Raw genomic sequence first — 72089 nt, forward strand, 5'->3', positions numbered from 1 at the left:
ATGCAGTCAAAAATGACGAGATTGATAAACATTACAGGTGAAGGAATACATACTGTGGCGTGACATGAATCAGTTCATGTTTAATTTATTCACATATCTTGACACGCCCACAAAGTCAGTAGCCAATCAACGGAGAGTAGAATAAAAACACAGTTCATTGGACCTGTCAATCAAGGCCAGAGGCGAGAAGAACTGCAACGGTCAGACTGTAACGAACCGGAACAAATATGTCCGGGAGAAGGCGGCTGTTTCAAATGACATGGTCAGTTGCCGTCAGATTCGAACATTAATTCCCTGAGAACGGGAAGATACAGTTAGAAATGAAACCTGAAGACATGAAAGTTGTGGAACCGAGGCGAGCGGAGAAAAACAGTCGAGCGAGCCTGCACGTCTGCTGTTTTATTCCTTTCCGGCTTTCGATCTCAAAGGGTTGTTTGGACGATGAATATGCATGAATTTCGCTAAATGCCTCCTCATGACGATACACATGAGCAGAAGGGGAATTCCCTCGACTGTAATATTGGGATTCCCCGACTTTACGCAGTAATAAGAATAGTCCGCCTCGGTGGGCGTGGCTTAACTTTTTACATTCATTGGGAAATGAATGCAATAACACGTGACCAATTCTGCTGATCAGAATATGGGAATTTCAATTTAATTATTACATTATGTGCTGGTAAATACCTCCATTCATCGCATCTCTGTTAACTTGTTTTACATGTGCACGTTTCCATACATTTCCATGACTGTAATGGATAGGTCCGTAGTTTAATAGACAATAAAATATGTTTGATCAAATCGGACAGAACAAAATAAACGTCTTACAGTATAAGAACCTTTGAATTCGCTTGTAGCCTGGTTGCTATTCCAAGTAGTTTGTGTAAGTGAGTACAACTCGGCCACCTGTCACGGCATCCCTTGAACAATCGATTTCGTGTCAGATAAACAAGTGCCGTCATCTACAATGACACCTTCAGCAGGGAACCGCACTGACACGATCCTCATGCCAGACTTCCTATCTCCTCATCAGCTAGATAGGGTTATATTCACTTTGCCTGTACCATTCAAAGTGCTAATCCTAACAGTGTATGTTTAAGCTTGTGCGTGCGTACGTGCGTGCTCTGAAGGGTCTAAAAAATCCAAGGGTAAAGTGTATGATCTGCTGGATAGAAGCTTTCAAATGCCTGATACAACGAGGCTGATACACCGAACTTTTTTTGTAATCACTTAAATGCAAGGCTTGGTTGATAAGTCGAAGTTGTAAGTCAGCAATAGAGGAAAATACAATGAACACATTTTAATATTCAGACATGAGTGAACATGTTCAAGTAATCACCGCCTCTTTGATCTAGTTGTAGAGCACGATGCGTATTTCTAGATTAGTTCTTAGTCACGGATGGGCAGGATACGCCCATCTTTTCGCGAACACATTTTGTATCATCACAATTTGATGGTCATGTGGTCGGACATGTACATCAACTATGCTTTTGGCAGAGATTTCTTATGGATATGGAAATAGTTTTTTGTCGCTTTTATTTACATAGTCAGCTTTACCTTTTTACTTCGGAATATGAGTCAATAAGATTGGACAGCAGTCTGATTTGACAATAATGACATAATGTCTTGTACATAGGAGATAAATCCACTGTGTTTTCAACGTAGAGCTACGTCACCTGTAGATTTAACCGCACTAAATTGAATTTGATACCTCACGCTGTGTGTTCGGATCCAAATGTTAAATTTAGACGCTGTTAATTCTACAGGTAACGAAGCTCTACATTGACAACACAGCAGGTTTATCTCAATTCTACTATGACTAAAAAAAACGCGAACTCTTTGGTATTAGCAAATACATTGAGTGAAGCGACATGGGTTGAGTTCAGTGTTTTGATTGTTTTGTCGATCAGAATTGAAGCCTTTAAACAGAATATGGGACTCAATATGCTCAAGCACGTTGTTTATACCGTAATTCTTCACTGGAACTTATGACAGGAACTTAACGGATGTAGCACGGCAACTTCGTAAACTAACATGAGGTGGGCACTCCTGAAGAAAACTAAGCAAACCTTGCAACGGTTTCGTTCTACACCGCACGGCACTATTATGGCGTCATATCGCTCATTGTGACACAAAAGATCTGACGTCACAGTCGAAAATGGACAAGCGCCAAACAGCAAACTCTCTGTTGTCCTCAAAACTTAAAATACATTCCCTTTGTAGATTTCTATCGTGTTTTCTGCACGATATGTATTGAAATATTGTCGTAACCGCAGCTTTGCATTTTGTAACTTACGATTGTTCATATATTATATTTAAATATGCCTACCGACAATGACTGTTAAAGAAGAACTATTCTAAGAATGTTAGCTTCCGAGGTGATGCGGCTGTCAAATCGGCGGTTTCAATCAGAGGAGGTTTATTGTGATTCGATACCTCTCACTGACCAATCGGAATCGAATAGTTCCAAACGTCATGGTAGAATAATAATTAACCAGACTAGTATAAGGTATGTCCAATGCAATTTACAATTTATGTATACCGTAGTAACAATTCCATGACAAATATTTTGCTATTTGTTTTCCAGAGCTGGTGCTATGGTTTCACTCAAGTTGATGTTCGTAATGGCGTTATTAATTGTAATAACATCGTATGTGGTTCTTTCTAAATACATGTACATCTCGCCAAGCATGCTCAGCGATACATCTGGCAACAACGAACAGTATAATCCAGCAATCAATATTTCTTCATCTAAAAACATCCCACCATTCAATCAGCATTCAAGCATCCTGTCACATTTATTGACAGGGCACTGGAAAACACGACCTCTTACGAAAAAGGAAGACGAACAAATATCGAAATTTCTTTCTGACACAAATGCCCGATACCGGTTCCCTACGAATTATCAAAGGACTGACGGTCTCTGTGGAAATGTTACCCACATCAAATCTAAAGCTGCTGAGTGGATAAGGGCCTTGTGTGATCCGAAAGGAACAACTCCTTGCTGCTTCAACAACAAATGTGCTTTGAAGTCTGTGGAGGAATGCGTGTGTCCTGATTGTTATGATATGAGGAACCAGAAACATGCTGAATATTCCACCTGGATACCATCAGACACGAAATACGTCTACAAGGAACACAGCCCCCAAGAAGCTTGTAGCATCCTCAACGGTAGCACGATTCTGTTTGTTGGGGATTCTCTTGTTCGTCATGTGTACACAGCTATGCTGCTTATTGTCACAGGAAATATGAAAGATGGAGCTATGAAGGATGATGTACCACAGAGTAAGTTCAAATGGTTCAATGCGTTCAACTTGCGGAATATTTTCCTAATTTGAATCTGAATGAATGAACGAAGAACAGTTTTGTTATAGAAGATCATATAATAATAAAACATGCACAGTTATGTCAATGTTAAAATAGAAAGAAACACTCGAATATCGAAAATAGATCAATATCAACATAGTACAGAAGAGCTTGTTTAATATGATCATTATTTTGAGAATGTTACAGTGTAAGTCCTAATATAAGATAATATAAGCCTTTGTTTCGTATGTCTTGTTACCGTAACAACAGTATCACGTCTTACTGCTATGTGCTTGTTAGCCTGATACAGATGTATTCAGAAATATGTTAAAGTAGAAGCAGTCCATTCACAACCACTTTATTAATCATTGAATATTTAATAATGTACATTACATATGCCTTGACATTTATAAGTATTTTACAAAAAGCCTTTGTTTGTCTTTCAGATATTAGAAACACGTGTACCGGAATGTACATGTTCACAGAAAAAGTATGTCGACTGCATCTGAAGTTTGGGCTTCGTGCTTGCAATGGCACAGTTAACCTGGAACTTAAATACTTCTTCTATGCCAGTTATGGCCCACAGTTGAAACAAAGTGTTGAGAAATTAAATAGCAAGTCATTACTTTTTACTGGCATCGGTATTCACAGTCATTATGAGCATAAAGTCATTCAAAAGAAGTTTTTGTTACCAACACTCAAGTACATAGAGAACAATACGATACCTTGGCCAAAAGTTATGTGGGCAGCTAGTCATGCCCCTGGTACCATGAAGTCCCCGATGGTGTCGTCCCAGTCTTATGGCAGTGTGAAACGCTTCAATGACAACATGGATCCTTTCCTCAGATCTTGGAAAATTCCTGTTTTCAATACCTTTACCATGACCGATGGAATGGCGAGTTTTGATGGTGAGCACTACGGACTTGGGATGAATGTAGTGAAAGCAAATCTACTTCTGAGTTACCTAAATGAATTGAAAAATAGGGGATTGTGGTGAGTTTTTTTTGTCGGTGTTTGTCTAATCTAATTTTATTTAATTTTGTTTGACACAAGAATATGAAGATCCATTTTGCTGGTGGTAAATCTCATGGTTGAGTTTTGATCACATGGTTACAACACGTGGCTTCAGAGGATCGACAGTCGTGTGACTGCGAGGGTTGGTATGTAGCAGCGCGAGCATTATGTGTAAATATAATACAGTATTAATACACATTTACACGTCACATATAGAATTGGCGGCTATAAAACATTTCGACAGAGTACTTACAAGAAGTTTAAGAAACAGTGTGTTATTAAAACTCGTGAGCATTATAAATATATTTTTGTCATTAATAACGTTTTTGTCCAATATGGAATAAAAGCTTCTAAATAATTCAAATTAAGTTCTTCATGAAATTCGTAATCAGTTAAAAAATACATTTCGGTTTCACAGAGTCACAGTGTTTTCATTTCTATAATAAGTGAACGTTTATACTGATCCATTTAAATAATTTCTACCTTCATGTCAGTTTGGCGTTATTCTCTTGAAAACAAGACGTTGATTCTCGAGATAAATCTCTATTTTACTCCGAATGTCACTTTGGCGGGAATGAGGTTAACATTAGGCAACTCAATTTGTTTTTATTATTTCTGATCAACAAAGGAATCAGGATCTTCTTGGTATAAGTTTGTTATTTCTATTTCGTGCAATTGTGGATTAAGGTTGGAATGTTTGGGTGATCTAAATATATTATAAAGATAAAAGTCCTTACTTACTTTTTCTTAAAATGAGTGATGGAAAACAAGAAACAAATATGTTTCAGGTGCCACCTAATATTCTAATAACAAAAAACAAATTTCTTTACATAACGAAAAGATGGTTAGTCATGTCAGGCAAACAGTTACGTATGGTTATTGTCAAGTCCAGAACATCAAGAACTAAGAGACCAGCAAAACGCAACATGCTTCTTATGGTGGCAACGTGGCCACCATGGGTAGAATGTGCTTATCTCTATTCAACGATGTGACGTCAGAAGCCTGTTAAGCAGGAAAGGCTTACAAAGTTTCTACTTTTCTTCTGTGTTGTGACCCACGTGGTTCCAGTGGTTTCTTACCGTTGCCACAGTAACACTCAGACTGACGTCAACACGCGCTGCCACCTGACGTTGATTATCACGCCTTTGGAGCATGTCAATACCTCTGGCACGAGTTACAGTACACATAAATCGGCGCATTGTTGTCACGTTCAACTGTTTATAAACAGAGCGGCTTTATCTCAGTTTTGAATGAGTACATGAAGTTAGACTGGTTAGTTTATATATCCGTGTTTTATCCAATCCACAAAACATTTGTGCAAATTTAGTGAGAGTGTGGTGTATTTTACCATTATTTTTGTGGAATCACCTAACGCATGACTTTCTGTCAGCGCAATAGACACTTCACGGTGATTATTTATTATGCGTCAAAGTCAGATTGACCAATCAGACAGCCGAACTACTAACCCCATATAAACCCGTATACCGTCAGTAAAAATCCAAGATGGTTGTTACTGATCTAAAATGAGACCGTATACCGTCAGTAACAGCCAGTCTGGATTTTCCAACACCAATCTCACATATTTCACATGAAAATGCTGGTACAGACATTCGTTATTCGACACTGTTTTGGGTTTTAATAGCATTAATTGTGATGTGCAAAGACATTATTTTTTAAAGAAACCACGTTCGTGACCTTGTTAATAAAATTCTAGAAAAAAAGAGGCTTACAGCGGATGTCACTGATTTACCATTAGAAACGTCACAGAACATTATAGGATGACGTCACAAACAAGAAACGTGCCGCCAATGACGTCACATAGCAAAAGAATAGATAGCGGTCTGTCGATAGGAAAACGTGGACTGCTATCAAGTTACAGTAGTCCGCCTATTTCTGATAACATTTTTTATGCATTTTTATGATAGTTCTATCCATTTCAGCTATAATACTTGTTTAAACATTCACATTCCTTTGTTAACGTTTGTGTTTACATTAAAGCGTTGTATCGAAACCATGTACTGGTCCTGTCGGTTATACAAGTAGTGTAAACTTTTCGGCATAAAAAATTCGTTATGGTGTCTTTAGTTGCCGTGTACGGTGTCATATTAGGTTAGCAGAAAGATATTGGGATATACGGCAACTAAAGACACTATAACTAATAATAGCCCTATGACATACACCTTCACTGTAACGTGAGTAGAAATATAGACCCAATATGAGAACTTGCCGCACAATACATGCATACTTGACACGCACGCACTTAAAACGCTGTGTGTTCGTGTGTGTGTGTGTGTGTGTGTGTGTGTGTGTGATCGTGTGTGATCGTGTGTGTGTGTGTGTGTGTGTGTGTGTGTGTGTGTGTGTGTGTGTGTGTGTGTGTGTGTGTGTGTGTGTGTGTGTGTGTGTGAGTGTGTGTGTGTGTGTGAGAGAGATACCGTGCGGCAGTTTAACGTGAATACCCCACTCATACACATCATAGTATCCGATCCGACCACGGCAAAAACATTGAAGAGAGGTGCACTATACAGGATGTCAAAGGATTCTATGTCAGCGGGTACCTGACAGATCCAACCTCCGTCAGAGCACACACAGAGCAGAAAATGTCTCGAAATATTGTACAATCTGCGAATATGAGGATATTAAAAGAATGTATAAGACAATGCAACATGCATGTATATATGTACAGTAAACTACGGTTATAACGAACACGCTTATAACGAACTGACGGATATAACGAACTTACTTTTTGGTCCCGACTACTTGCTGTAGTCATGCTGCATATGTACTTATAACGAACAACGGTTATAACGAACTAAAATTAGTAGTCCCTTTGAATTCGTTATAACCGTGGTTTACTGTACTAAAATAGTACAAAAGCATCTCTATCAAGCCCTTTATTTCTATTTAAGACAGTGATTAATATAAGATTTCAGGAGTTTGGAGAATACATGAGTGATGCTATTATAAAAAATGATGCTGTTATACATGGAAATCCCTTTTTCCCCTTTGATACGTGTAGTATGAAATTACTTGGGTTAAGGTAAGGGTTAGCTACACACACAACCCCATCTCACCCGTTACCCTCGCACTCTGTATATATAAAATATATGTATTATAACGGCTGTCTCTTTTTACATATGATGTCGTACTTATTTTAGTGTGTAGACAGGCATGTTAAATATTTTACTATTTTGAGTGTGACACGGTTATTATGTCCTTCCAAACAACCTTTACCAAGTTTCACATTGTCACAATGCCTAATAATTCCTTAAACGCCGGACCTCAACTGAGACTTCAACCCTGACCTCAACCTGGACTTCAAAACATGCAGAGCTCATTTACATCACAACAGCTGAGAACCCAATAGCCGACGCACGTAGAAGTAGTGGTGTTGAACGAAGATCCATGTTGATATGTAAGTATTGTCATGTATTTACGTATTGAGTGAGTGAGTTGGGTTTAAAGCCGCTTTGAACAGCATTCTAGTTATAGCACGATGTGTCAGCTTAATGTGGGCTGAAATCCCGAAGTGGTGAAGGTCTCAGACGTTTACCACTTCGGTGAAACACAAGAGCACGGGTATGGTGCTGACAAACCTAGAGACATAATCGGGGCGAGCCGATGTAGGAGGATCAGGTCACTCACCAGGATCAAACCACTCCAGAGTGATTTCATCCTTGGATAAAATCACTCTCCCGAGGATCATAACATTTCCCTTTGCAGGATAAAACACTCCCCAGGATAACATACTCCACAGGATAAAACACTCCCCAGGATAAAACACTCCCCAGGTTGAAAATACTCCCCTTATACCTTCTGCATGCTGAATTGGCGATAAGCAGCGCCCTACCCTAATTAAATATCTATCCAAACCTTTAATATGGCTATATATTCAGTAAAAATACTTCACTTAAAAATCACTTAAAAATTACGAGAAGTCGCTGAATATTGATAGTAGTATTCGTATAATCTATTTTTCAAATATCTTATCTCTAAACTTGTTAATTTTTGTCAAACGTTTCCGAAACCTAGATATTTCCACTGAAACTGACAGGCGAGACATGGCCGCCCTCTCACTGTCAACAGAAGTGACCCAGAAAGCTACGTCACATAAGTTCGATCATTTGATTGGCTGGCTTGTCGCATACCCGGGAAAAGATGTTCGGACGATCTCTTGTGTCAAAATCCGAATAACAACAGTCCACAGTTCTTTCAGATATCTTTGCCCATGAAATGTTCATTTTATTTTTAATATTAAAAAACCCGATGAATAGTCACATATATTCAGCTTATTTACAAGGTATATGCAGGGAGTTATTCTTCAGGCTCATCGAGACAGTTCTGGGGGCGGGGCACCAATGTCCCAAAGTCGACGCACAACACGAACTGGCGTGCAGAAACGTAAATGCGTCCAGTGCTGACATGTAGGGTGGGTACATTGTGCCCAGGGTGTAATTATTAATGAGACACTAACTCAACCTTTTCAGGTACAAATTGGTTACATTTGCAGCAGAGTTCGTCATCACTTGTCCCATCACTATTAGTCCAGGTTAAATAAGGTTTCACATGGAACAAATTGCAACAGAATGTATATCGTACGAATCTAAACTATCGCCCCGATGCGCGTTGGTCCGTGAAGTTCCAGAAGTACTTGCATTAGTCGCAGTGACAGTACTAGGTTTCTTCGAAGATTTACATGGTTTAGATGTTTGCTTTCTTTTTTGGGGTGCCGATGTCTCAGGTAGATGGGAAATAGTTTTATTCAGAATTACGGTGATGGCCTCGACCCCGCCAACAGCGCTCAGAACGTTTCTCTTTTTAGTATGCACAGCTTTCTTGAAAAAAAACAGTCGTCTTGTCTTTAATGAATCCTGCTACATCATTACCCTCCGTATGTGAAGTGACAGTCTTGTCTCCAACTGGCACACATGAATCAATAACACCAGTATCAGGATGCAGCAAACGTTTAGTGGACTTAAAAACTGTTGATAGTACACAGTTGATATTCGCGTGGGAGACTTGACAAATAGGTAGACTCCACATTTGATGAAAGAGGATTGCAAATTTGTTGGTGTCAACGGCAGGTTATAAGCTCTACAACCAAGTTCACAAACCGAATGTTTATCAACTGAACTTGTGGCATTTTCCCGCATATACGTATGACGGAGGTTGTTGTAAATTTTAGCAAAAGGCCAAAAGCAGCCAACATCCATTGGCTGTAAAACATGGGACGTGTTTGCGAGCAGTACAAACAAAATAATTGGACCTGACGTGCCAATTCGATCAGTGGCATATATAGATACGTGGGATCTATGGTCATCGTACACAATAAATGGACTATCTGCAGACGCAACAGTATATTGTTGAAATATTGTTGAAAAATCTCCCTGTTTGACCAGCCAGTGTCGCTTACAGTACGTGCTGCTACATGTGTAGCAACCTGTAACGGTTGTCGTCCTTGATCTTGTTGTTGTCACTGCAGCTGTAGTAAACTGACTCGATGTGACTACTTATGATGGGGTATGATTCTCCACAAGTCCCTTTTGATCAGCATTATAAATTCGATGAGGGGCATGTCTTCTGGTTGTACATATCCATGACAAGGTGTGCCCATTTTGCAATCAGCCAGAATCCATTGCTCATTTGTTCCTGGACTGTCAAGATGCCGGCATGTAATTAAAAGATAGAGTCACTGTACACAGACAGCAGATTAGAGACCCTGATGGTCGATGCTTAGGTGTCAGCAAACACATTGATGATTGCGGAAACGGGAAATTTACTATTTTTCCGTTTTATAAATTGTATACAAGTAACAAGCAGCTGAGACTGGAAAAAGAACAAATGTTTATCCAATTGATGAAACCCAAATTGAACTCTAGAATGTATTAATAGATTTGTCATTTCAATCGTAAATGTTACACTGTTACTTTACAAATACTGTATATCTTAATTCAAATGTCTCCCTACAATTGTTAAATTACTTGGTGTCGTCGCTGGAGTGTGTAAATACATTATGACGTCACAGCTGTAATTTATGACGTCATCATAAGTATGACGTCATTATATGTCATTGTCAGTTACACTGAAGAGCTGTCATGAGACAGCGAAAGTACTATGTCTAAAACTGATATAAAGAAGATGATGGACTAAAGTGGACTTTATTATTTTATTATATATATTAACTTTAATATATATATATATATATATTGATTAACTTTACTGGAAATGTGACTCGTGGTTTTCGTATCCTCTAGGTGATAACAACAATTATGCGCAGTCAGTTTGAAAATTAGAACTTAATAACAATGTATTTCATAGGAGGAAAACATAGTTCGTCATCATTTGAATGCCGCTCACACCTGCACCATATACACACAAGCTACAAGATACAATGATTACACCCCTACTGATAACTACCGTGGCGTTTTGTACCCCTTTGAGTTACAGCATTTCCAAATAAGTAAATGAGTATTTTGCATTCTTTCCGGGGGAAGTGATTTGATTCTAAGGAGGGTTGATTGTATTCCGAATGGAGTGTTTTGGTCCTGAGAGGGGAGGAATTGGATCCTAGTATAATTTCACTCGAGTGTGTGTTACTTCTACATGTAGGATCAGTTCGCTACGGTGTGATTCTGTCCTATGACAGTGAAATGTAATGGGAGTGATTTATTTCCGCCACACTGTGATTCAAACCCACGATCATAGGTTTCTGGCGTATCTAAGTATGGAGAAAGTGCATGTCATCAGCAATATTCCAATCTTTATCACAGCGGCCTGTAACAAGGAAGTCTGGACCAGGCAAACCAGTCACCGAAAACATGATCATTGATCCGTGGCACCAGGTTACGAATACGCTTTCAGCCAAGTCACATAACCAGCTATCCGATCCGCATTTACGACACACATGAGACAACAGTGTCACAACTGTATATGAGAAAATGCTAAAATATTGGGAAACTGCAGTCAGTGTAATATCTCAATGCAACGTTTGTTTGTGATCAAGGTGTAACAACTGCAACTGCCGAATAGAACACAGAACATGATATCTGAAGAGTGAGTGAGTTAAGATTTAACGTCACATCGGCAGTATTTCAGCCATATCTTGATGATATCTGAAGACCACGACTTAATATTTCTAGGTCAGGTGAACATGATGTATTTTGTATTGTAACGTGAGAGTTAAGGATGAAGGACACGAGGTATGTTATGTGAGCAAGGTCCAAGCAAAACTTATATTGTTTCAGCCACCATAAGTGGCGTTATGTAAATCTCTGATAGAGTTATTCACGGAAAAGTCCAAAAACCAATGTCACGACACAGTAATAGGTTTTCTCCCTTTCAAAATAAGGTTGTCTCATGCCAAGGCACTGTGTTCCAATAATCATGAGTGTCACTAAACAAGATTAAAGTAAGAATGAGAACCTGGTAATAGGTTAACATGTTTAATATCAACAACTAATTGTACCAATAGACGACAATAAAAGGATAAAATGCCCAATCTGCGCTGACAAGGATCTCTGATAAATAAAATCAGCACAAACACACAAGCGGCTAAGCTAAGCAACTTTATTACAGCATATGAGAGTAGCTAAAAGAACACTTTGACAGATAATTCGTAGGCCATCCAATTAAGTCGGCTGCGACCAATTAACAACTGAGGTAATTAACTCAACACTCATAAAGAGTGAATAACCCCGAGTGGTTTAATAACGGGGAATATAAAAACACAGACGGCCTGTCCCAAAAATATATCACTTTGACTATAGAATAGACGAGAACGTCTGAATATCAAACTAGTCTAAATGACAAAAGATTCTGTCACTTTGACTGAGCAAGGAATACTAAAATTCCCCAAAAGCTTGACAGTCACGGGAAGGTCGGTTATCCACGGATTGCTAGAAAAACTTAGAATTGGAAATCCTAGTTTCTAAGTGTAGCACAATACCAGAGTAAGCCAGTACTAGATCAAATCACTTACTAACGAAACCTGAGTTTCGAAGCGACCACCCAGTAAAATATTGCGCACGGACTTCAGAGAGTCAGAGAGGACATTCTCTCCCTGACAGCCGTGGAATACAATAGTCTGAGGCCCTTAGCCAACGTGTGTTTCTAACCACGACTAACAAATCAACTACTATATCCATACTGAAGATGTAAGTATCAAAATAACACAAGCTATCCAACGGTATGATTAAAGATTTACAAGAAGCTATGTACACTTATTTTGGAGGCAAAAATGATCATAAATACATGAGAAATATCTGAGTGTATACATGGGTGGGTGGTGGTGGTTTGTTGAACGCCGCACTCAGCAATATTCCAGCTATATGACGGCGGTCTGTAACTAATCGAGTCTGGACCAGACAATCCAGTGATTAATATTATGAGCATCAATCCACGCAATTGGCATTGATGACATGCATCAACCAAGTCAGCGAGCCTGACCACCCGATCCCGTTAGTCGCCTTTTACGACAAGCATAGTCACCTTTTACGGCAAGCATGGAATGCTGAAGACCTATTCTACCCCGGAATCTTCACGGGTCGAGTATACATATGAATTCCCCTAATGTTTGAAAATCATAGTTTTACAAAAAAACATTTTCAACACATGAATAGCGATTATATGGGAGATAACAAACATCAAGTCAATACATTAGGTTACAAGAGAGTGGAATAGCAGGGTCACTTATTCTTTAACCATGAATGTAATGACACTGTACGACGACGACCGCCGGACTTTGCCAAGTGGTGTCGGAAATATAGTGATGGAGCGGTGTGAGGTCACCAGACTGTGACAAGGGTAGATTTAATGACCCGGTGACATCTTACTAACACATATCGTCCTAACTGTAGTTGTTAGAGATTAGGCCAGAGTGCTTGGATACTAACGCATTGCCGGCAGAAAATCGATGACATTTTGAGCAATGACAGTTTTTCATTGTCCTATTATTTGAAGATACCTGCCGCCCCAAAAATGTAAATAATTCAAATTAAATGTTGATTTATGTTCATAATGGCGTGTAATGGTGTAAATATCGACACGTTAAAGTCTTGGTTGTGATGGCTGTGAAATCCGACAGCTCATTTATGATACTTACAATATTGTTTGTTCTATTTCAGACAACCTAGAGATGACAAACAACATAGTATTATTTTTTGTCTGTCTCTCTGGAGGAGTTATTTGGGCGTGTACGTTCCATCATGACGTGAAGTATGGAGGGATATTTGTTAACTGTTCCAACAACAACCTATCCAATATACCAAATGATCTACCCCAAAATACAACATCGCTCAATTTGAGTACCAATCGCATTGCCGTGTTGCACATTCAACCCAACAGTTCCTTGAATGCACTGAAATACCTGGACGTCTCCAACAATAAGTTATCAAAGCTACAAAATGGGACATTTGAAAGCATTAACAGCTTAGAGGAGCTATTCTTGCAGAACAACAATCTGACGCTCGATTCCACCACCTACCCAGATGATGTCTTCCTTCCTCTACAGAAACTTCAGAAGCTCCATCTGCACAACAATGATCGAAAGTCGGAGGGTAGCTATCCAGAAACTGCTTTCGGTAAACTCAGGAGTGCTGTTGAATTGAAAATTGACACATTTGAAACCTCCACCTTTGGATCTGGATTTGCCAAAATGACCAATCTCAAAAGGCTTCTTTTGGGGTTTAATGGTTGCAAGATTCAAAGAGTGTCGAACGAAACGTTCCAATCTTTTAAACACATCCCAATTGAAGACCTTGATCTTCGTAGTTGCCCATTAGCAGCTTTAGATAAAATGTCATTTGTCCATTTGAAAAGCCTCAAGGATTTGAATCTTTCTCATGGTAAATTCGTGAGCCCAGTAGAAGCTGTTACATCTATGTATGGTTTAAATGGGCTAAACCTGACACGTATTTTACTTGATGAAATTTACAACTTCCTTCTTTTTAGGTCTGGTACTGTTGAACAAAGAATTCTTACAGGTGAAGTGCTAGATAATATACAAGGTGTATGCGTTGAGCAGTTTTCGATGAAGAAAAACAAAATAGCATGGATTAATTCTTCTATCCTAAAACCCAATTCACGTTTTTCAAACTGCCTTGTACATATTGACCTGTCTGATAATGATTTTCTGGGAGACAGGCGTATTTTATTCCAATTTGTCTTTGCGCCTCAATTAGTGTTTGTGAATATTTCAAATCACTTGAGAAGAAACGAGTTCTTCTCATCAATGCCTCAACACAACTCCTTATTGTCGGTACCAACATTCAAGATCCCGTTACCTCCAAAACTAAAGTACCTTTATATCCATGGCACGCTGAGTGACATAGGCTTCATAAACAGTAACATTGAATTTAAAAATGCTGTATCGCTCCAAAGTTTGAACCTTGCATTTAACGGATGGTATGCCTTCCAATATAATATATATGGTTTGGAGAATCTCACTGATTTAGACATCTCTGGAAACTACTTTACCAACATGAATCCTGGTGTCTTGAAAACTTTCTCAGGCCTAAGAACTCTCACGATGTCTCAAATGGGCTTTAGCAAATACTTTCTTCTTCATCAGGGACGTCAGATGTTTTTGCCATTACGTAACTTGAAAAATATTATCCTCAGTCACAATGATTTAGCAGTCATGGATCCTAAGATATTTTCTGGAAATCAACTGACTAGTATTGATTTATCCTTTAACCGTTTTGAAAGTATTCCCTTTGACATCACAACAACTCCGTCTCTGCAACGTCTTGACCTCAGTTACAACTCACTGCCTGTGTTATCAGAGTTAGAGAGGACCCTGTTTGATTCCCTAGCAGCAACAAATAACTTCACGTTGAACCTTGACAACAACCTTCTGTCCTGCGGATGTAAAAATTTAGGCTTTGTGTTGTGGCTGTTCCACACAGATGTGAAAGTTGAAAACAGATATTCTTATACCTGTGTATCTGATAGTGGCCATATTACACCCCCATCTTATATTTATGATCATTATGATGAAATATGGAGAAAATGTTCCGGACTGATTTGGCTGTCACTAACTGTTTCTGCCTTTGCACTGATTATATTATTCATGATTCTAATCTATTTGATAAACCAGAGAAAGACATTACTTCTAAATATCATTTACCGGATGTTTGGGTTGGTAAATGTTGCCAAACCGCCAAAGCGTACTGACTTTCCTAACGATGCCTACATCGGCTACAGTGACTGCGATTATCAGTACATCTGTCACACTATGAGAGAGCACCTGGAAGACAGACATGGAGTCAAACTCTTCCTGAAGGACAGAGACACCATCCCTGGAGGACAAATAGCTGACGACATCATCAACGGAATAGATTCAAGTTGGAAAACGCTCCTAATTCTAAGCAGATCATTTCTGGAAGACCAATGGTGTAGCTTTACTGTTAATCGTGTTGTGTATTCCTCCTCTATACTACCCGCAGGAAGTGTCGTTCTTGTGCTGTTTGAGGACGTGAGACAAGGGGACATCTCCCCAGCCCTGCTGAATGTTGTGGATGAGAGATACATCTTCCATGTAAAGAAGTTCATGGGCGATCAGCGAAGGCTTTGGAGAGACGTTAGTCAGTGTATCATGACTGAATAGGAAATATAAAGAAAATTGTTACTCGCTGATCAGTGGATATGCTATGTTTGTTGTACATACAACCTGAGACTAACATACATTTTTTTGGCCAATGTGGCAAATGTTTTTAAACTTGTGAAATTAGGAATGTCCTAATAAAAAAATCTTTTTATATTAGTATCAGTTTTATTTTCTCTTGAGTACGCATTGATTTCGGAGTCCAGGCCACTTTGTTTTATATTTGCTGGGTGAATCTCACGATTCTGCTCTCAATATTTCCGGGTCATCATGTCATATTAGCAGTGATTCATATTCCAAAAGGTTTAACTAACATATTGACACAAACACGGAAGCTTTTGGTTCATGTAGTCCTACAGTTTCCGACTGTATCGTGAGATAGTTCCCTGGTTAAGTCTCTACTTGACACATGCGGAACATTTTAACTCCAGGTTACCACATTTCCGCGGTGAGCACTGTTTTCTCTACTTTGGACCCCGTTGCTTTGTGATAAACATGAACAAAAAGACGAATTATTTATCGTACATTATTTACAATATTGTCATTTCCGACGATAGTTTTTTTCGTGTCAATAAGTATTCACAATATGAGAGACATTGTTAGAAAATAATATTTCTGGAATCTTTAATAATTTTCTTGGTTTTTAATCGCCACGGTAATAATAATAATATTTCGAGGATCTGTTCGTTCAGCACCTCAGAAATATTTGAGTTGCAGATCAAGTACATGAACATTAAGCTTTATGTCTCTTTATCCATTACTGTACAGGGGGCACGGGTGGCCCAGTCGTCTAAGGCGCCGCGATTCGCTGTGCAGAGTTGCGTCCCTTGGGCACGCCAGAAACCTATGATTGTGGGTTCGAATCCCGGTTCGCCCCAATTATGTTTCATTACTGTACACGTAAAAACATTGAACATTAATACGACAATATGTATGTGTGACAAGGTTAAAGGTCAGCTTAAGCAGGTTTTCAATGTTTATTAAATGGAGACTTTAATTATAATAATGAAATTAACTCTGTCCCACAGGTAAATCCCTGGTATAATTGATAGAGCGTCTGTTGGTGTTCGATCCCCTGGCCGCCTCAAATCAAAAGACAATAAAATATGGTACTTGTTACCCTGCCTGGCGCTTTGAATAAAGGGGATAAAACAGCGACTTGTTGACTCGGAGTCAGAATGGTGTGTCTAAGTGGGGGTATCCATGTTAAAATGTAAAACTGGCACACGTCAAGACTAGAACAGTAGACACACATACACTTTCATCACGTCGTCGCTATATGGGTGAAATAATCGTGAACGCGACGTTTAACCCTATTACACCTCGCGTTAATAGTGTTTTCTTGCTTTCGTTATTAAAAATGAAACCAATACTACTTACATCATCCGGGTCCCGAAAGAAACCTTTTTTATACTAATATTCACGTGAACCTATCTTTTCTTAATTTTTTTCTCACTGTATGTGTGACGCAGAAATAAGCTGAAGTATACAGTCATAAAACGCCTCTGTATTGATCCAACGTCATTTGAGCGCAGTTTTCTCAAGTACGGGACATATTAGGAAGACATTATTTGTTAACAAACGGTGGTGAAAACAGCTGTCAGTTGTGTGTCAGAAGAATGGGAAATTTATGAAAGGGAAATAACTCCTCCCGACTAAAGAAATGCAGTAAAGCCTCATAAAATGTTATAACAATAACTTGTTATAATCTCGCTTATGCCTACATTCATTGCCGAAGTGTGGGGAAATAACAACAGGAGGGTTGATTGTGGAAGAAATGGGCACAGCCTTATTTATGAAGCAAACGTACATAACATTGATTCGCGCACCGATTAGGTCGTTAGATATTAGCGATGTATTTTAATCCAAGAATACCCAACAGGAAATAATTTAAGGAAACTTGGTTCAGAGTGGGCGTTGACAAAATAACTCAAGAGTCCTTGCAGAGAATTGATGAAAATATCGCGTTGACAAACAAACTTCTTAGTTGTTTATGTTCGTTTTTAAGTGAGTGACTGGATGAGTATCGTTTTACGCCAGCTTTAGCAATATCCCAGCAACACACCATGGGGGACACCAGAAATGGGCTTCCAATATTGTACCCATGTGGGTAATCGAAACCGGGTCTTTGACGTGACAAGCGATCGCTTTAACCAATTAGGCTTCCCGGCCCCCCACACCCCATCTTTTAAAACAAAACCCAGACAATGAATGAATTGCCGAGAAATTGGGGGCCAACATTTTGTACCCAGATGGGGAATCGAACCCCGGTCATCGGCTTGAGGAACACAATTTACAAAACACACACAACAATGCTAATTATCACTTGTGATAAATGTGGAAATGTGAGGAATGTTGTACAATCAAAGAGCAAATGTGGTTATGTTTCAATGAGATAGAACTTGCACCTTCAGTATAGTCTAGTGAGTGAACCACAAAAGCGCTGCAAAACCCTCCCCAATTTCCCTCATCCACGGGCTTTCTTCGACCCTCTCTAATTTCCCGAACCCCGGACTTTCTGTGGCACTCCCCAATTCCTTCATCCCAAGGCTCCCCCCCCCCCCCCCTCCACTATTTGCCCTCACTTCCGGGCTTTTTTTCGGCCCTTCCCAATTTACCCACCCCGGACTTTCTTCAGCCCTCCCTAACTTCCCTCATCCACGGACTTTCTTCAGCCCCTCCCTAACTTCCCTCATCCACGGACTTTCTTCAGCCCTCCATAATATCCCTCATCCCCGGACTTTCTTCGGCCCTCGCCAATTTACCTCACCCCGGACTTTTTTCTGCCCTCCCCAATTTATCTCATCCACGGACTTTCTTTAGCCCTCCATAATATCCCTCATCCCCGGACTTTCTTCGGCCCTCGCCAATTTCCCTCATCCCCGGACTTTTTCGGCCCTCGCCAATTTACCTCACCCTGTACTTTTTTCTGCCCTCCCCAATTTATCTCACCCCGAACTTTCTTCAGCCCTCAATAATTACCCTCATCCCCGGACTTTCTTCGGCCCTCTGTAATTTCCCTCACTTACAGACTTTTTTTGGCCCCCCTTAATTGCCCTCTCTTCGGGGCTTTCTTCGGCCCTCCCCAATTTACCTCACCCCGGACTTTCTACAGCCCTCCCTATTTTCCCTCACTTACGGACTTTTTTCGACCCTCCCTAATTGCCCTAACTTCCGGGCTTTCTTTGGCCCTCCCTAATTGCCCTCACTTACGGACTTTCTACAGCCCTCCCTAATTGCCCTCACTTCCGGGCTTTCTTTGGCCCTCCCTAATTGCCTTCTCTTCCGGGCTTTCTTCGGCCCTCCCCAATTTACCTCACCCCGGACTTTCTTCAGCCCTCCCGATTTTCCCTCATTCCCGGACTTTCTTCAGCCCTCCCTAATTTTTCTCATCCCCGGACTTTCTTCAGCCCTCCCTAATTTCCCTCATTCCCGGACTTTCTACAGCCCTCCATAATTGCCTTCACTTCCGGTCTTTCTTCGGGCCCTCCCAAATTTACCTCACCCCGGACTTTCTTCAGCCCTCCCTAATTTTTCCTCACCCCCGGACTTTCTACAGCCCTCCATAATTGCCTTCACTTCCGGGCTTTCTTCAGCGCTCCCCAATTTACCTCACCCCGGACTTTCTTCAGCCCTCCCTAATTTCCCTCATCTCCTGATTTTCTACAGCCCTCCCTTTTTTCCATCACTTCCAGACTTTCTACAGCCCTCCCTAATTGCCCTCACTTCCGGGCTTTCTTTGGCCCTCCCTAATTGCCCTCACTTACGGACTTTCTTCGGCCCTCCCTAATTGCCTTTACGTACGGACTTTCTTCGGCCCTCCCTAATTGCCCTCACACCCGGACTTTCTTCAGCCCTCCCTAATTTTCCTCATCCCCTGACTTTCTATATACAGCCGTCTTTAGTTTCCCTCATCCCCGGACCCTTTTCAGCACTCCCTAATTTTTTTCTCATGCCCGGACTTTCTTCAGCCCTCCCGATTTTCCCTCACTTACGGACTTTTTTTGGCCCCCCTTAATTGCCCTCTCTTCGGGGCTTTCTTCGGCCCTCCCCAATTTACCTCACCCCGGACTTTCTACAGCCCTCCCTATTTTCCCTCACTTACGGACTTTTTTCGACCCTCCCTAATTGCCCTAACTTCCGGGCTTTCTTTGGCCCTCCCTAATTGCCCTCACTTACGGACTTTCTACAGCCCTCCCTAATTGCCCTCACTTCCGGGCTTTCTTTGGCCCTCCCTAATTGCCTTCTCTTCCGGGCTTTCTTCGGCCCTCCCCAATTTACCTCACCCCGGACTTTCTTCAGCCCTCCCGATTTTCCCTCATTCCCGGACTTTCTTCAGCCCTCCCTAATTTTTCTCATCCCCGGACTTTCTTCAGCCCTCCCTAATTTCCCTCATTCCCGGACTTTCTACAGCCCTCCATAATTGCCTTCACTTCCGGTCTTTCTTCGGGCCCTCCCAAATTTACCTCACCCCGGACTTTCTTCAGCCCTCCCTAATTTTTCCTCACCCCCGGACTTTCTACAGCCCTCCATAATTGCCTTCACTTCCGGGCTTTCTTCAGCGCTCCCCAATTTACCTCACCCCGGACTTTCTTCAGCCCTCCCTAATTTCCCTCATCTCCTGATTTTCTACAGCCCTCCCTTTTTTCCATCACTTCCAGACTTTCTACAGCCCTCCCTAATTGCCCTCACTTCCGGGCTTTCTTTGGCCCTCCCTAATTGCCCTCACTTACGGACTTTCTTCGGCCCTCCCTAATTGCCTTTACGTACGGACTTTCTTCGGCCCTCCCTAATTGCCCTCACACCCGGACTTTCTTCAGCCCTCCCTAATTTTCCTCATCCCCTGACTTTCTATATACAGCCGTCTTTAGTTTCCCTCATCCCCGGACCCTTTTCAGCACTCCCTAATTTTTTTCTCATGCCCGGACTTTCTTCAGCCCTCCCGATTTTCCCTCACTTACGGACTTTTTTCGGCCCTCCCTAATTGCCCTCACTTCCGGGCTTTCTTCGGCCCTCCCTAATTCCCCCCACTTACGGACTTTCTTCAGCCCTCCCTAATTTTCCTCATCCCCGGACTTTCTATATAAAGCCGTCCTTAGTTTCCCTCATCCCCGGACCCTTTTCAGCACTCCCTAATTTTCTTCTCATCCCCGGACTTTCTACAGCCCTCCCGATTTTCCCTCACTTACGGACTTTTTTCAGCCCTCCCTAATTTCCCTCAACCCCGGACTTTCTACAGCCCTCCTTAATTTCCCTCACTTACGGACTCCTCCCCTCTTTTTTTTTGCCCTCACTTCCGGGCTTTCTTCGGCCGCCCCTAATTTCCCTCATCCCCGGACTTTCTATATATAGCCGTCCTTAGTTTCCCTCATCCCCGGGCCCTTTTCAGCACTCCCTAATTTTTCTCATCCCCGGAATTTCTACAGACATCCCTAATTGCCTTCACTTCCGGGCTTCTTTGGCCCTCACCAATTGCCCTCACTTCCGGGCTTTCTTCAGCCCTCCCTAATTTCCCTCATCCCCGGACTTTCTACAGCCCTCCTTAATTTCACTCACTTACGGACTCCCCCCCGCTTTTTTTTGCCCTCACTTCCGGGCTTTCTTCGGCCCTCCCTAATTTACCTCACCCCGGCCTTTCTTCAGCCCTCCATATTTTTTCTCATCTCCTGACTTTCTACAGCCCTCCCTTTTTTCCATCACTTACGGACTTTCTACAGCCCTCCCTAATTGCCCTCACTTCCGGGCTTTCTTTGGCCCTCCCTAATTGCCCTCACTCCCGGACTTTCTTCAGCCCTCCCTAATTTTCCTCATCCCCGGACTTTCTATATATAGCCGTCTTTAGTTTCCCTCATCCCCGGACCCTATTCAGCACTCCCTAATTTTTTTCTCATGCCCGGATTTTCTACAGCCCTCCCGATTTTCCATCACTTACGGACTTTTTTCGGCCCTCCCTAATTGCCCTCACTTCCGGGCTTTCTTCGGCCCTCCCTAATTGCCCCCACTTACGGACTTTCTTCAGCCCTCCCTAATTTTCCTCATCCCCGGACTTTCTATATATAGCCGTCCTTAGTTTCCCTCATCCCCGGACCCTTTTCAGCCCTCCCTAATTTTTCTCATCCCCTGAATTTCTACAGCCCTCCCTAATTGCCTAGTTTTATTATCCCCGGACTTTCTTCAGCCCTCTCCAATTTACCTCACCCCGGACTTTCTTCAGCCCTCCCTTATTTCCCCCATCCCCGGACTTTCTTCAGCCCTCCCTAATTTTTCAGCCGTCCTTAGTTTTATTATCCCCGGACTTTCTTCAGCCCTCTCCAATTTACCTCACCCCGGACTTTCTTCAGCCCTCCCTAATTTTTCCTCACCCCCGGACTTTCTACAGCCCTCCATAATTGCCTTCACTTCCGGGCTTTCTTCGGCGCTCCCCAATTTACCTCACCCCAGACCTTCTTCAGCCCTCCCTAATTTTTCTCATCCCCGGACTTTCTACAGCCCTCCCTATTTTACCTCACTTACGGACTTTTTTCGGCCCTCCCTAATTGCCCTCACCTACGGACTTTCTTCGGCTCTTCCTAATTGCTCTCACTTCGGGCTTTCTTCAGCCCTCCCTAATTCCCCTCATCCCCGGACTTTCAACAGCCGTCCTTAGTTTTATTATCCCCGGACTTTCTTCAGCCCTCTCCAATTTACCTCACCCCGGACTTTCTTCAGCCCTCCCTAATTTACCTCACCCCGGACTTTCTACAGCCCTCCCTTTTTTCCATCACTTACGGACTTTCTATAGCCCTCCCTTAATTGCCCTCACTTCCGGGCTTTCTTTGGCCCTCCCTAATTGCCCTCACTTACGGACTTTCTTCGGCCCTCCCTGATTGCCCTCACGTACGGACTTTCTTCGGCCCTCCCTAATTGCCCTCACTCCCGGACTTTCTTCAGCCCTCCCTAATTTCCCTCATCCCCGGACCCTTTTCAGCACTCCCTAATTTTTCTCTCATCCCCGGACTTTCTTCAGCCCTCCCTAATTTTTCTCATCCCCGGAATTTCTACAGCCCTCCCTATTTTCCCTCACTTACGGACTTTTTTCGGCCCTCCCTAATTGGCCTCATTCCTGGACTTTCTTCAGCCCTCTCCAATTTACCTCACCCCGGACTTTCTTCAGCCCTCCCTAATTTCCCCCATCCCCGGACTTTCTTCAGCCCTCCCTAATTTACCTCACCCCGGACTTTCTACAGCCCTCCCTTTTTTCCATCACTTACGGACTTTCTATAGCCCTCCCTAATTGCCCTCACTTCCGGGCTTTCTTTGGCCCTCCCTAATTGCCCTCACTTACGGACTTTCTTCGGCCCTCCCTAATTGCCCTCACGTACGGACTTTCTTCGGCCCTCCCTAATTGCCCTCACTCCCGGACTTTCTTCAGCCCTCCCTAATTTCCCTCATCCCCGGACCCTTTTCAGCACTCCCTTATTTTTTTCTCATCCCCGGGCTTTCTACAACCCTCCCGATTTTCCCTCACTTACGGACTTTTTTCGGCCCTCCCTAATTGCCCTCACTTCCGGGCTTTCTTCGGCCCTCCCTAATTGCCCTCACTTACGGACTTTCTTCGGCTCTTCCTTATTGCCCTCACTTCCGGGCTTTCTTCAGCCCTCCCTATTTTCCCTCATCCCCGGACTTTCAACAGCCGTCCTTAGTTTTATTATCCCCGGACTTTCTTCAGCCCTCTCCAATTTACCTCACCCCGGACTTTCTTCAGCCCTCCCTTATTTCCCCCATCCCCGGACTTTCTTCAGCCCTCCCTAATTTTTCAGCCGTCCTTAGTTTTATTATCCCCGGACTTTCTTCAGCCCTCTCCAATTTACCTCACCCCGGACTTTCTTCAGCCCTCCCTAATTTCCCCCATCCCCGGACTTTCTTCAGCCCTCCCTAATTTTTCCTCACCCCCGGACTTTCTACAGCCCTCCATAATTGCCTTCACTTCCGGGCTTTCTTCGGCGCTCCCCAATTTACCTCACCCCAGACCTTCTTCAGCCCTCCCTAATTTTTCTCATCCCCGGACTTTCTACAGCCCTCCCTATTTTACCTCACTTACGGACTTTTTTCGGCCCTCCCTAATTGCCCTCACCTACGGACTTTCTTCGGCTCTTCCTAATTGCTCTCACTTCCGGGCTTTCTTCAGCCCTCCCTAATTTCCCTCATCCCCGGACTTTCAACAGCCGTCCTTAGTTTTATTATCCCCGGACTTTCTTCAGCCCTCTCCAATTTACCTCACCCCGGACTTTCTTCAGCCCTCCCTAATTTACCTCACCCCGGACTTTCTACAGCCCTCCCTTTTTTCCATCACTTACGGACTTTCTATAGCCCTCCCTTAATTGCCCTCACTTCCGGGCTTTCTTTGGCCCTCCCTAATTGCCCTCACTTACGGACTTTCTTCGGCCCTCCCTGATTGCCCTCACGTACGGACTTTCTTCGGCCCTCCCTAATTGCCCTCACTCCCGGACTTTCTTAAGCCCTCCCTAATTTCCCTCATCCCCGGACCATTTTCAGCACTCCCTAATTTTTTTCTCATCCCCGGACTTTCTACAGCCCTCCATAATTGCCCTCACTTACGGACTTTTTTCGGCCCTCCCTAATTGCCCTCACTTCCGGGCTTTCTTCAGCCCTCCCTTATTTCCCCCATCCCCGGACTTTCTTCAGCCCTCCCTAATTTTTCTCATCCCCGGAATTTCTACAGCCCTCCCTATTTTCCCTCACTTACGGACTTTTTTCGGCCCTCCCTAATTGGCCTCATTCCCGGACTTTCTTCAGCCCTCTCCAATTTACCTCACCCCGGACTTTCTTCAGCCCTCCCTAATTTCCCCCATCCCCGGACTTTCTTCAGCCCTCCCTAATTTACCTCACCCCGGACTTTCTACAGCCCTCCCTTTTTTCCATCACTTACGGACTTTCTATAGCCCTCCCTAATTGCCCTCACTTCCGGGCTTTCTTTGGCCCTCCCTAATTGCCCTCACTTACGGACTTTCTTCGGCCCTCCCTAATTGCCCTCACGTACGGACTTTCTTCGGCCCTCCCTAATTGCCCTCACTCCCGGACTTTCTTCAGCCCTCCCTAATTTCCCTCATCCCCGGACCCTTTTCAGCACTCCCTTATATTTTTCTCATCCCCGGGCTTTCTACAGCCCTCCCGATTTTCCCTCACTTACGGACTTTTTTCGGCCCTCCCTAATTGCCCTCACTTCCGGGCTTTCTTCGGCCCTCCCTAATTGCCCTCACTTCCGGGCTTTCTTCAGCCCTCCCCAATTTTCCTCATCCCCGGACTTTCTATATAAAGCCGTCCTTAGTTTCCCTCATCCCCGGACCCTTTTCAGCACTCCCTAATTTTCTTCTCATCCCCGGACTTTCTACAGCCCTCCCTAATTGCCCTCACTTCCGGGCTTTCTTCGGCCCTCCCTAATTGCCCTCACTTCCGGGCTTTCTTCGGCCCTCCCTAATTGCCCTCACTTACGGACTTTCTTCGGCTCTTCCTAATTGCCCTCACTTCCGGGCTTTCTTCAGCTCTCCCTAATTTCCCTCATCCCCGGACTTTCAACAGCCCTCCCTAATTTTTCTCATCATCCCCGGACTTTCAACACTCGTGGCTTATAGTCCCATATTATGAGAGGCTTTATAGTGAGTGAGTGACTTGGGTTTAACGCCGCTTTTAACAATATTCCAGTAATATAACGGCGTGTCAGCTTAATGTGGGAGGAACGCCCAAAGTGATGCAGGTCTCAGACGTTTACCACTTCGGTGAAACCCACGAGCACGTGTATGGTGCTGACAAACCTAGAAACATAGTCGGGGCGAACCGGGATTCGAACCAACAATCATGGGTTTCTGGCGTGCCCAAGGGACGCAACTCTGCACAGCGAATCGCGGCGCCTTAGACGACTGGGCAACCCGTGCCCCCGCAATTGCCTGAAGCATATAAAGTTCGATGCAGATTTAGTTCGGGGACCTGTATTAGGAAAACACTATGGGACAGCACATAGCTCTGTGCAGCGACAAGTCAATATCAAAATCTTTTATAGGAGAGTAGCACAGAGATACGGTTATCGCAGCAACGTATTGTCAAAACGGAATAGTCAACTCCTATGTTTGACAATTTTATCAACAACGGAAGGCATAAATACATTTATCGTTGTTTGTAACTGGTTAGAGTAAGGTTAATTCAGGCTGATTAAGGGCGAAATAAGTTTTGAAAGGTATGCATTTAGATATTTCAGTAGTTTGCTTTAAATATAACTTGATACAAGAAGGTCGCAAAAATACTTAACGTGTATGAGTTACACATTTGGAATTAAATAAGGCACGGTTTTATTAGAAATCGTTTCCTGGTTAAAAATTGCCGCAAGCAGCCAACTCGGATACGATTATGGCGCATTGGTGATGATTTACAAGTAAACAGGTTTACTACCTTATACATGCGTACCTCAAAGCTTTTTTCTTAACTGGTCTTTATTGTACTTTATCGAGGTTTAATACCATTTGCTCCGATAACCTCGGCATCTCTTATAGCAATGACATCTCGGAAAGATATAAGGGCGTAAAAATACAGCTGCTGCATTATTTTTGCAATACAAAAATTATTCTCGCCTTGTCATTTTATAAGGGGTCATTGTTGAAAGTATTTTAGAAATTGTTTTTAGTTTTCTTGTATAACTGAAAGGTGTCAATGCTACATATGGACGACACAAACACATAATTAGAAGATCCTTGAGGATGTTTTAGAGACCCCATTAATGTGACCATACACATTTAGGTCTGCAAACAAATCGAAAATGTAAACATTTGTAAGATCATTGGAACTTATAGTTCACGTGAACTAAAGTGGGTCAGAATGTCAGTTCCAATACGTCTCCTTCAGGGGGTATGTATAGAATAGCATCGTTATTATGTTGACAAATTTGAGCGAAACCAATTTTTGGTCCATCCGTGGGTATCGGTAACGTGGGTCTTGTCGCTTAAGACATGTGATGTTTAGGGTGGAGAGGTGGACGGGCGATATCGAGGTATACAATGCAAAAATTCATATTAGTATTTCATCATACACAGCTCTGAATCCACCAAACAATTAGTTCCTTCTAGAGGCTGATTCTGATTTTGCACCGACCGTTTCTTAACGCCGAAGACCATTTGTATACTCCCAAGTTCCTGACCTTTCAAACACGCACAGTATTTCGCTTAACTACAACAAAACCATACTATGAACACTGATGAAAAGATTAAACAGTGAACAGATTATGTGATTAAAAGATGCTAAGGGACATAACTTACAGAAGCAGTTGGCATGATACACAAGCGATACTGTGGAATCTCACACATAACATCACAATTCACAAATCCCCGAGGCAAGAGTGTCCATTAGCCAATATCAAAGCCTAGTTTCTACCCTTGCCATTGCAAGCAAACTGTTCTTGGCTCGATTGTGGCACCACCCCGTGTAGAACACGATTTATGTCTCTTGTGATGAAAACACGAAATCCAATCAGATCGATTTTCTCATTTCGAATGGCTTTACAAGGATGACTACCATATCAGACAGCATGGTCGATGAGAAATGATTTGAGATTTCATCCCTGACAGACAAAAAAAATGACAGATTATTATTATTTGTACTCAAATATATACAGGTAAATGGGCGAGTAATTGAAAACTTTGAACCACTTTCAGTGCAAATTCAGCGCAAATTCGACAGGCGATGGTTGTGTCCACTGTAGCAACCACGGTTCGGAACCTGAGTCGGATTGGACTATCGAACACGTAACATATCCCTATGATAAATGACCAGTCCCTAAATAATGTTCCAGTACATTCATGGCCCATCCCCCTTAATCTCACCGCGCCGCGATTTCACAGTACTATTTTACTGTTTACATTCGTCAAGATGAGTAAATACTAGCCGAGAAGAGAGCCTATGGTAATTCTGTCTCGAAACACAGTCTTAGCACTTACTGTATCAAGTAGTACATGCCTTATAAAGCCTCTGGGGGCACCGGTTGCCCAGTCGTCTAAGGCGCCGCGATTCGCTGTGCAGAGTTGCGTCCCTTAGGCACTCCCTAAACCTATGATTGTGGGTTCGAATCCCGGTTCGCCCCGATAATGTTTCTAGGTTTGTCAGCACCATACTCGTGCTCTTGGGTTTCACTGAAGTGATGAACGTCTGATACCTGCATCCCTTGGGGCTTTCCTCCCACATTAAGCTGACACGCCGTGATATTACTGGAGTATTGTTAAAAGCGGCGTTAAACCCAAGTCACTCACTCACTATAAAGCCTCTCATAATATGGGACTATAAGCCACGAGTGACGTAAACGAACATGTGTGTTGATGCAGTTAGGCTGTGGAAATGATTAAAGCTTAGTACGTTCTGGTTGTGCACGTCCACGATATACATAAGATTGCAAACCCATTCATGTAGAAGTTAACACTAATTCTTACTATCGCTTAGTGCCCAGGGACCTGTTCCTCAAAGCGATGTTTCGATATGATATCGGATATATATGCTTTTATAAATACTGGTGGAATTTTTTTTAAAGCTTTAGATATATATATATGCCTTCACAATGTCATACAATGGTGTCGTTAATTTGGCTGGTTTTAAATAGATATAAATGTAATCTCAAATGTGTACACAAACTCATCCAGTTTTCCGTGTGTGATAAGTGTTTAAGAAGATATGAAACTGCTCGTTCAATTATCTAACAGTCTTGTGTACGTTCAACCGAGGGCAACATTTCTCGTAAATAGTAAATACGACATACACGTAGCGTACCCAGCACCAAAGCTTGAAACAGTAAGTAGTTTTCTGATGAATTCAAGTAATCCCTGCTAAGACGAAGCTCATCATCTTTCAAACCTAACACACAGTAAACCGATTATCGATAAATTGTAAATTGTTTTTCAAGGCTAACATAGAAAATACTAACAAATAATGATAATGACAAATATGCTTGAACTGCATCATCATATCTTACGTTCTCTTAATATTTCATAAAATTATTTCACTTTTTTCTGGAATATCGTTTACTCACTTTGAAAGGTCAAGATCACTGTCAAAAACTGAAAACATATTCTCATTGAATGAACAAAAGGTCTGCATCTGTTTATGATGGTATGGATGTCACACACTTATTAAACGTTTGTGTCGTTCTCTGGCGTTGACGTTTGGTGGTTGTGTTACTGACTTAATAAGTTAATAAGTAAGTAGTGAACGTTTAATGACCTGAACGGTTAATAACTGGGCCTTTCACATAGAGAATAACTGTGAAATTCAAAACGTCGACGCCAGAGAATAATCAGTCTCGATTATATGTCGAAACAGATTCTATAGGGCGTACAAGTCAAAAGCGGGATGAAAATTATATGAATGGATCACTGAAAATCAGTGATGATTCAAAGTGTTACTGAAAAAGGGTAAGCATGTTCTGCTCTACCGGTAGCACATGCCACTCACACACGTTTCATAAAAAATAAATGTTTGATTATTGCTAACGCTGCATCCAGCAATACTCAATGAAACAATGACAGTCAATGAATCAACTTCAATATCAACCAGGTGGCAATATGGATGGATAACCTTAATTACCTATGTAAGTCTCTAGTGCTTAGCTGTTCCATTGAGCTGTCAAAAAGGGTTTCAATGTTTCTATTTTTAGATGCAAACCCACCAGAGATGGTCACTCTACCAAGGGGGTTCAATGATCCTGTTCATTATCCTTGGATCTATCGGCTCAGGATCAGCACATAGTTGCAGTAGTTTACCAGATAGTATCCATCAAGGAACCTATGTAAACTGCAGTAACAGGAATTTAACAAGCATACCCATTGATCTACCGAGAAACACAACGATTTTGGATCTGAGCTTCAACATTATTTCAAGCCTCTCAAACATATCACTAAATTTGTCGTCTCTAATTAGGTATTTGCAGATTGCATTTAACAGTGTTTCAGGTCTAGATGCTGGGGCATTTTGGCTCATACCTAACATTGAAGAGCTCTATTTGAATGACAATAATCTGTCACTAGATTCGTCTACCTACCCTGAAAATGTTTTTCTGTCTCTACAAAAGCTTCAAAAGCTCCATATCCATAACAACGACATTCGTCCTTGGGGTTCCTATCCAGACAATGCAATAGGAAAACTGAGAAATCTCAAAGAATTGAAAATTGACACATTTGTAGACACTCAATTTGGATCCGGATTCGCCAGACTGCAAAGCCTGAAACATTTGTTACTCGGCTTTGGTAGATGCAAACTGTCACACATATCTAATGATACATTTAAATCTTTTGCTAATGTAACACTTGAAACCGTTGACCTTCGTTACTGTCCGATTGTTTCAATACAGAGGAATGCATTCGCACACTTCAAAAGTATCAAAGATTTGAATCTGTCAAATGCGTTCCCATTAAGTCCAACTGAAGCTGTGTCTGCATTGTATGGTTTAAGACTGAGTAACATGACATCCATCAAGATTAATAACATATTCAACTATTTCAACCTTGTGAATTCCATAACGCTGAGAATAATTGACGATAAAACATGTATCAACCTGAAAGATGTCTGTGTTGAAAGGTTTGAAATGACCAATAGTAGAATTTTATGGATCACTTCAACATTGAACAATGAAGGATCACGATTCGCTTCTTGTATAAAGGTTCTTGATTTGTCTGGAAATGACATATATGGAGACCCGAAATTTCTGTTAATGATATCCTCAATGCCAAACCTTATCTCTCTAGATGTGTCAAGCAGCGATGGCGTCAAAAGAGAATCACAAACTGTAAGAAATATGCAAGTATGTCAAAAAACAAATATCACTCTTGGAATCACACTACCTGAGAAATTGGTAAATTTAAGTTTTAGCCCCAAGAATGTCGGTTGTTTTTATAATCTTATTTTCTATAATGCTTCATCTCTCAGACACCTTGATGTATCATATGCTAGCCTTGACAGATTTAGCAGCAAATTCAAGGGACTAGAAAGTTTGACCTATTTGGACATCTCAGGCAATAATTTTGCAGGATCACCCGTATCAGGTTTCGACAGTGTTCCTCAACTTGAATCTCTAATTATGGCTGATTCTAATCTTGATCAGAGGGGAGCACTATTAAGACTACAGCATAAGTTATTGTCACTAACTCATTTACACACACTAAGCATTAGTTCCAATAACCTTCAATTGTTCGATGTTAAGAATTTGCAAGGGATTGGACTGAGGCAGTTTATTTTGTCAAATAACAGATTTTCGGAGATACCATTTGACTTAACCACAACGCCCCATCTGAGTCACATTGACCTCAGTTTTAACTCACTGACTGTTCTTTCGTCAACTGAAATGAAACATCTGGATGACCTGGCAGCCAGAAACAACATCTCTCTGGATCTTGAGGGTAACCTTCTTGCCTGTGGATGTAAGACTTTAGACTTTATAATGTGGTTGTTCAAATCAAATGTTCAACTACAAGAAAGAAACTACCCATGTGTCAGAGACGACGGCTCAGTGGTAAATACGTCCTACATCTATGAACACCATGATGAAGAATGGCGACGGTGTTCCGGAGGTTTCTGGTTGTCTACGAGCATAATACTTTTAGCCATGTTTCTGTTAGCACTTGGTATAGTGTCAATAATAAACCAAAGAAAGACTCTTCTCGTGAATATCCTTCTTCGGATGTTCGGTTTCAAGACAATGAGGAAGTCCCTGACAAGAAATGATTTCCCCAATGATGCGTACATCGGATATAGCGACAACGACTACCAGTATATTTGTCACACTGTGAGAGATCACCTGGAGAATCAGAATGGGATTAAACTGTTCCTCAAGGACAGAGATACCATCCCTGGAGGAGAAATCGCCGAGGACATCATTGACGGTATAGACTCCAGTTGGAAAATCTTGCTAGCTCTCAGCCAATCATTTCTTGAGGATCAGTAGTGCCGCTTCATTGTCAAACGTGTAGTGTATTCCTCTTCTAGAATGCCAGCAGGGAGCATTGTTCTGGTGTTGTTTGAGGACGTGCGACGAGCGGACATATATCAACACTCGTCGATAAAAGTTTTAAAATGTTGAGGACCTTTCCAAATTTGACGCATAAGTGAGAACAATGTCTGGTGCAATTCCCTAGTTTGACTTGTACCATAATATGTTCCTCTGTTGTGAACAATTGTTTTGCCTTTACATGTGTCTGTGATGAGTGGGCCGGGACATAGTCACCTTTTCGCGGACACCTGGTATCATCACTATTTGATAGTGATTCATAAACAAATGCTCATGACATAGTCATGAAGGGTCTTGTCATTTATATTTCAATGTATATAAAATTGTAAGTAGAATAGTTGTCTTTTCGTTGATTTTGGATGAGACAGTGAATACTTTGATCAAAGAAACAATACATGCAACGACTTCGATGCATTAAAAGATTGAAAGTTTTCATTATAATTATATCAAATGTATATATATGACAAACGCTCAACCCTTTCGCTATTTCCGTGAACATTAACATTAACAGACATTTATTGACACTTTTGAGATGACCCCTACTCATTACAATAGCGTTGGGCCGTTAGGTTGTTTTTCATTCTACTGGTGTGGGAGATTTCCGCCTACATCATTACACTGTCTGGATGACATTGAATACCTCGGTTACAGTAGACTGCGATTCTCAACGTTGGTCCCCAGACACCTGATGTAATTCAATAGGGTGAATATGGCCGATATCTTTTAATATATAGATGAACTTTGTCGTTGTATAAAATGCTAGCATAAACTTCCGGAAATGCACAATTATAGAATCCTACAGACTATAACAATTGTGGACACCAAACATAAGCATATACTTTACGCACTTTATTGCTTTCACATGGATTGGATTTATATGGATTGCTCAGTGTGTTGGAGATATATACTGAACCGCAAAAGAAACATCACAGGCTCCAGCAACGGTACCAGACCACCAACACTAGAGATGACCGACCACGTAGTGGAAGATCTAGGGTCACGCCCCGACGTCAGGATCGTCAGATTGTGCGACAGCTTCTTCAAGGTCGCTTTGTTACTGCTGCGGAAACTGCTCGACGGACCATGGGGACACACCAGCGACACATTAGTGTGGACACCGTGCGTCGACGATTGACGAGCAGACACCTCCACTGTCACAGGCCACACCGAGGATCCATTCTGACACCACGTAATCGCCGGGACTATCTTCAGTGGGCAACACAGCACCAGTATTGGCGCCACCAGCAGTGGAGAAGAGTTCTCTTCTCAGACGAGAGCCGTTACTGTATCTCAACAGCAGGTGGCAGAGAGAGAGAGAGAGAGAGAGAGAGAGAGAGTCTGGCGACGCCGTGGGGAACGTTATTCGGGTGCTTGTGTTGTCGAGAGAGATTCGTGGGGTGGTCCGAGCATCATGGTGTGGGGTGGAATTCGTCTTGCACAGAGGGTCGGCCCTGTGGTCTTCCAGGACATCGGTCCAGGGAGAGGCAATGATGTCACAGCAGCTCGGTACATTGATCAAGTCTTGAGACCACATGCCATACCTCATTTGGCACGTCGCCGCAACCACGAGTTTCTGCATGATAACGCCCGTGCCCACACTGCGAGAGCAACAAGAGACTTCCCCCAGCAGAATGGCATCAAACAATGCAGTGGCCTGCCTCAGTCCCGATTTAAATCCCACTAAGCACCTGTGGGACGAGATTCAAAGACGGCTGAATGACGTCCGACCAACTGCAGCTGAACTGCGCCAGGCGTTCCTCAGAGTGTGGGCTCAAGTGCCTATGGTCTTCATCAAACGCCTCATCCATTCCATGTATCGACGTTGCACGGCAGTCACCAATGCACATGGCGGACACTCGAGATACTGACTTGTGATGCCATTTGCTCAGAGACGAGTGATGTGTTTCACTTTAAGAACATTTGACACTTTAATTTCAACCTTGATGATCAGTTTTGCTATGTTTCATCTTTTTAATATGCCCCAAAGTATGTTTACAGTGTTTGGACAAATAAGGTTTCTCATATATCTAGCCATGGTGACGTTTCCTTTGCGGTTCAGTATATTTGCTTTTCTGAAACTGTATAAAGCAGTTGTAATTGATATGTATCATCAATCTTGGAATAGTATCATAGAACGTAGCTCAAGATACTAGAGTATAAGGAGTTTTAAAGCTTAACCGAAGTTTCTCACCCTTTTACGTTTGTATCCTCTCTGTAATCTAGGGATAAAAAATGAATATAATTTAATTATAAAATGTTATACCTAGTGGGGCCATACGACACCTCTATCTACCAATAAGGTATTGTAAAAATCCGAAAATGTATAAATTTGGAACGCTTCTGACTTTGAACAATGTCAGGATACTGAGAAACGTATGAACATATTTATGTCACAGTTATGAAATGAGCCAAAGCTTTTCAAATACTGGAATAGTATGAAGTAAGTTATGTGTGAGTCCATGTACCACTGTAATGCAATGTATATATGCACTTTCTCTGTATATGGATCGTTGAGATTCATACAAATAAAGCCTCGACTTGCTACCAATACTTAAACTGCGTTGTTCCGTTGTTAGTCGTGACACCTGTTTCAGCTTGGGATGAAAACATAAACGTCTGGCTTTTTCCTTCGTGGTGGGGCATAGGGGATTTATTCTCCCTCTCAGAAATCCACGTGCAGTGTTCTTCGTGGCGGGAAAAAGAATATTTTCTCCCGCTCAGAAATTGGATATATAGTATTTTATCAAGCTCACGTGAACACGTAAGATCTCACCATTCTGACATAGAGGTAAGATAACTGTGTCTATACCCTCAATACCATTGGACACCTCTTCAACCATCCTTCCGTTGTGAAATACGTTGACTGGACACCAGTTGCTACCAAAGCCAATTCCTTGTTCATACCTCAGGTTAACGGCAGGGTGAGGGGAGGTGAAAAGGAGTCTAATGTGGCGTGTACATAGCGACGTGCATGCATGCATGCATGCGTGTGTGTATGTGTGTGTGTGTGTGTGTGTGTGTGTGTGTGTGTGCTACTCCGGTTATTCCGGTTCTACAGTTCTAGAACACTGAAATACCAAGTCAAGTTTAACATGAATACCCCACTCAGACACAGTATACTGACTCCACGTAAGTCAAGGGGAACCCCTACTTTCAGACAAGTTACAATTGACAAAAAAACATTTCTGCAATAATCTGACTTTAAAAGCTCCCAATCTCAAAATCATTTTTTTTTTACTCCGATACAATACCTCTCAGAATCAAGATAGGACGACACCTCCAAATATCGTATAGGACGTATAGGAGAAGAAGATCTGATTTTAATGAGATTGAAAAGCTCCTAGTTACTGTTATGTTGTAATCATTTCCCATTTTTGACAAATTATTGGACACAGGTTGTTTTCCAATCTTCATTGCATTATTTAAACACTTAGATTTGAAGGTTACTTTTTTAACGTTTAACATTTGCATCTGTACAAATCGGCATATGAACTTATATATCATTTGTCCTACATGTTACTATCCTACTTGTATCAGTGGAAGCTATCTTTGATTAGGGATAGTGCTACTGTAAACCCTACGAGAGCAGAGGCGTGGTCTGTCTGACATATATAGCAAGTCCAATAGAGAAACACCTAAACCCCATAAATCTTTTATACTGTACTGAACCTCCGCTTGAACATTCTTTCGTTTTCAATACTGCTGCACTGTATGCATATATAGTACATACCATGGCGTCAAGAATTTGACGGAGTCCTGCATGGTGTAGATTGCTAAATAATGATAGCAATTAAAAGAATGGATCACTGAAAATCACGATGACACCAGGTGTTCGCAGGATCAGGGTTAGCATATCCTTCTCTACCGGTAGCACCCGCCGCACACAACTTTCATTAAAAAAGGTCCACTGAGTAAGAAGGTGTGAACAATCAACGTGAACATAGCATGGGATGACAAACTTCATGATGACAAACGAAGTGTCATATTCAGTATCATGGCTCGCCTCCTGTAGCCTCAAACTTTGAGGGTGGTTGGGTAGCCTAGTGGTTAAAGCGTTCGCTCGTCACGCTGATGACCCGGGTTCGATTCCCGACATGGGTACAATGTGTGAAGCCCATTTCTGGTGTGCCGCCGTGATATTGCTGGAATATTGCTAAAAGCGGAGTAAAACCATACTCACTCACTCACACTTTGAAAGTAACAAAACAATACCTCCATCAGCTGATTTTACTAACACTTCAGGAATAGATTGTAATTGAGATGCCGAAATAGGTAAATATCAATATTGTTATAACCATCACAGACACCAAAGAACCTTTCTCCACATGCAAATAACTCATCAGTTCGTTTTAAAAAGATTTAGTCACACATATAACATTTAACATTATTTTGAGGTCATTCTTACTTTTGGCGTGTAAAACAACATCGATAGCTTGTGCTAAAATACTCTCAACCTAATTGCCGTTTTGCAGCATTGATCATATATGGTTTGTTCTGTTCTGATTGTTTGCTGTTTAACGTCGCACTCAATCAATATTCCAGTTAAATGTAGGCGGTTTGTACATAATCCAATCTGGACCAGACTAACAAGTGATTGATATTATGAACACCGCCGGGTACAATGACACATAATCAATCAAGTCACCGAGCTTGACCACCCGATCCATTCAATCGCCACTTCCGATAAGCTCAGGCTGTTGTAGACCAGATCTAACCCGGATTCCAACTCGGGCGATGATCTCTCACGGTTTTCATAGATCAGAGCTAAAATATTAAAACAATGTCAGGGACCCTTGAAGATTCCGGGGTAGAATAGGCCTTCAGCAACCCATACTTGCCGTAAAAAGCGACTATGCTTGTCGTAAAAGGCGACTAACGGGATCGGGTGGTCAGGCTCGCTGACTTGGTTGATACATGTCATCGATCCAAATAGCGTGGATCGATGCTCATGATGTCAATCACTGGATTGTCTGGTCCAGATTCGATTATTTTACAGATCGCCGTCATAAAGCTGGAATATTGCTGAGTGCGGCGTTAAACAACAAACAAACAAACTAAACAATGGCAGGCCTTTGAAAGGCAGTTGGACGCTGGTGCCTTCTAGAGAAAGATGAAATGATATACCCCTGGAAATGAATTAATCGGTAATGACATGGGCATGTGTCTCATTCAATTGTAAACTTGACTTGACAGGGTAATCTGAACATGACCTCGGTATCAGCATGACATCCTGGAGACGGCAGTTATCCCCCACTTTCACAATCATGCGTTAGCCACTAGATGCATTGGTCTTCATGGATGATGATGCTAGTTCTTACAGATCACGTGCTGTTCTGGAATGCTTACAGAATGCCAGCGAGACACTTACTAAGAGTGAGTGAGTAGGGTTTAACGCCGCTTTTAACAGTATTCCAGTTATATCACGGCGTGTCAGCTTAATGTGGGAGGAAAGCCCGAAGTGATGCAGGTCTCAGACGTTTACCACTTCGGTGAAACCCACGAGCACGGGTATGGTGCTGACAAACCTAGAAACATAATCGGGGCGAACCGGGATTCGAACCCACAATCATAGGTTTCTGGCGTGCCCAAGGGACGCAACTCTGCACAGCGAATCGCGGCGCCTTATACGACTGGGCCACCCGTGCCCCCCACTTACTAAGAGGTCCAGGGGCCGTATTCATAATGATTCTCAGAATTGTCTTAATAATACTCTTAGCGGAGAGTTACACTAAGCAGTAAAGTCATAATAGCTCTGAGAGTTACCCTTAGCCAAGGGCAAAGCAAAACTCGGAGAATAACTGTCAGAATGAATTTCCACCGTTTCTAAGGTAAGTCCTGTGCTAATTATAGACATATTAGTACTCTGACCTTTGAGGTTACATGACATAACATATCATGTGATGTGTCATGTTACTCATGAACATGTTAGCAAGAACATGTTCAGAAATTGAGTGTCTAGCATTAATATTAACTTATGATGTTAACTTTGACTAGGTGACAAATTAGTTATTCACCCAAATGTATTTGCCATGAATCCTTTTAGTTTTGCGTTATTGAGTCTACCTGAACCTAACGCAATGTAGAAAATATCTACTAAAATATGGAACACTTTTGAAATGATTGAGGTTGTGAAAAGGTTGTTCAAGGGCTTGACAGCAAATATGAAAGCAAAAGGCTGTTTCAAGATCACACAGGTTTCATTTTCAAATGCCTTTAAATCCTTGCTGAAATGGTTTTTTTATGACAAACAGGTTCTTAATTTATTGTAGACCTCTTTTCCTAATGTGTCTGTTTTGACAAATGAATCACATTTTCAAAAGATGCTTTTATAAAATAAGATGTGGTAATGTACAGAAGCGTAGTAGGGCCACGGTGAAATTCTTTTTTGTCTAAGTATCTCCTACGTAGGACTTATTATCTCCCACGTAGGACTTACACTCTTACGTAGGACTTACTATGGCCTAGAATCACAATCTCCTACGTACGACTTAGTATCTCCTACGTAGGACTTCCTATCTCCTACGTAGGAGATACTAAGTCCTACGTAGGAAATATTTATTCTAGTCCATAGTAAGTCCTACGTAAGAGTGTAAGTCATACGTGGGAGATAGTAAGTCCTACGTAGGAGATACTAAGTCCTACGTAGGAGATAGTAAGTTCTACGTAGGAGATAGTAAGTCCTACGTAGGAGATACTAAGTCCTACGTAGGAGATATTTATTCTAGTCCATACTAAGTCCTACGTAGGAGATAGTAATTCTAGGCCATACTAAGTCCTACGTAGGAGATAGTAAGTCCTACGTAGGAAAAAGTGATTCTAAGCCATACTTAGTCCTACGTAAGATATAATAAGTCCTACGTAGGAGATAGTAAGTCCTACGTAGGAGATAGTAAGTCCTACGTAGGAGATAGTAAGTCCTACGTAGGAGATACTAAGTCGTACGTAGGAGAAAGTGATTCTAGGCCATAGTAAGTCCTACGTAAGAGTGTAAGTCCTACGTGGGAGATAGTAAGTCCTACGTAGGAGATACTAAAACATACGTAGGAGATAGTAAGTTCTACGTAGGAGATAGTAAGTCCTACGTAGGAGATACTAAGTCCTACGTATAAGATAATAAGTCCTACGTCGGAGATACTTAGACAAAAAAAATCACCGTGGCCCTACTACGCTTCCGTAGTAATGGCAGTGTTAACATGATAGGTTTACTATTGTCTAGGTTCATGAAATTATAAATAAGGCAACCGTGCTTACTCGCAGATAGCATTGAATTCGTGTAATCCCGAGAGGAAAACACCCGGATAAATAGACTAATGGTAAAACCCCAACACTACCCAAACAAATTCCTATCAGTGACATTGTGTTGAACATAATGGAATAAATACATTCTACGAAACAGATTTATTTTACATGGGTTTGAGTGTCATTGTTTATTCCAAAATTCCCAAAGCACATTCATCCATTAGTGACATTGTACATAGATCTTTAGTATGTGCTGCTGTCCCAAGGCTGTCTTATACAAAGCTATATGGCAGTTTTATGTAGATTAGTGAATCACTGTGATTACAATTCTCCTGATTGGTTCAAAACTGGAGTGTTTACCGTCAACCGTCTGGTTGCTATTATCATCCATTATGTATGAGTATGATTTATTGTGCTTGCATTACAGTGCCCGCATCTGTATGTGGCTACGTTAACTCAACACGTAGTGTCTTAGGGATGATCATAGAAGGGCAGTGGTGACCGGCAATTCGGAATTCCACAACAATATCATTTAGGTGACGAATACGACTCCCTGAAGACTTCCACATAATTATATATATTACTATAAAACGTTAACGCAAGAGAACAACCGATTCCGACCATCCGCTGAAACAGATTCCACCTGTAAGTACATATAGTTGAATGTATTAACATAAGTTATTAGAAAAGATTTAAAGAATGTACACAAAATGTCGTTGTAACGTTGGGCACTTATTTTCAAATATATTGTGTTAAGTAAATGATTGACTTGTTGTACACGATTGGTACTAGGGCATATCCTGATCAACATAATTCCTGAATACCTATGCATGTAGGCCTTTATTACAACCAGAAATAATGTTTAGATATCACGACGCTGTAGCGTTAGTCCGTTGTGGGAGTTTACATTTAGAACGTGGGTGATATTTTTTGTACATACTGCAATGTTGGTGAAATTGATCAATAACACTTTTTGTTTATATGTACAGAAATAATTTGAAATGAAAATTAATAAAAAAGGAAATACTATAATTTCGAATCGAGAGAAAATGTGTATGCTGTGTGCTTAATTTAATCTAACATTACAGCTAAATTATACTGCAGAGAACCCTTCAAAGACCTTTCATGTCAAACTCAAAACGTCATCTATGGCATTGACTGTACCCGTTGGTTGCGTTATCTTCGAGCGACACAACAACAATTATCGACAACATAGATCTGACATTAACAGAAATGTTTTCAGTTGACTCCACCAACATTTATATTCTGAATATCACTCCATCCTTTGCATGCAAGTTAGTATATGAAGATAGTATCTCAATCATCTAATAGCCTTGGATGACGGATGACCAGATAATATAATTGGATCCGACTGTGTACAGCAATTGCACACGGATATAATGATGAAATAAAAGGCAGTCTTTCAACATAAACGCGACAGAAAGCATTTTCATATTCATAAGAAATCTCCATTGTCCCCTGTACGATTCCCACAATATCATAAGCATATGTTTATGAATCACTATGGTGTTCGCGAAAAGGTGAGCGTACCCTGCTCTATCGGTGTCAAACATATGCAAGTCAGTTCGCCTTGAAAATATCCAACAGAGCAGCATATGGTACCAATCAAAACAGGGAATTTCACTGGGCATAATGTTGGTCACTGATAAGTCAATTTTGGAAATGTCCTCCATATTTCTGAAATATTTTTTTAAGCTCCAATGAGACCATGAATTGTTTAACCCTGATGAAACAACATGCTCGATTGTTCGCTAAATGTTATAAAATGTAGACACTAAAAGGCTGGAGCTTCTGGTTGGTTGGTTGGTTGGTTGGTTGGTTGGTTTATTGTTTAACGCCGCACTCAGCAATATTCCAGCTATATGACGGCGGTCTGTAAATAATCGCGTGATTAATATCATGAGCATCGTTCCACGCAATTGGGACCGATGACATGTATAAACCAAGTCAGCGAGCCTGACCACTCGATCCCGTTAGTCGCCTTTTACGGCAAGCATTGGTTGCTGAAGACCTATTCTACCCCGGAATCTTCACGGGTCTGGAGCTTATGGAATACCTCCCAACTTTTGAGGTACAATCTAGCATGCTCTTTCTACGATGATTTCAAAGAGCGTCATATGACTGATGTGGCGTCCTAACGCTGCCGTTACCTCTTCCGTTGTTGTGGCGAACCTGTTGCGCAAATGCAAACTGTGCAAGTACCAGTTATCCTGTTATCCAGCTATCGTCTCGCGTGGTCTGCCTGATCGTGCCCTGACCTGTGCAATGCCAGTCTGTCTCTGATGTTTAAACAGACTGACGATGGTTGCACGTGTACAGTTGAAATTCCTTTTGCAATCTTGGCGTGGATGTCCCTATTTTCATTATTCATTCATACAACGAACGGGTCGTGTTTTGCACTTAAAGTTTGCAGTGTTTCGGCGACTGTTTTCATCCTGGTAAGCTTTTGACAAAAGGAAGCGTTTATAATTCTTTGGTCAAATCGAAGTTTCTAGTGTATACTCGTATTTTCTTACCCCGGCAATTTAGTTTGAATCGTACAATGGTATTTTTGATGATTATGGAAGTTCTTTGTCGCTTTTATTTATAAGAAAAAAAACAGTTAAGAAAATTTGCTACTGTCAAAAGATCTCTCTATTTGAATATTTGATTATATTAATTACAGAAACATTACCATGTGTTATACTAAATACATTTTTGATGAAACAATGTTTAGTAAAGTTTGACAAATAATAAGAAATGTCTTGTCTATTTTCAATTGTACCGAAATTTAAAATCAAGAAATATTCTTAAATGACATGGGAACAAATATTGCTTTATTATTATGACAACACAATATAGGATTAATCAATTTATTTTCCACTGATTACAGAATCTAATTCATTTCTGCAAATGGAGGTCCTGACGTAGAAATCAATAATAAATACTATTAGTTAAATGTCAGTTACATCCCAAAGCCATACTGGGAGCACGGGTGGCCCAGTCGTCTAAGGCGCCGCAATTCACTGTGCAGAGTTGCGTCCCTTGGGCACGCTCTAAACCTATAATTGGGTGTTCGAATCCCGGTTCGCCCCGATAATGTTTCTAGGTTTGTCAGCACCATACCCGTGCTCGTGGGTTTCACCAAGTGGTAAACGCCTGAGACCTGCATCACTTCGGGCTTTCCTCCCACAATAAGCTGACACGCCGTGATATAACTGGAATATTGTTAAAAGCGGCGTTAAACCCAACACACTCACTCACTCACACTCACCAAAGCCATACTACCGAAATTAAAGCAAAGTAAATGTCAGATAGGTACTTTTGTGTGTGTGTTACAGGGAGACGGCTACATCACTTGAAGATGAAGGAGGAGAGTAAAGCTTCATTTGATGTTGCTTTGTCTGCATTAGGTGGCCAATTCGGCTGTTCCATTCAAGGGCCATTCGAAGCAATAGACGAGGCTGAAACCTTGAAGGTATGTGTAAGATTTACACCTGTATCTCATCAGGAATAATATTTTTTAGAACCTATTAAAGGCTCGTTGTAAGATTGATCAATGTGCCTGACCTCTCCATGTATGTTTGTCAAAGCGAAGAAAATACATACCACACGCTAACCAGATGTTCTTCTGACATTAGGTACGGGCACGGGTGGCCCAGCTGTCGGAAGCGCCGTAATTCCTAATTATAGTCGGATGGAATCCCAGATTCGCCCAAAATGCTTCTAGGCTTGTAGGCACCAAACCCGTTCTTGTTGGGTTCATCAAAGCGGTAAAACGTCGAAGACATGTATTATCTTTGGCTTTACCAATACAACATGGTGACACACTGATTATAACCGAAATACCTTTTAAAGCAGCGTACAAAAGTCAACTCACTCACCGGCGCATTTCTGAATTTCTATCAGAACGATTCTGCGATATTATATCCTGCATAATTGTACTCTGTAGTTGTCTTGTGTTTTGTCTATGGCGTTTTGTGTTCATTTCTCTTTGTTAAAACCAATTTGTTTTTCATTTGAAACATTGGCATTTTCGAAAATTATGGAAAAGTGTAATAAATTGAACAACCTCGCAGTTTTCTTTGTCCTTTACGACAAGGTGGTGGGCCAACCTAGTGGTTAGGGGTTCACTCGTCACGTTGAAGGCCCAGATTTAATCACACTGAAAATTCCATACTGGACCACTTCTAGTCATTGCCAGCAATGGCAGGGCCACATATCGTATGTTTAAACAACCCACGCTACCCTTCAGATGCACAATTAACATTTGAAACTGATATATTTTTGAAAAGGCAGTTTTCGATCCCCTCATAATGAACATAATTCCTGTATCCTACGTTGCTGCTACGTGGTCATTTCATTTTGTTCTGTACAATTTTGTTGAAAGAAGGAATACCTCTTCGTATTTGCTAACCCTAAGCTACCACCAAGCTACCATCAAGAAGTCATAACATCTGACGTTATTCATCACACAAGTCTAAAATGAATACTTTAATTTGTCTGCAACGCTCGGGGCGACTACGGGCTACTGGCCTGCTGGAAACTGGCAGAAGTCGACGTGCTGTGACCAATAAGCTTAATGTTTCACAGTCAATGACTAGCAGACTGTGTAACAGGTACGACCAAACCTAAAATGTTGACGATCGACCCCGTTCAGGGCCTTTCAGTTGAACGACAAGAGTACAGGATCGATTGATCCAAAACCCTGCTCCAGGAAAATTGAGCTCAAACGGCAATTCACATTGCTGCAAAAAAAAAAGGCTACTGTAGTGCGAGTTACTTGTCAGGCGATTAAAACTCGTCTACTTGCAGCTCATCTCCATGCTCGACGTCCAGGTGTTGTACCGACCCTTACAAATCATCAAACTGCCAGCAGACTTGACGGTCCACACAACGTCGACACTGGGGTAATCGTCGCCGGTCACGTGTCATGTTTTCAGACGAGTTCCGATCCACTTTGCAACTCCTTGACAGGCGTGGTCGTGTCTGGCGACGTCAAAATGAACGTCAATCGAACGTCAACAGGAGACCTCGGGACTTATTGGGCGGTGGATCGGCTATGGTGTGGGGCGGCATCACTATAACTGACCGAACCCCATTCCATGCTGTTCAAGGAGGAGTCACTGAACAGTGCTATCGGGACAACATACCGACATCCTTTGTTGCCTCGTTTGCAAGGCGTGTGGGTTGACGTTTTGTCTTTCAGGACGGCAACGCCCGTGCTCACCGTGCACGAATCGTCAATGCTCACCTTCAGCAGCACAACATCCATAGAATGCCATTCCCAGCAATGAGCCCTGACTGTTTCCCCATTGAACACGTTTGGGACATGATAGGGTGACGTGTGCGTGTACGTTCATGCTGGTTGAACTTGGCCAGGTGCGTGAAGGAATTTTTGGCACATCGTGGCGGTATTACGCACTACTAATGAAAATAACCCCGTCAACTTTGAAATTGCCATCTTACCCCTATCATCCTTCGGATTGTTGGCAGTCATAACATATTCTGCCATACTTCACTTCCGGTTGTAATGTGTTCTCAGTTCGTTCCACGTTTAACGACTTACACCCTGTTAGAGAGAAAAGAATTATTCCATACACACCATCCATTCACACCACACACGCACACGCACACACACACACTACACCACACCACACATCAACACACAGCACACACATCACACATACACAAACACACCAACACGCACGCACGCACGCACGCACGCACGCACGCACGCGCGCACATACAGACCACATGCAAGCGCATACGCACTTCATACACACAAACCACACACGCACACCACACACACACACACACGCACGCACGCACGCAAGCACGCACGCACACACACACACACAACAAACAATATTGTGCCTACTGATTTCAACTTCTCTATTCATTCAATGCGGCGTCATGGTATTGATGCTAGTACTGTATGCATCAGGACCGAAACGCCGCATTAAACCACAAAGAGGTTGAAGTCCTCCATGTCTTCATATTGATACTAGACCCGTGAAGATCCGGAGTAGAATAGGTCTTCAGCAACCCTTGCTTGTAGTAAAAGGCGACTATGCTTGTCGTAAGAGGCGACTAACGGGATCGGGTGGTCAGACTCGCTGACTTGGTTGATGCATGTCATCGTATCCCAATTGCGCGGATCGATGCTCATGATATTAATCACTGGATTGTCTGGTCCAGACTCGATTATTTACAGACCGCCGTCATCGAGGTGAAAGATCGCTGAGTACGTCGTTAAACAACAAACAAACAAACATCATATTGATACTACAGCTTTCATAATGCCACTTACCGACACAAATATATCTCTGCAACTGTTCATGTTCACAGAACCCAGATGAAAGTACAGTCACCCCTCCACCAGATGGAGGCAAAGGTTGGTTTATCTTATTGGCGGCCTGTCTTCTACTCTCCGCAAGATCCATATATATTATACTTCAGCCAAACTCATTATCAGTTGCGCAAAGTCCCGAAACAACCACACCAGCAGAAAAGACATCGAGTGTCAACGGGATCTCAGGTCTGCAGTCTACAACGGCCTTTCCCCATGGATCTCCAGCTCGGGGGGCAGGAGGTAAATATAAGCGACGAATCAGTTATCACAAGAAATCCCTCGTTGTGCGATGTGGATTATTTCATAAGCACGGAACGCTCCCAAATAGTGATGATAACAGGTGTTCGAGAAAGTCTATCCTGCCCTAACGGTGACACCCGTCCCAAACACAAGCAAGCGCAAGTCAGTTGTTCACCGGAAACAACACACGTGAACATATGGTAAAAGTCAAAATAGGGAATTGCATAATTTTTGTCACAGATGCGTCAAATTTGGAAATGTCCTCTATATGTCTACCATAAAACAGTTCTTTAATACTAGTATCAGATGTATTCTCATGAATAATATCATTAATGTAACATATCTTAACTTTTGAATAACACTTTCGTAGTGAAGTACAACTTCGAGTATTTGTTGGGGTGGAATCCCATTTGGACACTCTCAGCCTAAGGCACCTAATCGCCAGCACACAGTCAGCGGTCAAACCCACTCAGCCACAAAAATGGAAGTCCAAAAACTGATAAATGTAAATTGTCACGGCTCGCATAGCCGAATGCTATGAACAGTCTAGTATAGAAAGTGGTCAAATGTAACATATTATATATTTTGGATTACACTTTCTTAGCTAATATCGTTAATTATGGCTGCTTGGATGTAAGAATTAATTTCTTGTTGACCTATTTATCTATAAATCCGAATATGAATATTTCAAAGTAGTTTTCTGCTTAGTTTTTATCCTGAGGCAGTCCTATGTGATTTAATTTTATAAGATGGTAAGCAGAGAAATAAAATAACATCATCTACCTTGAAACGACACCTCTCTGCGTTAAGATACAGATCGTGTGAATATATACGGAAATATAACCCATTATTAATTAGTTGCCGTGAATGTATATGTGCAATGTCAACAAGTTATGTGTCCAATTAATGTGAAATGCCAAGGTCAATATCAAGGCCATTCATGGTACAGTAAACTACGGTTATAACGAACTCAAAGGGACCACTAACTTTAGTTTGTTATAACCGTAGTTCGTTTTAAGCATATATTCAGCATAACTAAAACAAAAGTCGGGACAAAAAAATCAGTTCGTTATATCCGTCAGTTCGTTATAAGCGTGTTCGTTATAAACGTACTTTACTCTAAGTGGAAAACGTTATAAGAGTGTATGAAGAACGCGTGACTTTGTTATTTAAGTTAGCTTGACACACTGTTTTGGTTGAAGTCATTCGTGCATTGCATCTGGAATGTGACACGAACAATCATTTGATTACATACTAATATATTTAAAAGTGACTTTGGTATCAGTGAAGAAAGGATTCCTGTATGATTCTGAGTGAGTGAGTGAGTTGGGTGTAACGCCGCTTTGAACAGTTTTCCAGTAAACAGTTATATCGCGGCGTGTCAGCTTCATGTGGAAGGAAAGCCCAAAGTGATTCAGCTCTCAGACGTTTAACAATTTGGTGAAACCCACGAGCACGGGTATGGTGCTGACAAACCCAGTAACATTCGGGGCGAATCGGGATTCGAACTGTATGATTCTGAATTTCTTTCATTCTTACAATGCCTATTTCACTCGATTTTGTAGTTATCTTTATCAAGCCAATGGTCATTTTATTGGCAGGCACATGTTTGATAAAGTAAATATTAACCAAAAGTAGACGACTGAAAGTTGTCAGTAAGATATATTGTGCCTGATCTTGAAGCGAGGTGAGGTGAAATCGGGTTTAACGTCGCGTCCAAGATTATTGCACTTATATAGCGACGTGCATGTACGTGTGTGTGTTTGTGTGGCTGCTTGTACTTGTCCGGACTGATGCCGATTTATAGTGCTAGCACACTGAGATACCATGCCGCAGTTTAACATGAATACCCCACTCAGACACAGTAAACTGACTCCGAGCCGACCAGTCCTTGTTTTAGCCCCTTAATGCCGAGCGCCATACAGGGTAACAACAAGTACCATCTTTTAACGTCCTTTGGTATGACGCGGCCGGGGATCTGATTTGGAAGTATCCAAATGTCTCCTCTTTCAGTGCCACCATCTGCAGGACAGCCACAAGGCGTGGGACTACTAGACAATGTCGAGAAGGTACTGATGGTGACAGAACTGATTCAGTTAATGGACAAGTTCAACGCTGGAGATCACACTGTTGTTCCTAACATTACCTCGATCCTGTTTGCACTGAACAAAACCAGCGAGGCAGAACAGTTTCTCGAGGCATTCAGGAAACTCCAGGTCCAGACCAGCCCTGTTGTAACCACTGTCATTGCCACGAACAACGTCTTCTCATCAGTATTTGGTAACTATGGAAGAAACACGTATTACTGTAACTTACTACTATGAACTTTAGTACTCAATAAGCAGGTGCTTGGTCTCGGAAACCGGTATTCCGAACCTCTCTGTACTGGATCTCTCTGTACTTTCCAGTTTTCACGGTTTTAAATTCGCATGAGTACATATGCTATTGAAATTCAACACACCCAAATCTGTAGCAATATCCCGATGGAGGGAGCTAACGAATTAGCGTCAAAAAGTGTTCAAAAATATAATATTTGTGACCAACCTGAGATAAAGGATCTTATGGGTGAAAAATCACTTTTTGTCTTATTATTTCATTTTAAAAATACAGCGTCTTCGGAACGCAAAAATACATTTCAATTTTCAATTTATATTTATTACATAGATACATGGCATCAAACATTTGGACTATTTTCCTGCAAAAACCCATTAATAACTTAAATGTTTATGTAATAATTGCAGTTTTTAGATTTAATGTCTGATTAACTATGTATGCTGAAATGTTTTTGAATTATGGTTTTATAACATTTAATTTACGAACTAACGAGAGAAAAATAAGATGGTTTTTAACAGTACGCCCTCATGCCAATTTAGTTGACGTCCCTCTTTATGACGTCAGAGCGCAGTCGTTTCCCTTTTCTCCTGGTGGGTCACATATATAAAGAGTGAGTGAGTGAGTTGGGTTTAACGCCGCTTTTAACATTATTCCAGTTATATCGCGGCGTGTCAGCTTAATGTGGGAGGAAAGCCCGAAGTGATGCAGGTCTTAGACGTTTACCACTTCGATGAAACCCACGAGCACGGGTATGGTGCTGACAAACCTAGAAACATAATCGGGGTGAACCGGGATTCGAACCCACAATCATAGGTTTATGGCGTGTCAAGGGGACGCAACTCTGCACAGCGAATCGCGGCGCCTTAGACGACTGGGCCACCCGTGCCCCCACATATATATATAAAGAAGATATTGATGACAATTTCCTTACATATGCGTCACACTAGGATTTGTAAGATTTATTGCAAATTAAACATCTTAACGAATACACGGGGAACTGTTAACGTTACGGCTCTCAAACAATGCATCGGATATGTCACGCCTGCTTTTAATTAAGATGGTCGCAGTAATTGGAATGCTGAAAATGAACGGCAAATATGTCACTGTAAAGAATAAAGATACTTCCCTCTTCCGAAAGATTTATGTGGTGTAAGAAGTTTTTTTTGTCATTTACTCGATCCGATCAACGGTGTTTCGGAAAAATAATCAGGCAGTATTATAGGAGCCAAAGAGAAAGCAATGGCCCATGTGATAAATATACTACTCAAAACAAGTTAAGGATCACACGATTCTTTCATATTGGTAATGTTAATCTGTCATGGCACGAGAGATTAACTATTGTAATATGAAATAATCAGGTGATCCTTAACTTCTTTTGAGTAGTATATAAGGTTTTACCTGATGAAAGCACGACCATCACACTTCTTAATAGACATTTTCTCCTATAGGTGTGTTCAGCAGTACACTGGTAATGCTATTTGGTTATCGTTGCACGGCGGTGGCGGGAAGTCTAGTCATTGGATGTGGGATATTGGGTACATACTTCTGTGATCACTCGAACATCGCTCTAGTTGCGTTCCTGTATGGTGTTCTGACAGGTATGTTTCCTTACACTATCTGCTGAAAACAGTAGTCTTGTCTATGGACATATTTAATACTTCACGGATTTGTATATATATTACCTCAAGCAACCCGGAAAACCACAAGTGTCACAGACACTTTGTTTCAAATATAAGGCAACAGTAGGGTTCGCACAAAATGCATAGATGGAATAGGGTTAAGTTGACTTTGGTCAGTTATATGCGGTCGCATTTCACTGCATGACATAAGACCCGTGAAGATACGGGGTTGAATAGATCTTCAGCAACCCATGCTTGCCGTAAAAGGCGACTATGCTTGTCATAAGAGGCGACTAACGGGGTCGGGTGACTTGGTTGATGCATGTCATCGTATCCCAATTGCGTGGATCGATGCTCAAGATATTATTCACTGGATTGTCTGGTCCACACTCGATTATTTACAGACCGCCGTCATATAGCTGGAATATTGCCGAGTGCGGCTTTAAACAACAAACCAACCAACCAACTTGACAAACTTTTGATTCGCGCCACTATTACAACACATATGTAGTGTAGTCACGGGTGTTGGAAGCCGTCAGTATTGCTGAATGCGGCGTTTAACAACACACAATGAGGGACGCAGGGCATACAACCCCGTGAAGTATTGACAATGATATTTAATGAACCAGTCGTGTATTTAGCACTGGACCTTTTTAAAAAAATTTAGTCATTTTCCCTATTTGTAACCAGTGGATACACCAGAATGAACATCAAGTACAGTCCCCTCCATTATAACCATAATGTTGTCATACGATTGACTCTCTAACTCTTCGTAAAATCGCAAAAATACATATTTCTGACCTTGATAAGTTGTAATACCAATTGAGGCGTCTGATTTGTTTGTGTGTTGTTTAACGCCGCACTCAGCAATATTCCAGCTATAAAAGAGTCTGGACCAGACAATCCACTGATTGACATCATGAGCATCGGCCCACGCAATTGGGATACGATGACATGTATTAACAAAGTCAGCGAGCCTGATCACCCACTCCCGTTAGTCTCCTCTTACGACAAGCATAGTCGCCTCTTATTGCAAGAATGGGCTGCTGAAGACCTTTTCAAACCTGGATCTGTGGCGTCTGAGACAATATGGATACGATTGCAATCTTTCAGCTAGAGGCATTTGGAGCGGCTCGATTGGGTTAAAGATGTTTTCTTTTCTTTCGTGGAATGCTGCATTGATGACCATATGCATCATTACAGCAAAGTCGGCATTGCTGAATATCCACTTCTGGTGGTCGCTTCAGTGTATTAATGGCATACATCCAGGTGATATTGAGGCAGTTCCTTCATAGAATAAGCGTCACGCGAATAATATGTTCAACTTAAATAAAAGCGACAAAACACTTTCCATGTTCACGAGAAATCTCTGCCAAGAGCAGAGTCGATTGTACGGTTCCTACCCCATCATGAGCATGTGTCTATGAATCAGTATTTAATAGTTTTGGAACGTTCCGAATGTTTTGTCTATTAAAGGGACTGTTTTCACGTAGCGTCGTGCGCCGACTCGTGCCTTCCCACGCGGTGACTCGTAGAGGAACAAAGATGGCGTCGGAGACAGAAGCAACGCTGTTTACGTGAAGCCAATGCCACATTTTGTTTGATAGCATGCAACCCATCAAGATATATCTACACAAACTATTGATTGAAATGTGGAATATTTTCTTCATATTGGGATGTATTTTGACGTGTGTGTGAATTCATAGTTCTACTAATGGTGCTGTATGTGGTAGTGTATAAAGCATTGTATTTTGGAAAAGGTTTGCCACAATCGTCATTTAAATGTTGAAAGGAACGTAGTCACACAATGGAGAAACAACACCCCTTCCCACAAGTATACACGTCGGGCATCATGTGTGTCGGGGTACAGGTGGGTTGGGGTGCGGTGAATTCGTAGACACCTTCAATCCTCCATTTTATGTGAAACGTTTGCGTAAAATAAGGCGCTTATATGGCGAAACGTTATTCAATAACGTTACAGCAAAACAGGACGTTCATTAAGCGAATCAAACGCTTTTCAGAAACGGTACAAAAAGTTTTACTCTATTTGAAGCAAAATGTTAGAGTATCCTACCTCACCAATGGCGCCCGTCACAAACAAGATAATTGGGCAAGATAATTGTTCACTTGAATCGGGAACATTTGTTACAAGTCGAAATAGAGAATTGTATCGAAAACCATTTTTGTTCCTGATGTGTAACTTGTGAACTGGATATCATTATCTTTTTTATGACAGGCATTGGACAGAGCATGATCAACGTCTCTGGTCTTTCGGCCGTTCTGGAGTATTTCAAACGAAAACGGGTTATTGCTCTGATACTGTTGAGTATTGGAAATTTGCTAATGACTCTCTTGGCTGTGCTCCTAATGGTACTTGTCTTCCCATCTGTGGGTATGGACAACAGCAGATCGTATTTCATCATGCAGTTTGTAATCACTGGCCTCCTCGTCCCAATCAGCTTGATGCTGAAGCCACTGAACCTAAGGATGAAAGGCTCTGCCGGTAGAAGTCTCATCTCAAGACAGATGGGAATTAAATGTTTTGTGGTCTACAAGAATCCAGCTCTTTATACAGTCACTCTAGCATTTTTCTTCTGGGAAGCAGGTAACATATAACCTGTGTAGATGCATGAGGAGAAAATATGTAGAATTTGATACGGGAAATAGAGAATGAGCTTTGACTGTTCATGGGATGAAACATGACTCCTCTAGAGAACAAGAGGACCCTTACACATGCTACACCAAGCCCTATTAAAAATCACATATTCATATTCTTATTAGCATCAGAAATATGCAGTCGCTGGTAAGCGTGAATGTAGGTTGGGGTTATCCCCGCTTTGCACAGTATTCCAATAATATCTTGCTGTAGGTGAAGATATGAGATCAATACAAACCATAATAATGTCATTATGATACTGACAGATTTAGACACTGAGGCAACCAGCAAATGCAAATTAAACCACTGGGCTATCCGACCCGTGAAGATCCGGGATAGAATAGGTCTTCAGTAACCCATGCTTGCCGTAAAAGGCGACTATGCTTGTCGTAAAAGGCGACTAACGGGATCGGGTGGTCACACTCGCTGACTTGGTTGATACATGTCATCGATCTCAATTGCGTGAATCGATGCTCATGATGTCAGTCTCTGGATATTGTGGTTTTAGACTCGTTTATTTTGCAGACCGCCGTCATAAAGCTGGAACATTGCTTAGTGCGGCGTTAAACAACAAACAAACAAACTCTGGGCTATCCTCGTCCTACGTAATAAAAGACGAATAGCATATATTATTTGAGTTCATAAATTTGAAAACGTCATTTGATTACATACATGTGTATGTTTTATAATTTCTTGTCGAATGTTTTTATATATGGTTTCAAGGTTTCGCCATCATCAACAAGAAGCTGCCTGGCTTTAAAGGGTTGATATCCATCCCTAATATGCCCGATGGAATGCTGCTGACCCTAATTCTAAGCGTCGCATTGATGTTGGGCATTGGGATCGCATGCTTCTTCATCAAGACCACCCGGCTCAGGACGACCATCATCATATTCTGTGTAAACTGCGTCATCATCTGTTTCTTCAGTGTCCTGGCTAGTCAGTTGTACAAGGAGATCTACGCTACTGTGTATTCCGCAGTGGTCGGTCTGTTCAAGGGTGAGAATATATGCAAGTATATACATGTATCTACCCACGCGTAGTGTTCAGTGGTAGGAGTGGGGTGGTATCTTGTGATATTGTAGAGGTCTAGGAACTTAGTTGTACAAGGAGATCTACGCTACTGTGTATTCCGCAGTGGTCGGTCTGTTCAAGGGTGAGAATATATACAAGTATATACATGTATCTACCCACGCGTAGTGTTCAATGGTAGGAGTGGGGTGGTATCTTGTGATATTGTAGAGGTCTTAGAACTTAGTTGTACAAGGAGATCTACGCTACTGTGTATTCCGCAGTGGTCGGTCTGTTCAAGGGTGAGAATATATACAAGTATATACATGTATCTACCCACGCGTAGTGTTCAATGGTAGGAGTGGGGTGGTATCTTGTGATATTGTAGAGGTCTTGGAACTTAGTTGTACAAGGAGATCTACGCTACTGTGTATTCCGCAGTGGTCGGTCTGTTCAAGGGTGAGAATATATGCAAGTATATACATGTATCTACCCACGCGTATTGGTCAGTGGTAGGAGTGGGGTGGTATCTTGTGATATTGTAGAGGTCTTGGAACTTAAGGTGAGGTGAGGTGAAATGGGGTTTAACGTCGCGTCCAAGATTATTGCACTTATATAGCGACGTGCATGCATGTGTATGTGTGTGTGTGTGGCTGCTTGTACTAGTCCGTGCTGATGCCGATTTATAGTGCTAGCACACTAAGATACCATGCCGCAGTTTAACATAATATACTGTCTCCGAGCCGAGCAGTCCTTGTTTTAGCTCCTTAATCCCTTAATGCCGAGCGCGAGACAGGGTAACAACAAGTACCATCTTTTAACTTCTTTTGGTATGACGCGGCTGGGGATCGAACCCCGGACCTTCCGCTCTCCGGGCGGACGCTCTACCATTAGACCACGGTGGCGGTCGTCTTGGAACTAAGTCGAGCGTAACTAATCTTCAATCCATGAGAATATGACATGCCATTCATGCTGCCATTCTGTAACGACGCTGGAAAAAGATTGAAATATTGTTAAACTGCCCAAATAATAATACTTATATGCATAATTAAAAAACAATAAACATTTATTCCACGTCCCTCCTCATTGCACGAGTCATGGGTTAATGACCCTCGACTCCCATAGCAGTGATATACTCAGATCATATATCCAAGTTGCATTTTACAGTCGAGAACTGCAAAATCTCTTCTCTTTTCAAGGGTTTACAGATCCGGTGATGCTGTTCACCGTCCCCGTGTTTGTTGGGGAAACCAACGTGGCCATCGGCATTGGCATGGTAACAGTGGGACAGGGCCTTGGATCATTCATCCTGCCTTACCTTGCAGGTTGGTGTAAGCAAAAAAGGCCACTGAACATTTGTGTTTACTGTAAAATACGCTTAAATATTTACCTTTATTTAACGTCATCCAGTGCAAATAGAACCACGTCCCTCCATGTACAGAGGGTTAGCCTTGTGATTAAAGCGTTGGCTCGTCACGCCGAGGACCCGGGTTTGATTCTCGACATGTGTTCAATGAGGCCTATTTTTTGTTCTTGGTATCATTTGAGAATTGCTTGAAGCTGATTTCACACCTGACTCACTTTGTTTTCAGATAATAAACCGCCTAGGACGTTGACAATATAACATGATCTCGTTCAGTAGTCAGGAATTTGTTATCACTACCCTCTTCCCACTTCATATTGGTTTGTTAGATCAGTATGAATTATAAAACCCTGAGGTAACCTCGCATACATACTACCAGTACATGTATGTCATCGACGTCTTTGGTGTGATTATTGTGATATCTCTGCCTTGGTGAAATACCTTCTATTACGAATTCTGACCCCCTCACATCATGTGCAAAACAAACGGATTTCAAATTAATATATTGACATTCATCAATCAATGGCGTGTCAGTTTAATGTAGGAGGAAAGCACAAAGGGATGCAGATCTTAGACGTTTACCACTTCGGTGAAACCCACGAGCACGTGTATGGTACTGGCAAACCTAGAAACATAATCGGGGCGAACGGGTATTCGAACCCACGATCATAGGTTTCTGGCGTGCCCAAGGGACGCAACTATGCACAGCGAATTGCGGTGCCTGAGACGACTGGGCCACCTGTGCTCCTCTTTATATTTATGTGGCATTTATGAATCTTTGGTAACAAGAAGTCAGAAATACTTGACATCAATTTATGGTATTCTTTGAAAGCGGCGTTTCGGAACAGCGGCGTTTCGGAACAGATGCTGGTGCTTTTACCAAACAAATAATCAATATCTGAGTTGGACATGGTTATGTAGCTAAAAATCAAATACACGGAAATTAGAAAAAAACACAAACTAAAAAGGGTGACAAAATGGTGATAGAGGAGGCTTGTAACAGCAAGGAGGCTGATGTACTCTCTAGTATAACCCCATGAGGATTCTGTGACAGAACATGGCCATGAACATACTGCTTGTCGTAAGAGGCGAGTCAAGATGATGGGGGCGTCGTTTTCGTGTCATTATGCCCTGAGGAGACAATTGCTCATGCTGTCAGACACTCGTTGATTTGACACATACATGATTATATGCAGGCCCTCGTCAGAACTCTGGTATAATCCAAACTGAATTGATAACAAGAATCACTTACTCATTCATTACTCCGACACGGGCGATCCGCTCCCCTCCCACGTCTCCACCCTTCCTCCCAAATACTGTAAGCCTGATGTTCAAAAACAAAGCAGCCCTTGCCCTGAAATCGTTTATTGCAGTAAGGTCCAACTTACAAAATGCCATTATGACAGTCGTCCACTTCTGTATATGCTTACATCTCACGGTAAATTGTATACCATTATTTTTTATCAGATGAGATCGACAGAAGAACAAAGAAACTCGACCTGTGTTTCTATCTGGTGGGCGGTTTGTATCTGTTGGCTTCTGCAGCTATGCTTCTGACCTACGTCTTACACAAACGGGCAAAGGTTGAAGATTCAACTGCAAGGAAATCTGATGAAAAGGTCGAGGACCATCAACAACCAACCAGCTCTCCAACCGAAATCAAAGATGGAGACACATCCTCTCATGAAAAGGGTAATGAACCGTCCCCTTCAAATAATCATGCAGAGGACGCGAATTTACAAATATTTACCGTATACAATTCGGACATTGAACAAGAGAGATAAAGAGGTCATATGCCACGGAAAAGAACCAACGTTTGCTTGAGCTAAAGCATGTTTGCTTCACTAGTGTTTAACATAATTTTTGTGTGTCAAATTGTGTTACTGTGGTTTGACTAGGGAATGTCACAAAACAATACCAATTCCATCAGACTGTGAAAAAAACATGTTTCCCAGGTGAGTCACAAGTACAGTCAAGTCTAACGGATCATTACACAGAGGAGTTAAATGCACTGTGTAAACATGATCACGAGCTTGTGTGGAACTTATACCGGGCCCGCTTGCACAAAGCGATCTTAGTGCTACGACTATTGTAAGCCTATGTAAAAATATTGGAGTTACGATCATCTTAGCGCTAAGATCGCCTTGTGCAAGTGGGTCCTGGAGTCATGTTGAATCTTTATGTAATGATAATGATCATACACCATAGGTATATAAAAATTAAAACACAAATACAATGACGTGTTTCCTTGCATGGTTGGAGCTTCCTTGTAATTGTATAGCTTATAGTTGTTGTATCAGTTATACTGGTAACATTTGACCTTGATATTGAATTAGTTTGGGCTGTTTTTTGTGTGTTGATATATGTTGTGAGTACTAACCTTTCGTGTATACCCATAGGTATCATAATAAGTCGCGTTTCATTTCACCAATTCTAATGTTGACATGTCAGCAACATTTCATTATAGAATATGTCTAGATATTCTAGTTCCAATCTTTGTTACTTATGTATCACTTCACATTTATCAAAGGATCCGCTGATATTAAATTTGGACTGTTTAGGTAACTTCATTGAATATAACTATAAAATTAAATAGAAGATTATCAGTTACAGTATATAGTAAGGCCATTCAAAATGAATGTTAAGATTTTCATCCCAACCCGTCTCACAACCGACAGCTACAGACGAACAAAACATATATACGTGTACCCTTCTTACTGAACTGGATGAAACAGACTATACTGCAGTCCGTTCAAACATTCATAATTCGTATGAATGGCACCCGTCGATAGAATTTTTCACAGATGCCTTCAAATAAATCATATAAAATGGCTCAAACATACAGGACAAATTTGGTTGAAAATCTAATAATTTATTATGGTCTAATCATTTGGATTTGTCTACCAAATAATGAGTTCAAGACAGAACTTGTCTTAGTGGGAGCATGAATCACAAACGAACAATGGATTGAATCAAACACACCTCATTCTGATTGTTGACATATTTATTGTAAACATTGACTAGATACAATGCTTAAACATTCAGGTATTATTACAGATATCAATAATCCATTGATTAACTTAGGTAAACATATAATACAATACCAGTGTGTATAAGTGAGTTAAAACATTGTTAAAACCCCACAGACCATCCCATGTAATGTCGAGATTTAGGTACTTTTACACAAGCTGAGTGAGTTGGGTTTAACGCCGCTTTTAACAGTATTCCAGTTATATTGCGGCGTGTCAGCTTAATGTGGGAGGAAAGCCCGAAGTGATGAAACCCATGGGTATTGTGCTGACAAACCTAGAAACATAATTTGGGCGAACCGGGATTCGAACCCACAATCATAGGTTTCTGGCGTGCACAAGGGACGCAACTCTGCACAGCGAATCGCGGCGCCTTCGACGACTGGGCCACCCGTGCCCCCCTACACAAGTTGAATCCCAGTAAGGTCACACCGCCTTACCTGTGATTTCGAGATAAAGGAAATTGGGGTCACGAGGTTGCACTGTAAACGCAATCGTTTGACCTCGTTTAGTCGAACGGGTCTACATATCGAATTATGTATTTCCTTGTTTAATGTGTGGCAGGACTGATATTTCTGATAATACGTTTATATGTATATGTATCGGCATCTGTCAAACCAATATGACTTGGAATTCTTTTCTGTATTGCTTATAGTACATGTGATATGTTATTAAAGACTTTTTATCCAAATACTTTCTTCTATTCAGTCTAATTTCGACACCCGCATGTTTGGGAACTCTGATAAGTCGATATTTTTTAATTTTAACTTTCATACGCCCATCCATCCATCCATCCATCCATCCATCCATCCCTTCGTCTACAGAAAATAATGTTTCAGTCATCCAAATGTCACTTGTTAAAGATGTGTAAAATATATTTTTTAAACGTGCCATTATAAAGATTATCTATTAGAATCCCCGTGCAAACTGTTTATTCGTGTGGAAATAATGTTTAAAACCGGCCAACTAGAATAAGAATAATAATCGCATCAGTAAAACTTTGTTTGGTTCCCCCTGGTCATCAGGCACATACGCAAATTTAAACGTTTAACTAGAAAGTACTTGTATGTGAGTTTATGTGTTGTTACAATGATTCTTGTATGCTTTTTGAGGAATAAATTATTGAACTTGTTTTGAAACAAGTTCTATGCACATCACCGGGCTGTGTTGTAATTTTAATTCGAGTCTGTGTATTATTATGAATCGGAGCACCGGAATTGAAAACATCATCCATTCTCTTATAATTATAAGTAGATGAATAGATATTTTTGCATCCTGCCCTTGGGTTGCAATCAACTTGAGTCGACATTTCTGTCTTCCACAATAATGTAATCATGATAATCACCCTAGCTTCGCTTCTTACTGACCCTATATAAGTAACTTAGGGCTTAGACGATTCACCAGTTCAGTAATAACACATTCAGCCATACACACATAACACTCTTTGGTATGTGTCGACACGCATCTTTCACAAGTTTTTGATCTGATCTTCATAGCATCACATCAGATTGATATGTATAGGTGTGATACCTACCTACATTTGGTGTAATCATCTCATCTAGATGTGTTGAAAAGAATAAACATACTCAGTTGACATAAAAAGTTTTTTATGAAGACTAATCAGGTTTATTTTTCTAGTTATGCCCAAATCAGAATACACTCTTCAAAAAAAGAAACGCACAGTTAGTATGTTGTTCATTGAACCTGACTACACAAAAAATCCGGTATATAAATTGGATATATGTTATTGGAAAATGTTGGTGGCCTGATAATCGACGAATGGTGCGTCAAAACGCAGCCATTGACGATTTGCAATATCTTTAACGGCATTGTTTTCACACTTGTTCAAAAATGTCATGGCGGAAAACAGTAAAGCAAAATGCATGTACAGGTTAAGGCATTTGTGACTTGTGGTGGTGGCTATAAAAAGGCAAGCATAAGACAATACTTTGTCATTCAACTGTCAACATTTTTCAAGTTCGAAAATGCCGTGACTCAGCGCTTCCGATCGGAACATCGCCAAAGGAAGCATCCAAAGGGGGGAATCGCAGTCTTCTGTTGCTTGCCACTTCAGCGTCCACCACAGCACCATGTGCCGCCTTTGTTACCGATACACACAGTTCAATTCTACTACAGACCGTCCGAGAACGGGCCGACCAAGAGTTATCATCCCTGCACAGGATCACTACATTCGACTGATCCACCTACATGTGTACGTCATCGCAATGCCACAGCTACGGAGACTGCAGGATGCATCCCTGGTTTGAGGAGGATATCGGACCAGACTGTAAGGAACCATCTTAGCGAGGCTGGAATCGTACCCAGAAGACTAGTTATAGTCCCTGTTTTGCAACAGATCCATCGACAGCGACGCTTGCGTTGGTGCCATACCTTACAGCCTTGGAATTTGAGAAACTGGAGACGATTGTGGCTTAGCGATGAATCACGATTTCTTCTTCACCGGCGAGATGGAAGACAACGTGTTTATCGTCGTCGAAATGAGCGTTTTGTCCAACATTGTGTTCGTGAATTTGACAAATTCGGTGGCAGTAGTGTCGTGGTGTGGTGTGTACACCACGAGATCTGACTTGGTTGTTGTTCAGGGAAAGTTGACAGCAAATCACCACTTGAATCAAATTCTTCAACCTCACCTTCTTCCAATCATTGACCGCTAGAGGAAGCTGTTTCACAGGACAACGCTCCACCGCACACAGCTGGTGTCACGGTAGACTACCTTCATAATACCAACATCAACGACTTGCCCTGGCCGTCGAGATCTCCAGATCTCAACACGTCTGGGATGAACTCGATCGACGTGTACGTCAACGTCAGAACACGCCGCAGACACTTCCACAACTGGCCAACGCGTTACAAGCAGAATGGCGCGGAATTCCGCAGGACAGAATTTTCGTAGGTTTTGGGGATGCATTTTTACCTTATAACAGTACGCACACAGGGAATTGGGCAATGTTTTCCTTGTCGGGAAATGGATCCATGATATTGCTTGGTGAAATGCCCACGTGATGGCGATCGATACCGCTTAACTTACGAATGGACCCGCGAAGATCCGGGGTAGAATAGGTCTTCAGCAACCAAGCTTGCCGTGAAAGGCGACTAACGGTATCGGGTGGTCAGACTCGCTGACTTGGTTGATGCATGTCATCGTATCCCAATTGCGTAGATCGATGCCCATTATGTTAATCACTGGATTGTTTTGTCCAGACTCGATTATTTACAGACCGCCGTCATATAGCTGGAATACTGCTGAGTGCGGCGTTAAACGAGAAATAAACAAACAAACAATAACCTACGAATGTCGCAATATAGAATCCAAGGTGGGGTTGGGGTTGGTTGGGATGTTTTTGAAACAATTATCAATCCCTTGTGGGGCGGTCGGGTAGCCAAGTGGTTTAAGCGTTCGCTCGTCACGCCGAAGACCCGGGTTCGATGCCCGACATGAGTACAATGTATGAAGCCCATTTCTGGTGTCCCCCGCCTTGATTTTGCTGGAATATTGCTAAAAGCGGCGTAAAACCATACTCACTCACTCACTCAATTCCCTGTTATATTGAGAAAAATACATATGTCTCGAGTTGTGGGGAAAATATAATGTTCCCTTTTCTTGCTGACGGTGCGTGTTTAAATATTGAAAATTTAATTCACATAGTCTTGGATTAAACTGTAATCTGAACAAGGCTGGCATCTTAAAACTAGATGTTTCAGACAAAGGGGTCTCGTCAGTCTTAGCTGGTGGCTCTTCTTGGGGAAGGAAAACACTCATTCCAGACCACCGAAATCTGTTGCATGGACAAGAGCTGGCCCTCCCCTTCAAGCTGCCCAAGCCTGTGTCCAGGAGACACATCGCATCACATCGTTCTTTTAATGAAAGTGCTTTACACTACCTATACTTGCCCAAATTATGCTGAGATTAAATCTGAAAGCTATTGTCATGTTAATGGATATGACCTCGAACCGTCCTGTTTGGTACCGTCAGCCTAGACAATGAAATGCTGCTGAATATCGTTGACTCTGTACATCATTTCTTCTCTATGAGCAAAACATTTGTCTAAACATGTACTCTTTTATAAATCTCACTAACTGTTTATCTACGAAAGCTCAGGACAATGCTTGTACATACATAACAAGATTCGTAATCAATGGATTCACTGATCTGCATTGATGGCTGAAAGGTTGGTTTAACTTTTCATTTCGGAACCGCGTCAATTAGCGAGTTATCCCATGATGTGCGGTAATGTCAGTGCTTGCTATTTATCATCAATTACTGTTGTGATAAATGTAATTGAGAGGACCCACCGTCGAGAGTGGGCGCCGGTGTATACGCTGTGACATATTTCTCTGATGGGGTATTAAATGATACTTTATCTGCTCTCACTAATGCTGTTATTGATTAGCAGGTGTTCACATTAGGCCACCAATTGTGATTCCGGCGAAGATTAGATCCTTCCCCCAAATTAAGCCAGAGTCGACGAAAGTGGATTGGTGGGCCAGGCTCTGTGACTTGCTTGATGGCATGCCAATGTGTCTCGATGAAGTGGATCGTTCCCTATTTCTGTAATCTCGTGTGACTAGCCGAGACCCGGTTATGTACAGGCCGCGCTGTGGCGTAAAACAGCATTCATTCACACGTCCGTAAACTCGAAGTTTGTTGAATCGTATACACTGTAATGAGTGATGTCGGTGTCGGCAGGCAACAAACATTACTTTTTTAATGCAAATTGTGTGAGTAATGTGAACAGTGGCGGGTGCTACGAGCAGGGCAGGATAGTCATAATGCTTAGTACCTTTTCGCGAACAACTGCTGTCATCACTGATTTTCAATGATCCATTCAAATCTTCACAACTATTTTGACTTTTACGCCCGATGTATATTTTTTATTCCTGCGTTGACGATCTCCTGATGGTAAAAGGAAACGGGACTCCGGACGAATTATCTAGAACGTAACGACGTTTTTAAGAACGAATTAACTGGCTTAACATATTAGACACTGTTTATACGGTGATCATTGTCCAATAATACTATATATGGTTCATCCTGAGGTGATTACATGACTTAGTACGTGGAAGACGTGAGTGAGCTCTTCTGAAGAATCCTATGAATTCTCAAGAAAAGAATCGATCATCATAAGGATTATGAGCAGACCTCTTTTACAGAACACTGGTTTAACCAACTTAGTGTCCAGGGAAAAGCTTAAGTACACAACGGAAGTATATCTGGTTGTGATGTTCATATGCGTAAACTATTTTTTCATTTAACCTCATCTTATCATATAGAGATTAATTAATCACCTTGCAAGCGATGATATATTTTGCAAGACTGCTTGGTTGTTTATAAGGCATTGGTAGGAATTAATAGAAAAAATCATACAGAGATCACAAAGCCGAGATTTCTTCTAACACGGAATTTACTTTTCCAGGCTTCTGAAAATTCCATTGAATGATACAATGTAATTGAATGTATCCATCATTCACTGACATAACAAGACATGTAATTAAACATGCTGAAGTACTCTTTTACAATAAACTTGCGAAACAGCAATAGGATGATACCTTACACTGTAATACAATGACTGCTCCCTTGCTACGTGCGACTTTGAAAATGTTGTTTACACAAAAATATGTAATAAAGCATTACCACTGACCATGTGGGCAGTATGTAGTTTCTAACACAATAACAGCGGTTTTATGACATAAAACTTGCTATATATGAAGATTTTCCTGCGATAGCGTGCACCTCTACAACGAAAATAGGATACACTATCGCACGTGGCTAAATAATTCAACTTTCCAATAAATGTAAGTAATTTACAGACAACAGCTTACAAAATGCCCATAAATCTTAATATCATCTCATATTCATGTTTTCTGTACCTGAAGAGTGGATCTTGGCCATGTAACACTTCTCAACAGTTGAATTTCCACACTTCTCCAACTCTTTGACCATCGCGGGTCACTCGCTCGCAGTAAAACAAATACTCAAGGGAGCATCTGTTGTATCACAATGGTGCAAAACAGTCAGTGTAAAGCCATTTAATTGGCATAATTATGTTTTCAAGTCTCAGTCTACATCAATGATATATGCATTATGAGATTTACAGTATTTGTGTAACTATACAAGGAGTAATCACATTTCAGTCTGGTATCATAACATAATGCTACACGATAAATGAAATACAGGTCTCTCCATAGATGGATCTATTAGCTCGATCATATAGCCGATAATAAATCAGGTGCAACCTAGCTCTTAGTTAACATGGTATAATATTCCAAACAGGCATGTTCTGGTAAATCAGGATCTGTGGGTGAATTTTGTTTTAACATTGCTGGGCAGAGAGGCAGGTTTGATCTCATGGACCAGATCTCATGACCAGAGGATCCTGGAATGCCTAAGGGACCAAACACAGAGCAGCAAATTATGACGCCTTACACCAAAATTGAGGGATACCTGGTCAACTTGACGTGTTTGTACTCATTATTGCTGGAGGAATGTATTTCTCAGTTGCTATGATGGACATACATAGCATAACTGACGAAAAAGGAAAACGTTACAAAACTAAAAGCTGGACATGTTGGGTCCAACCTCCGAATAGTGTTACAAAATGGTTGAGAATCAATCGCCCAAACACAACCAAAACAGTTTGCTGAGTAATGCACGTGCTACAAAATCCAGATCAGTGGATCTTGAGTTTGAAGTGGAACTTTTACCGCACTTGTAGCATGTCAACCGACAAAGATATGGGCCTGCAAGGAACGATGTACTGTTGATTCACACCCAAATAACATGCTAAGATAAAGGCCACAACAGAGAGAACAAGCCGCTGGTGTGATACATCAAGGACAAGAGCGTGAACACGTTGCAAGGGGTTTGGCTTGTTGCAGGCAGACTGGACCGACGAGAGACTGAAGTAGATGTGGAAGACCTCCTGAACACCCAGAAACACGTTAGAGACGTATCCCCCGTCATCAGCTGCAGCAGTCATCCTGTCAGTCACTTGACAGTATCCAGAAAACTGTGTCAGCACAATATCATAGTTTACAGATCACTACGAAGTGTAACGCTGACACCCGAACACCGACATTCATTGGCTAAAACACTGCAACGCTGGTAGAACAGAACCCAGCAAAGAGTCATGTTCACAGGAGATAGGAGATTCCACCGTTTCAGATAAGATGAGAGAGTTTGTGACCACTGCGGCCGATGAGAACAGACTTATGTTGCTTTCAAGATGTCGAAACATTAGCGTTACATCGACCAATCTCTAAACCCTGTTTTACTACCGTGCTTCCAACAGAACCCCAAGGCCCCATACAACGTATATCTATATACTTGTAATACCTATAGAACACGTGTTGGATCACCTTTACCGTCAGTAAGGATAAGTTAGAATAGGCCCGTCGAGAAGAATGGTGTTGAATCCCACTTCTTGTGATGTGACGTCGAACATCTTCTGTGCATCGTCGAGTTAGGTCGCGAATTGATGCCCGTGGTGAGCATACACCATATTGACTGACAAGTGTTACATTCTAAGGATTAAAAAGAGTTTCATGTGCTGATTTCTGTCTAATGGTTGATCGATTACTGAACGACTGTCCCCATCCTCCAAACTGCGAACACAGTATCTTAATATGTGTTCTCATTCACGGCATAACTTGTAATGACCTGGGCCCACTTGCACAAAGCGATCTTAGCGCTAAGATGATCGTAACTCCCATACTTTAACATAGGCTTACAATAGTCTTAGCGCTAAGATCTCTTTGTGCAAGTGGGCCCTGGTCCTGTTCTGCGTTTAGAAACGAACAATGCTGGTGGTTAAAGTTTTTTTTGCTTGTCAGTTTACATTATTACAATATATTATTTTTATTTATATATATGATTATGTTGTATGTCCAAGTAAGGATAAAGTATGCCTAATGGGCATTTCACATCACAGTCAACAACTGTTTCAGTTATATCACAGCAGGCCAGGTGGAGTCAATAACCTTTTCTAAGAACACAAAACAAACTCTTGAAATGGAAGATTTTAATTGATTAGCATAATTGTGAGATTTTTACCGACCATATGATTTTGGGAAAATAAAACCGAAAAGCAAATAAAATGCTTTAGTTATTTTTTCTATGTGTTTGATAGAACATATGATCAATAAGGCATATTTCATCAATCGCGTTTCAGGAATATTAAGCGGCATTCTGACGGTCTTGACTGGTTGCCGGTTGATGGAGCTGATCAGAAGTGTCCTGACGGCCGTGGGGTATCTCGGAGCCGCGTTTTGTGATATTTCCGATGCCCATCTCATCTCCATCCTATACGCATGCTTGCCGTAAAGGGTGACTATGCTTGTCGTAAAAGGCGACTAACGGGATCGGGTGGTCAGGCTCGCTGACTTGGTTGATGCATGTCATCGATCCCAATTGCGTGGATCGATGCTCATGATATTAATCACTGGATTGTCTCGTCCAGACTCGATTATTTACAGACCGCCGTCATATAGCTGGAATATTGCTGAGTGCGGCGTTAAACAACAAACCAACCAAAAAAATCCTTCCTCTACGGGGCACTGCCAGGTTAGCTCTGTCCAATATTATTTTGAGTGAAGCTACAGCCTGATATTTTGACATTTGCGTTCACATATGAGCTGAAAACATGAAACTAATATTACTTCTGAGCACCCCCCGAAAGGCAGGGGGTCGAATGGAAAATAAACATGCAACCCATATAGAAATGTATGTAGATTTGAATTTAATACATATGTCACTTTTGTTTATTTGCCCAGGTTATGTTTCACAATTTGTCACCTCCATACTCTTGCTTGTTTCACCAAAGTTGTGAACGTCTGAGACATACATAATTTGTTCTTGAACATTATCATTGATTGGGTGATCAGGTTTAAATTAACATATTCTGTAAAATTCAAATTCTTAAGATCATCCATAGCCCTGTTGTCATATTTCAGGTATTGCTCACAACCTGATCGTAGTGGCTTACCTCACGGTAATACTGCAGCGATTTAGAAAGCGCCGTCTGGAAGCTCTACTCATCCCTCATGCTGGTGCGACTCTGGGGGCTACGGCTTCTTCCACACTTGTTCCATTCGTTTTTTATCTCCTTGGCATGAACAACTGGAAGCTTTATCTGCTCTTGCAAGCGGGTGTTGCCAGTTTTATGATTCCGGCTAGCCTCTTTCTGAAACCACCGGATGAAACGCAAAGCCAATCAAAGCCTACAATCTTATATGATGGGTATGGATGAGCTGAAGGTCTTCCGATCAACTCTGCTCTACGCCTTTGCGGCGGTCTGTTGCTTGTGGGGCGGAGGTAGGAAATAACACTCACAAAAAGGAATTCTGATAAGGAGAGCGAACCGTACTGAAATAATATAGAACAAGTGCATGGAAGATTTACTTAGTGTTTAATCTTAAATAGCAGTTTGTGTAGTCTTGTGTTTTCAACAATGAATGTGAAATGTCTACTTTGAAATGAGCATTTTATTTTACAACACACACGAAAGCTAAACGTCAAATTCTTCTTCCCAAATGACGCGAAATTGCTCAAATGTCCTTGATTAGCAATATCTTTACAATACAATAAGGGGCTTCTCCTTGCATTCGTCACCTTCTACCCTGCATACTTTTGTTTCCCCAATGAGTGAGTTAGTTGGTTTTAACGTCGCTTTTAACATTATTCCAGTTATATCGCGGCGTGTCAGCTTAATGTGGGTGGAAAGCCCGAAGTGATGCAGGTCTCAGACGTTTACCACTTCGGTGAAACCAACGAGCACGGGTATGGTGCTGACAAACCTAGAAACATAATCGGGGCGAACCGGGAATCGAACCCACAATCATAGGTTTCTGGCGTGCCCAAGGGACGCAACTCTGCACAGCGAATCGCGGCGCCTTAGACGACTGGGCCACCCGTGCCCCCGTTAAGTTATGGTATTCTGTGCGTTGTAACCAGGACAGATTAACTGTAGTCAAATGAGAGAATCTTGTACTCTTTAACTTCTTTTAAATTGTATATATTTATATTTTAACTTGATTTACTTAGAGAGTATTGCCATGACTGATGTCCTGGTGGTCCATAAAACCGCCAACTTGACCCATAACACAATCAATTTATTTCCCGCAATAATCCGTGGATTGTTTTAAATTAACCTACATCTGTAGGTATTATGTTTCAGTGAACAGAGAGAACATTTCAAAATTCCTTCTACAGGTAGTATTTGAAATGTGACTGGAAAGGTCTCAGCTCGCTTTTATGAAGAAAACAACATGACTCCCGCCATCAATAAATGGTCATTACTGTTGTTTTACGTGTATACCTTTATTCGTAAAGAAACACATGACACATCCCCCCTATCGTGACCGAGGGGGGATATTGCTTTTACACTAGATGAGACAGCGATATACAATATCACTTTCTCGTCTCGAGTTATCGCTATATCGCTTTATCGCGGCCGTAATTGCAGTCAGCGAAACTATGTCCCCTCTCGGTCACCATATAGAGTGGATGTATTCCAATTCTGTTTCCTCTTTTTCAGTTTGTGCATTCTGTCAATGACAACATCACGCACTGACTTAACCCACTCTTAAAGGTTCTTTTGGCCCATTTTTTGTCATCACTTATTATCATTGAATAAGATCTCGTGATGTATGAGTTGGTGTAAGTATTTATGCCAGGTCATGGATTAACACACACTATATCTATGTTACTGTACAAGAACTTTGAGTTCGACCATAGCTCATACCATACCACCGTTAATAAACGTAAAGTATGCATCATCTGTGCCGGTGTAACGATCCACTGGAGTGAGTCAGTGAGTATTTGTTTGTTGCTTAACACCGAATAACAGTAATCTTCCAGCTGAGTGAGTGAGTGAGTGAGTGCGTGAGTGCGTGGATACATATGTATGCGTCTCTGGGTCCATTTTCCCTAAGGTATATTGTAATTGCTATGGAGATTTCCATCCCTCACTTATCAGGATTAGGTTTTCGTGGCTTCGAATCCCATATTCACACTTCTGTAATAGATGTAAGAGTGTGTGGTTCCTATCGCTGCTGTGTTCCTACACAGAGAGATGACCGGGCGGAAGTTGCTGACAATTATCAGTAGTACTAATTTCTGTCGACCACAACGGCAAACGACACGCCATTAAACTCAAGGATTTAAGATACCGTCAGTGACAAATATAGTTAAACGTGTCCACAGTTTCGCTGTTAAATAAACACGAACCCATATTGATTATCCAGCATCGTTTGTTCTAGGCATTACTGGAATCGGTATTTCTAGTGAAATGACAATAATTGTACGCGAAAACACAATAGTTAAATTGATGATATGGGCTAGTATACCAATAAAGAGTGAGGCAATCTTTGCAAACGAATTATCAGTTCACACGTTCAACTGATATGACGAAACCAATCTGGCGCCCCCAGAACCTGTACCGTTATCATAACAGAAAAGGTATTGTTGAGAGTTTGGATACGTTCTGACCCCATTACTATATAACGGTAAGCTTTTATTCTTGGAATCTGGTGGCTTCTGCAACCGCCTTGTAATGTATTAATTTACAGAACTGATCCAGCCGAAATATGGTTAAAAGGACACTTGAACAGTGATAAAATTGTATAAAAGATTCGAAAAACTAATGGATTATGAAACAAACTTTTTGAGGTGAGGTTTATCGTCGCGTCCAAGATTATTGCACTTATATAGCGACGTGCATGCACGTGTGTGTGTGGTTGTTTGTACTAGTCCGGACTAATGCCGATTTATAGTGCTAGCTCACTGAGATACCATGCCGCAGTTTAACATGAATACCTCACTCTGACACAGTATACTGACTCAGAGCCGACCAGTCCTTGCTTTAGCCCCGGACTTTCCGCTCTCCTTGCGGACGCTATACCTCTAGCCCAAACTTTTTGAAGCGTGAATAGCTCCAGGGAGCATTCCGCACTAAAAATGTTATTTGCTTCACGCTAAACTTTGATAGCAGCTTGTTTTGTTTGGTTGTTGTTTAGGCCGCACTCAACAATATTCCAGCTATATGACGGCGGTCTGTAAATAATCTAGTCTGGATCGGACAATCCAGTGATTGACATCATGAGCATCGTCCCACGCAATTGGGATACGATGACATGCATAAACCAATGCAGCCAGACTGACCACCCGATCCCGTTACGACAAGCATAGTCCCCTTTTACGGCAAGCATGGGTTGCTGAATACCTCTTCTTCCCCGGATCTTCACGGGTAGTATTGATGGAAGACATTGGATTGTGACTCAGCTTTTTACAGCATTCATATGTAGAACTTTAACCAGCAGATCGACATACTGATCTTATATCACACTATGAACATAATGTCTTCCGCGTTGTCCAACGTGATAAGAACACTGATAAGATTGTTACACTTATTTTAATATTTCCCTTTAGATAATACTAACATGACGTACAAGCAGCGATACTGATGAAAGGTCCTACTGCCATGAGTGGACACGAGGACAAAGACCATGATCCCCCGGGGACATCAAAGGAAGCAGAGGTAGGGACACCCGTTGTAAACTAAAACTGTCAAGACGTTAGGAGTAGTTTTAGTCATATAGTAAAATGTTGGTGTAACGATTTCCAAGGGACCATTAAAGGTATGGATAACAACGATTCATGGCCATAATATTCCTTTTCAGTACTACAACGAACTTCTAAATGCCTGTCATCCGACATATCCGAAATTCATTACTCCCGAAACTAGAGAATATATTCGCAATCTCGGATTGAAATGGAAACTGAAAACGTGAACCAAATTATCACAAAAGCGAAATCAATATTAAGTAATAATATATTAAGTATGTTCAGTATAATTTCTCAAAATAAATGTTTTTCAAAGTCTGTAATGTTTGGCTTGACCAAAGGTGGGAGGGTCTATATCCGCATTTCCGTAGATTTAACAAGGATAGAGTCTTAAAAGGGAGCGACAAATAAAGGAATATTCTTAGAAGTGACATTCGTAGATATAGAACGTCAGCACTAGAGAATATACAATCTCGATTATCAACCGAAACAGATTCCATTGGGCGTAAAAGGAAAAATAGAGGGTGAAACATATGAATGGATCACTGGAAACCACTGAGGACACCAGGTGTTCCCGAAAAGGGTGAGCATGTGTCCCTATGGGTAGCACCCGCCACACACAAAATTTGCAAAAGAAAGTAAGTGTTTAGTGTAAGTGTAAGTGTTAATTCGTTTGTTAGTTACACACATAAAGGACTCACTATTCTATTCACTAGGCCGGTGTTACCGCGTAACTTGTAATAAGGCGGTAAATTGTAACAAACTGTGGTGAATTGTAATAACACTACGGTATTATGTAATACTATAGTGAACTGACATACAAACTGCAGTAAACTGTAATAACTACACTACGGTGAATTGTAATTATAACTGAAACTGAATTGTGGTAATCCCTGACGCAAATTGTAATAAAATAGTATTCATGTGGTAGTATACAATGAAATTAGATAGACTTCGATTTACAGTATTTGTTCGACTTACAAATAGCCCATTTCAGACTGAGAGTGAGTGAGTGAGTATGGTTTTACGCAGTTTCTAGCAATATTCCAGCAATATCCCGGCGTAGGGACACCAGAATGGACTTCTCACATTGTACCCATGAGGAAAATGGAAGCCAGGCCTTCTGCGTGACGAGCAAAAGCTTTAACCACCAGGCCACCCAACCGCCCCTTACACTGAGAAGCAGGTGCGGTACATTGTAACCTTTGACGTAAATTGTAATCAACTGCGGTGAATTCTAATACTATCTCTCATTCTTTGAGATACAAAAGAAATTTGACTTCCAATTTTAACCACCACCATGTAAAAAACCCAACACTTTTGAGTAATTTCCTCCATTGCTCTCATTCAAACTGGTATGGTATTATTCATTGTCACCCAATGTCTGCCCTACATGAAACGTCTGTAGTTGTTCCAGATGACAAGGGCTCAAATAAGATAACCTTTATATGTTAGCAATCCTGCACGAATTGTTTGATCTTAGAGCTTGGTATAAGTGACAAATCAAATAATGTCACAGGTAAGGCCAGTATGCTAAAGTGCAAGTATCATGAAAAATAGTTGTTGATTTTTTCTTACATCATGATGTAGCCGGTATTATGAACAATACGACGACAGAGAAAAACAGTCCGAAAATGTAAAATTAGAGCTGTTGTGCTTAATTAAAGGTACCTATTTTGAAATCTGTATTTGTAACAAGCCAAACGAATCTTAA

The 72089-nt window shown here is 41.5% G+C and overlaps 4 protein-coding genes across 4 annotated transcripts; all 4 read left to right on the forward strand.

Moving 5' to 3' along the window:
- The first annotated feature begins 2031 nt into the window (after nt 1-2031).
- On the forward strand, nt 2032-4300 carry LOC125373320. The gene is made up of 3 exons (XM_048384324.1): nt 2032-2036; nt 2585-3282; nt 3750-4300. The coding sequence occupies exons 1-3, from the start codon at nt 2032-2034 to the stop codon at nt 4298-4300; spliced, it is 1254 nt and encodes a 417-aa protein (XP_048240281.1).
- Nucleotides 4301-13445: 9145 nt separating this feature from the next.
- LOC124127785 (toll-like receptor 4) lies at nt 13446-15986 on the forward strand. The gene has a single exon (XM_048384325.1). It carries the CDS (start codon nt 13451-13453, stop codon nt 15920-15922), a length of 2472 nt encoding a protein of 823 aa, XP_048240282.1. The 5' UTR covers nt 13446-13450; the 3' UTR covers nt 15923-15986.
- A 13659-nt stretch (nt 15987-29645) lies between these two features.
- On the forward strand, nt 29646-31886 carry LOC125373322 (decorin-like). Its single transcript, XM_048384326.1, has 2 exons — nt 29646-30125; nt 31638-31886. Exons 1-2 carry the CDS (start codon nt 29646-29648, stop codon nt 31884-31886), a joined length of 729 nt encoding a protein of 242 aa, XP_048240283.1.
- Nucleotides 31887-39601: 7715 nt separating this feature from the next.
- LOC124126768 lies at nt 39602-58029 on the forward strand. The gene is made up of 9 exons (XM_048384662.1): nt 39602-39833; nt 42530-42666; nt 45540-45783; nt 47797-48063; nt 49566-49715; nt 51973-52341; nt 53116-53391; nt 54603-54728; nt 56234-58029. The coding sequence occupies exons 2-9, from the start codon at nt 42553-42555 to the stop codon at nt 56548-56550; spliced, it is 1863 nt and encodes a 620-aa protein (XP_048240619.1). The 5' UTR covers nt 39602-39833; nt 42530-42552; the 3' UTR covers nt 56551-58029.
- Nucleotides 58030-72089: the final 14060 nt, after the last annotated feature.

This window comes from Haliotis rufescens, unplaced genomic scaffold (assembly GCF_023055435.1).
Source record: "Haliotis rufescens isolate VD_foot unplaced genomic scaffold, xgHalRufe1.0.p SCAF_5, whole genome shotgun sequence".
NCBI lineage: Eukaryota > Metazoa > Mollusca > Gastropoda > Lepetellida > Haliotidae > Haliotis > Haliotis rufescens.

Coding starts and splice junctions, on each gene's coding strand:
- LOC124126768 (XM_048384662.1), top strand. CDS start 42,553: ATGAAGGAGGAGAGTAAAGCTTCATTTGATGTTGCTTTGTCTGCATTA. Junction 48,064..49,565: donor CGTCTTCTCATCAGTATTTG/GTAACTATGGAA, acceptor TTTCTCCTATAG/GTGTGTTCAGCAGTACACTG. Junction 54,729..56,233: donor CATCCTGCCTTACCTTGCAG/GTTGGTGTAAGC, acceptor ATTTTTTATCAG/ATGAGATCGACAGAAGAACA.
- LOC124127785 (XM_048384325.1), top strand. CDS start 13,451: ATGACAAACAACATAGTATTATTTTTTGTCTGTCTCTCTGGAGGAGTT.
- LOC125373322 (XM_048384326.1), top strand. CDS start 29,646: ATGATCCTGTTCATTATCCTTGGATCTATCGGCTCAGGATCAGCACAT. Junction 30,126..31,637: donor AATTGAAAATTGACACATTT/GTAGACACTCAA, acceptor TTCGGTTTCAAG/ACAATGAGGAAGTCCCTGAC.
- LOC125373320 (XM_048384324.1), top strand. Junction 3,283..3,749: donor GAAGGATGATGTACCACAGA/GTAAGTTCAAAT, acceptor TTTGTCTTTCAG/ATATTAGAAACACGTGTACC.